Raw genomic sequence first — 63,119 nt, 5'->3', positions numbered from 1 at the left:
CCAGGCTGCTCCTCTTGGCTGAGGGGATCGGTGCAGGCCAGCGGCTGGTGAATATCAGGGATTCCTAAAGGGAGTAGTGGAGGATCTTGGTTCTCTGTTGGGATCTGGTAGGCATCCAGAGGCTTTGAAAGCTTGGTTTTGATATCATCCACGTGCTTACTCTCTATTTGTCCCTGGCTTGGAGCTGGAGGCAGGGCCAGGAGACGCCTGGCACTCTGGACTGGAGCTGTCACTGAAATGTCCCCAAGTTCAGATGGTGGGTTACTCTCAAGTATGTGGCTGTTTCTGCTACTGCAGGACTTGGGGAGTTCTTGACTTTGTGTCACACAAAACGTCTGGCTTGGAGGTTGCAATCCCAGGGAATTTTTCATCACCAGGGGGGAGGTCTCCATCCCTACAAAGGGATCAAGGGAGAAGTCAGTCCCTGGTAAGTGAGATGCTCCCCCTAAACACCAACACAGCAGTCGTGTACCTTTCAAGGGGTTCAGGGGCAAGATGGGCAAGGCATTTCTACTAACTCTTCTTAAGGATCATGGACAGTGCCCTATGCTACGAGGTAAGCGGTGACTGTTGTAATTCTTACTGGTGAGCCTTTCCTGTCGCTGATTCTCGGCTCGCTTTGTATTTCATAGGACTGTTATAAGTCCAATACAAAATGAGTCTTATTTTTAAAAACCTGAAATGTTTTACAAAGCCTAGCATTCTCATATAGGGTCCTTTCCATTCTCCCCACTTTCCCGAGAGGCCAAGAACACGTCACACCATGAACTAGGAGAGGGGGTAGAGCCCTTGCTGATGAAATACATCAACAAAGACAGAGTCTTAGCCTGCTTGCTCTCTGGACAGGATCTCGGACCACAAGGTCTTCAATCCTGGTATAAATGAAGGAAGTGAGGACAGTTCAACTGGCACTCACATAACAAGAGTTCTGAAACACCTTCCGAAGAGACTATAGCAGTAGATGAGGGAAGGGAGTGCTACAGTGTGGCAGTACAGGGGGAACGATCGGCTACAGCAGTGAAAAGTGTGGTACCGATTGGTGTGCTCTCGGCGTTCTTGTACATGTAGCATAGATGACCTCTACAGTGGCCCTCCCACCTTCCCACCTGCATTAGGTGTTCTTTTTTTTGTAATTTATGTTTATGTATTTATTTACTGTTTGAACTTATTTATTCTACGTATTTATTTTTTTGGCTGCACTGGGTCTCTCATTGCTGTGCACGGGCTTTCTCTAGTTGGCGGCTAGCGGGGGCTACTCTCGGTTGCGGTGTGCGGGCTTCTCATCGCGGTGGCTTCTCTTGTTGCGGAGCATGGGCTGTAGGCACGTGGGCTTCGGTAGTTGAGGCTCACGGGCTCTAGAATGCAGGCTCCGTCGTTGTGGCACATGCGCTTAGTTGCTGCACGGCATGTGGGATCTTCGCAGACCAGGGCTCGAACCCGTGTCCCCCGCATTGCATTGGCAGGCGGATTCTTAACCACGGCGCCACCAGGGAAGCCCTAGGTGTTCTCATATAGAGTCTAAAAACAGAGGGCACTGAGCGAAGGTAGTGGTTATTAAAGGCTCAGGATCTAAATTCTACCTGCCTCTACACCCCTTCCCAGCTGTCGATTTGACCCCATTTTTGAATGCCGACCTCATTCTTCAACTTTCTCTGGCGTTTGTTATACTCACCTTGAAAACTTGTTTCTGTGATGCGTTGAGCAGACACAGGGTGGCAGACTGCAGAGGTGGAAGCTGGTGGTCGGATATTTGTGGGCTGAATCTCCTTCAGTCCCATTCCCATTTCTGGTTGCCCAGAGGCCCGACTTCCTGTGTATGACGCCGAGCCGTAGGATTGCGGGCAGGAGCCAAGTTCTCCATACAGTAAAGACTCCAGTGTGCCTTGGTTATAGTAATATACCTGGCTTCCTTCCTGGCAGGGAAGTGGCAGGCGGCTCTGCCCCTGATTTGGAATCTGAGATGGTGTTCCCTGAGCAAGGCTGGCAGAAAGCGATGGATGTAGAGGGACCATGTTCTTGGCGTCTGAAGTTTTATCATACTGGGCTGCCAGAAACATGGAGGAGGCAGCTGTGTGGCGGTCAGTGAGTGCCAGAGTAAAGTCTCCGAGTGAAGAAGAATTCTTTTCAGTGCTTGCTGTGATGTCCCACTCAAGAACACCTGGATAGGAAGCAGCTGAAGTGGAGATCTGGCTGTGGTCAGTAACTCCAGATAACATAGTCGTGCTAGAATGTTGGTAAAGGTAGGCACTACCCATGAGTGTCTGGAAAGGGGTACCGGTAGCCGATGCCGAACTGACGGCAGGGGCAGAGACTCTGGAGAAGTTGCAGACACTTCGTGTTAGGGAAGTTGCATTGCTCACCACAGGAGGAGAATGCTGCAGAGAATTTAGAGTTCCAAGTAGAGATGGATGTTGGAAATTTTCTGTAAGAACAAGAGGGTCATGAAAAACTCAGGGAGGTTGAGAAATTCTCACTACGTTTGAGGAACGGCATCATCTGAAGGTTCTTGCTATCAGGACACCTCTACTATCACTACTTCCTGAGAAACCCAAAATCAGACAGTTAATGATGGCTGTAAGGACTGAGCAGTTTTCCACTCTTCTCTATTAACTGCCTGTGCTCCCATCTTGGGCACAGACGGGCAGAAGAGCCAAGTGGTGTGGTTCAGAGATTGTTCTCTAGGCTGGAAGCAACCTTCTCCCTGCCCTGTCTTTCCCTTCAGCCTGCACTCGTATTGACTTCTATGCTATTTCCTAGACTGGAAGCATTTTAGAACTAGGAGGCCCTTAGAGAACTTCGATGTTCTCAGTCTCATTTCGTGAGTAAGGAAACTGAGGCTCAGAGAGGTCGGGTTGACTTGTTCAAGTTCTCTCATTATGTTAGTATCATTACCAGGTTTCAGAACCTAAGTATCCTGACTTCCTTGCCAGGACTCCACTCTGAGCATGATACTGCCAGAAAGCAGGAGAAATAGAACTTATAATATAGGCATTTTTTTTGTCCATTAGAAAACAGTACGGCTATTACCATGGTCGTCTTCAGTGTCTCCCTTTGCTTGTGCAGTTCCCACGCTATTACCTAGAGGTGACGTACAGCTCAGTCCAACTGGTGAATTGAAAGAGTCATTTTTGCCCTCTTCAAGCCTGGTTTCTCATCCTACCTCAAAATGATTACCCGAAAGTGGATTTCTTAAGTGCTTTTGGAAAGGGAAAAGTTATCTGATTACTTCAGATTCCTCACCTATAAAGTGGTTATAACACCACCACCAATAATAATAGCAGTAATAATTAATAGATGAATAAGCTGATCTATTGCGTATGATTTATATGGAGGAAGATACAATAAGTTCTAGAAAGACAAAGAAAAATCATGACAAGCATATTACGTTAACGAAAAAGAAATCCATAGATATTAATGAAAACTGAGGTATGTGGCAAGTATCGAAGCCTAATGAATTTACTAACAAATGGCATTCTGTACTATCCATGCAATATTATGAAAGTGAATTTTGCCCACTCTATTTTAGTGAATACTATTAACCAGAAGACACGATGGAGGTGATAGAGGTGAATGAATTCCTAGCCAATGCATACAGACAGAGAAGGTATGTCAGTAAAAAATGCATAACAAGCAACAGAATGCAATAAATGTGCATGTATAGGTAGCCACAACACATATAGACAAGTATTTCAATGAAAACCGGTACGAAGCAGACAGCAAAATAATAAGTGTAAAAGAGTTTCATTATTGTGCTCCTTCATATTTTTACCCAGCAAGTAAGAGGTATTAAGCCTAGGAGAAATATATATTTCAATGAATATAGCTTATATAATAAGCAGAAAGGAAGCTTAAAATGTATCAGGAAGGTTTTTGGATTTATCCTAGAACTTAGATTAGAATCATCTTCAGCATCCAAGAAGATGGCATCCCAAAACCTCAAAAAACCATCATGCCTAGAATCCAATTAAAAAAGATTTTCAAATGTAAGAAAATCCACAGGACTCCACAATATGGTTTTCGATAAACGTGGATGTTTGTTTGTTTTGTTTCTTTGGCCGCGCCGCGTGGCCCTGGCCGTGAAAGCACCGAGTCCTAAGCACTGGACCGCCAGGGAATTCCCTAAGTGGGGGGGGGAATTAGAGATGTGGGGCTTGACTTTTTCTTCTTCTTCTTCGGTAGCTAAGCTCTACAAGCGAACGATGGCTGTTGATCAATGTGCTCTCTGTGTTAGGAAGGAAATAACTGTAAAAATGAAAAGCAGCCTTGCCTTAGAACCTACATATCACACCAAGGAAAATAGTCCTTCTGATTCAATTTAGAAGATATCACTTAAAATGTTGAATTGGTGAAATGTCTACCTAGTTTAAAAATTAGAAAGAATAAAACACTGAAAAGCAGCCCCCTAGATAACCACTGTGGTTGCTTGTTTATAGGAGGCATCATTTCTAAAACGTATTTCTAAAATGTTTATATTCAAAACTGTCAAGTGGCCAACTGTATTCAGAGAGGCAATAAAAGAAAGAAAACGGAGTATGACTTTTCTGATAAGCTGCCTTTCCTGGTGATCCCCTGTTCTGGCCTTACTTTCCTTCTTAGTCTGTTAATGTAAGGGTTTGCTACCATCAACTTGGTTTTGCCCTGCTCTGAGCAGGTTTCCCTCTGTGCTGTTTCTGCTTTAATTGAAAATCTTTGGTTCCCATCAGCATTCCATTGCAAACTCCGTTTTTCTTGAGAGCTCCTCTATGCTTTCCCTCTTCATTCTTACATTTTCTCCCATCTCTTGGTGCCTGTTGGCCTGTGCTAATGAAAACCATCCTAAACTTCCTTACGCTCGACTCTGTGCCTCCCTGTAGAGCCCAGTACTCTCCATCCTCTCTCCCTATTCTCTCTTTTCAACTAGTCGAAATCCTAGTGGAGGGAGACCATTAGAGATGAAACATCTTGGTATATATTGCTAGTTTTCTATGTCCCCTGGCTTTTCTATGTTTCTGTTGAAACACTCTTGAGAAGTGTCTGATTTCGTTTTCTACATGGGTACCCTTTAAGGCTCAATACTGGAAAAGAAGGGGATCAGAGTGATCAACCCAACGTGGTATCCTAACGTAACAGTTAAGGAAAGCAACAGGCTTTGTGAGACAGCCAGTGATTTGTCCAAAGTCACACAGATAGTAAACGTCAAAGTCAAAAGTGAAATTAGGTCTCCAGACGTGTAGTTCAATACTTTCCCTCATTTTTCCATGCTATTTTGAATCTCCTACTCAATTTAGGGGCAAAAGAATCGAACGCAAAACTTTCCAAAGTTTCTTTTCTTACCTGACATGGTCAGAGAAGAGGAAGCATCCACTGCAGGTACCAGGGATGAGGAGACAACACTAGAGGATGTCCGAGTGGCTGCAGCTGAACGGCGCACGTGTCCAGTACAGAGGTCACTGGTTACTGGTCCAAACAGCTCCACGGAAACCCCAAGACTCTACCAAGTGGTAGTAGGTTTGGTAGGAGAGTGATGTCACAAAGCAGGCAGTTGAAAGGTATGAGAGAGCCAATAGGGAGGTCCGATCCCCAACAGGAAGGCGGGCTTGGGTGAAGAGAGTGTAGGAGAGCTAAAACAACACCTGAGTTTCTGAGCTCTGGGGAGGAAATCCTAGAAGACAGATTTACCTCCCCCAGGCTCTTCCATTAGGGAAATCATTGCCACATTTCTTACAGACGTTCATTAATACACTGAACTAAGAGTTACTTATATTCTACAGAGTATTCTATTTTATGTATCATATACTTAGAGCTATATAGATCTTCTTTAATTAATAATCCTTAGGAAGGAAAGAGCCATCTAGTTTGAACTATTACAGTTGTTCTGAAATCATATGTGTCTAATGAGTGAACTGATAGCAGCTTTTAAGGAGCCAAAGTAGGGATTAAGAAGCTCTCTTTGTAACTTGGTTCAAGAGTAGGGTGAAGTTTGTTGAGTGTACCTTGTGGAGAATGTTGTGGTCCAAGGCTCTTCTCTTTTAGTTTCTTCTCCTTGACTCCTACCTTCCTTGGGCTGGGCTAGGCTGGGGGCCAGGTTGGACTTGCGACTTAACATTTCTCTTCCGCTTTCTCTTTTTTTTTTTTCTTCCATTATGGGCATTGCTTCGAGGACAAGCCTTGATCTTGCATTGGACGTTACTTCCTGTCAACTTCCAGCAGCAGGAGTCTTCTTTTCAGTGCTTGATGCTTCACGAAATAGACTCTGCCCGTTGGCAGCAAATACCAGAGAGCTAGGAGACAGAGCTGGTTGCAGACCTTTCCTCTTCCAGCCTTTGGTTGCAATTGTTTGGCCCATAATTTGCTAGCTCTAGTTCCTTGGGCCACACAGGTATCCTGCCATCTCCAGCTCTTGTTATATGTGAGAGACATTCTGAACACTGTCCCTTTTTCTTTGCACAGAAGTATATACAGTGTGGCAGTTACTGTAATCTCCTCCGCCTTGCAAACAGCCACTCTAGAATCTTGGACCTCTAGGACTCTCTGTCTTGCATGCTTGGGGGCAAGGCCAAGCAAAATGAAGAGGAGAATAATTAGAGAAAGAGGAGGACGTTGGTGGAGAATTGGGAGCAGGTAAGGTGAAAGGGCACAGGAGAAAAGAGATGCATGTAGACTTTTTGGTTTCTGTGGGAAACAGGTTGACACACTTGGGCCTCATTTGGTATTAACAGAACAGAGAGTTAAAGATCTAAGTAGCTAGATAGTGTGCAGCAACTGCCATGAAGTCTGTACACTGAAGAGAACAGTCTCACATCTAGTTTTCATTTTGTTTTATGTCATAGTACCTTATTTATAGCATTCACTGGTGTGTTTGTAGAATACAGATGTTTTCAAATGCTCTGGTTTTGTCTACATGGTTATCTCCTTGTCCTGTTTGTAAGGAATCCAACATTGTAAGACATATTGCATGTTTTTCTCTTGACGATTGTTGACCTTGAAGCGTCATGAACTAACTTGAGCTGTTGGATTCTGTGGAGAAACGTTCAAAAGGGTCTGTGAAAAAGGCACTGTGGTGAGTCGCATTATGCACCCGAGCGTAAGGAGCAAGATATCTGCCACCAGCCCAGCTTGGCCTGGATTGCCTCTGTTTTAGTTCCCCTGGTTAGTGCTTTTCTCCCTAACCACTCTTGTGACTGTGATAATGTGAGTAAGGGCGGAGTTGCTAATGATCTATGTGTGAGGTAAGCTGGTTTGAGGGAGGAAATCTATGGACCTAGTCATTTTCCTTGGTGGTAAGCTTTCAGGGGTGCAGAGATGGATCTTCCTGGGGCCTTTTCTGGTCCCAGGAAGATATCGCATAGATGGGACCTCCCAAGACACACATTGAATCTTTAGGCCTGTTTTTCCTATTATGAGGTACGAACGAGTTTCTTCACTGATGGGGATGATGCTTATCTGAGAAGAAATTGTGAAAGGTGGTGTAGTGTAGAGGTGTGGCTTAAGCTTTTAAGTTTTCCTCCAGGTTTTTCCCCTAAGCTTCCTACTTCGGACGGCCTACTTACATGATACTAGTAGGTGATGTCCGGCTAACAACTTCCTAAATATACCTGCAAGCCAGATCAGTGTCTCTTTTCTCTGTATTCCCATGGAAATCAAGAGTCCCGCCGAATTTTCCATCGAAACAGTTGATTTGTGTTGTCTCTAGGAATTCTAAAGGGCGTACCGTTGCTTCCTAACCGGTGTCATTTGGGAGATCCGCCTCTGTACGTTCAAATGATTAATTTTGAGACTTTGCTCATGTGTGCAGTAAACCCTTGAATTCCCTAAGACCTTCCTTTCCTCCATCTCCTACCCCATTAAGCCCGCTTCAGTTCATCTCCTGAATTTCTTTGGAATCTGTCAGCCAGCTCTTCCTCAACTTCCTAATACTGAACTTGCCTGTCTGTTGCGATTAGGTCCTAACTGGTGTCCATATATCTTGTTTCCTTCCAATCCACTCTTCACACAAGAAACCTTCAAAGCAAGTTGGAACGTTGCTCATAAACATCGCTCACAAGCATTGTTTTGAGAATAGAAAACACACTGTTGGCCTTTAAGACTCTGCGTGGTCTAGAATCCTCTCTGCTTCTCTAGCCCCATCTTGTGCCACTTTTGCCCTCACTTTCTATGCTTCAGATACACTGAATTAACCTTAGTTCTCACTCATCTGACAGAAGTCAGTTCAGATACTATTTTTCACTGTGATTCCTAGCATTAAGGAATTTGATTATCAGGTTTTGTATGAGGACTATTTCATCAGGGGTACAGAAGTTCTGGCCATCTCTGGTTTTGGATATCCCTTATTTGTTGAGACCTTTGCGTTGTTTGGTTGCCTTTTGTCTGTTTTCCAGATGGGAAAACAGGAACAAGGGAAGTATAGGTTATTACTAGGTGGGGTTGAACAAGTGGAGCAGCAAACTGCAAAGCAGAAAGAAGAGGGACGTACTATAGAGGGATATGACTTCCATTCTCAAGGCGCCTGCATCCTGTGCAGGGAGACAGCCTAACATAAAATGTGCCTAACAACAAATATATTGACTTCTTACTAAAAATCTCCAGTTCATAGAACCGAGGGGTTTGTACCTTCTCCTTTAAAAGTGATAGTCCTGGGACTTCCCCGGTGGTCCCGTGGTGAAGACTCTGCGCTTCCAACGCAGCAGGCGTGGGTTCAATCCCTGGTTGGGGAGCTAAGATCCCACATGCTGCGCAGCCAAAGAAATTTTTTTCGAACGTTATACTCCTGTATTGTTGGCTTTAGTGGTTTAGATTTTGTTGTACTGTTAAGAAGATTTCAGTTTATTTACCGGGAACAAACAACACATAATGTAAAAATAGTTTCCCAGAAACGATTTCCATCATTCTCTTCCTCCCTTTCTCCCGCAGACTGGTGTTTCACCTTGACAAGTTCTCTGTCATTCCATAGGAAAGCTGTCTGGCTTGGAGGTTGCAATCCCAGGGAATTTTTCATCAGCGGGGAAGTCTCCATCACTACAGAGGAATCAAGGGAGAAGTCAGTCCCTGGTAAGTGAGATGCTCCCCCTAAACACCAACACAGCAGTCGTGTACCTTTCAAGGGGTTCAGGGGCAAGATGGGCAAGGCATTTCTACTAACTCTTCTTAAGGATCACGGACAGTGCCCTATGCTACGAGGTAAGCGGTGACTGCTGTAGTTCTTACTGGTGATCCTTTCCTGTCACTGATTCTCGGCTTTCTTTGTATTTCATAGGACTGTTGTCAGTCCAATACAAAATGAGTCTTATTTTTAAAAACCTGAAATGTTTTACAGAGCCTAGCATTCTCATATAGGGTCCTTTCCATTCTCCCCACTTTCCCGAGAGGCCAAGAACACGTCACACCATGAACTAGGAGAGGGGGTAGAGCCCTTTGTGATGAAATACATCAACAAAGACAGAGCCTTAGCCTGCTTGCTCTCTGGACAGGATCTCGGACCACAAGGTCTTCAATCCTGGTATAAATGAAGGAAGTGAGGACAGTTCAACTGGCACTCTCATAACAAGAGTTCGGAAACACCTTCCGAAGAGACTATAGCAGTAGATGAGGGAAGGGAGTGCTACAGTGTGGCAGTACAGGGGGAACGATCGGCTACAGCAGTGAAAAGTGTGGTACCGATTGGTGTGCTCTCGGGGTTCTTGTACATGTAGCATAGATGACCTCTACGGTGGCCCTCCCACCTTCCCACCTGCATTAGGTGTTCTTTTTTTTTGTAATTTATGTTTATGTATTTATTTACTGTTTGAACTTATTTATTCTACGTATTTATGTTTTTGGCTGCACTGGGTCTCTCATTGCTGTGCACGGGCTTTCTCTAGTTGGCGGCTAGCGGGGGCTACTCTCGGTTGCGGTGTGCGGGCATCTCATCGCGGTGGCTTCTCTTGTTGCGGAGCATGGGCTGTAGGCACGTGGGCTTCGGTAGTTGAGGCTCACGGGCTCTAGAATGCAGGCTCCGTCGTCGTGGCACATGCGCTTAGTTGCTGCACGGCATGTGGGATCTTCGCAGACCAGGGCTCGAACCCGTGTCCCCTGCATTGGCAGGCGCCACCAGGGAAGCCCTAGGTGTTCTCATATAGAGTCTAAAAACAGAGAGCACTGAGAGAAGGTAGTGGTTATTAAAGGCTCAGGATCTAAATTCTACCTGTCTCTACACCCCTTCCCAGCTGTCGATTTGACCCCATTTTTGAATGCTGACCTCATTGTTCAACTTTTCTCTGCCGTCTGTATACTCACCTTGAAAACTTGTTTCTGTGATGCGTTGAGCAGACACAGGGTGGCAGACTGCAGAGGTGGAAGCTGGTGGTCGGATATTTGTGGGCTGAATCTCCTTCAGTCCCATTCCCATTTCTGGTTGCCCAGAGGCCCTACTTCCTGTGTGTGACGCCGAGCCGTAGGATTGCGGGCAGGAGCCAAGTTCTCCATACAGTAAAGACCCCAGTGTGCCTTGGTTACAGTAATATACCTGGCTTCCTTCCTGGCAGGGAAGTGACAGGCGGCTATGCCCCTGCTTTGTTCGTGGGCCTCCTGATCCAGCAGTTCCCTTGGCTCTGCCCCTGTCGTCAGCTGCCCCTAGGATAACTCTGAGCCCTAGCCACTTCTCTGGTAGATTTCCCTATTCCCCCACTACAGTCACACCTGAATAAGGCAACTCAGACCTTTCAGAGATGTGTCCTGAACCTCTTGTTTTCTGAAATACCTATCTGGTGGTTGTGAGACTTAAGGCCAGCGTCCCCGAGAGACTTTTTCTATTTCTCCTAGTAAACCTAGACTCATCTTCTGTCACCTTCAACTCTACTCCAATTGTGTTCTTTCAACCCAGACCTCTGACCCTGCTTTTTACTTCTGCCATTTCATCCTCGCTCCTGCTTCCTTTCCTAAATCCATACGTCTCTTTTGGCCTTCCTAGCCCTGGGCCAAGTTCCTTCCTCTTTGCTCAGTTTTTACCCCTTTCCTTCATTCTCCCATCCAACTTTCAGTCCTTCCTTTCTCACGCCCCAGTTAGCAGCATCTGAAAATTCGAAAGGTTTGTTACTCGTCTATTAATTGTATTCCATTTACTTATTCAGTTCTATACCTGTCTTACCTGTGTATGGAAGAACAGCTGGTAGCCAAGGTGGCACCAAGAATCCTAGCAGCTCTCACTTGACGTATCCGTAGTAGTCGGCAATTTCCATTTCGTTTTCCCTCTCGGTGAAAAATTGCAGCTTGCCCGAAGAGGTGTATCTGGCAGCATTCTCCCGTTGTTGTTGAGCCCGCCTCTTCATGGCCTCTCGCTCTGGCCTCTGCTCTTGTTCGATGGGCTTTGACATGACTGGCTCAGGCACGTTGGGTTCCCTCCATGGAACTCGTTGCTTGCTGAAGTCTTGGAGTAGAAAGTGGGTTTGGAGCTTGGGTGGGGACTGGCGCTTATTCACAGCAGGGGGAACAGGCTCCCGCTGGAGAGGAGCGCCAGATGAAGTTTTGGAGGGTGCAGGCCTAGGAGCAGCAGACTGAGGGACACGAGGCTGGGTATGGTTGGGCCAAGCCGGTTGGGTTGGGTTGGTCACAGTTGGCTGAGCTGGTTTGGCGGGGCCTGGCAAAGAGGCAGGAGCTGGCTGGGATGAATTGGCTGCAGCAGGTTGAGCTGAGTCAGTAGAACCAGGCTGGGCACGGTAAGCCCCAGCAGGCCGATGTGAGGCCAGAGACTGTGGCCTCCGAGGAGCGGGTCGAGCTTGAGGCTTGTCCCAGGCAGAAAAAGGCAGAGGTATCAACTTGACCTTCCCAGGAGGAGGCCGCTCATACTGGGCTGGAGACGGACACTCTGTTTCAGCACTGCTGTCTGGTTTCTGGGCTTGGACTTGCGTTTTCTCAGGACCCTTCCCCTCACGTGGGGTATGCCGCCATGGCTGGATAGCTGGGGGTGGCTGGGGGTCTTTGGGGTTGCTTGACTTTCCCAAGAGCCGACAGGAAGAGAGCCCAGTTTTCGTCTCATTCTTCTTCCCCAGCGCATGAAGAACCTTCACAGACTCCAGCATGCGCACGCCAAGGGAGGTTCGAGGCTTTTGAAAGCTCTGTTGGAGAAGCTCAGTTTGGTGTTCCTTTCGCTTCGTGTGGGGGATTGCTGGCTTCTCTTCTGCCTTGACTTTGTTCCCTGACTGCTTGTTCTCCTCAGCCTTGTTTCTCCCTCTGGTCCTTTTGGTCTTTTCCTGCCCGTGGCTCTTAGTTTTGCTGATCTTTCTGGATGCAGCTTTCTGAGGTTTGCCTTGAGAGTGCTTGGCCGTGTTCACAGGAGCCCTGTCACTGACTGCAGCGTGGCATGTAACCACTTCTCCCCCTAACAGGCACTCTGGATTCTTTGGCTGGATTTTGGCCTTGGGAGCGCCACTGATAGGCTCAGAGGCTTTCTGTTTGTTCTTCCTGGGTTGATCAGAGGGAACCTTTATGACACTTGGCTTTTCCTGCACCTGATTCACCTTAATGGCTCTGGTGTCTTTAGCTTTGATCACGTTGGGACCTTGGGATTGATCAAGATCTTTCAAAGGATTAAAGAGCTGGGGAAGGTGAATATCCTCCGCCAGTGTAGTAATGTCTGCAAGACCACTGCTAGGTTCAATCCCATTTTCAAGTGTCCCTAGGTCCTGACGACTCCGGCTGTTCTCTCCCAGATCAGCATTTTCAGAACCAGGCTGCTCCTCTTGGCTGAGGGGATCGGTGCAGGCCAGCGGCTGGTGAATATCAGGGATTCCTAAAGGGAGTAGTGGAGGATCTTGGTTCTCTGTTGGGATCTGGTAGGCATCCAGAGGCTTTGAAAGCTTGGTTTTGATATCATCCACGTGCTTACTCTCTATTTGTCCCTGGCTTGGAGCTGGAGGCAGGGCCAGGAGACGCCTGGCACTCTGGACTGGAGCTGTCACTGAAATGTCCCCAAGTTCAGATGGTGGGTTACTCTCAAGTATGTGGCTGTTTCTGCTACTGCAGGACTTGGGGAGTTCTTGACTTTGTGTCACACAAAACGTCTGGCTTGGAGGTTGCAATCCCAGGGAATTTTTCATCACCAGGGGGGAGGTCTCCATCCCTACAAAGGGATCAAGGGAGAAGTCAGTCCCTGGTAAGTGAGATGCTCCCCCTAAACACCAACACAGCAGTCGTGTACCTTTCAAGGGGTTCAGGGGCAAGATGGGCAAGGCATTTCTACTAACTCTTCTTAAGGATCACGGACAGTGCCCTATGCTACGAGGTAAGCGGTGACTGTTGTAATTCTTACTGGTGAGCCTTTCCTGTCGCTGATTCTCGGCTCGCTTTGTATTTCATAGGACTGTTTATAAGTCCAATACAAAATGAGTCTTATTTTTAAAAACCTGAAATGTTTTACAAAGCCTAGCATTCTCATATAGGGTCCTTTCCATTCTCCCCACTTTCCCGAGAGGCCAAGAACACGTCACACCATGAACTAGGAGAGGGGGTAGAGCCCTTGCTGATGAAATACATCAACAAAGACAGAGTCTTAGCCTGCTTGCTCTCTGGACAGGATCTCGGACCACAAGGTCTTCAATCCTGGTATAAATGAAGGAAGTGAGGACAGTTCAACTGGCACTCTCATAACAAGAGTTCTGAAACACCTTCCGAAGAGACTATAGCAGTAGATGAGGGAAGGGAGTGCTACAGTGTGGCAGTACAGGGGGAACGATCGGCTACAGCAGTGAAAAGTGTGGTACCGATTGGTGTGCTCTCGGGGTTCTTGTACATGTAGCATAGATGACCTCTACAGTGGCCCTCCCACCTTCCCACCTGCATTAGGTGTTCTTTTTTTTGTAATTTATGTTTATGTATTTATTTACTGTTTGAACTTATTTATTCTACGTATTTATTTTTTTGGCTGCACTGGGTCTCTCATTGCTGTGCACGGGCTTTCTCTAGTTGGCGGCTAGCAGGGGCTACTCTTGGTTGCGGTGTGCGGGCTTCTCATCGCGGTGGCTTCTCTTTGTTGCGGAGCATGGGCTGTAGGCACGTGGGCTTCGGTAGTTGAGGCTCACGGGCTCTAGAATGCAGGCTCCGTCGTTGTGGCACATGCGCTTAGTTGCTGCACGGCATGTGGGATCTTCGCAGACCAGGGCTCGAACCCGTGTCCCCCGCATTGCATTGGCAGGCGGATTCTTAACCACGGCGCCACCAGGGAAGCCCTAGGTGTTCTCATAGAGAGTCTAAAAACAGAGGGCACTGAGCGAAGGTAGTGGTTATTAAAGGCTCAGGATCTAAATTCTACCTGCCTCTACACCCCTTCCCAGCTGTCGATTTGACCCCATTTTTGAGTGCCGACCTCATTCTTCAACTTTCTCTGGCGTTTGTTATACTCACCTTGAAAACTTGTTTCTGTGATGCGTTGAGCAGACACAGGGTGGCAGACTGCAGAGGTGGAAGCTGGTGGTCGGATATTTGTGGGCTGAATCTCCTTCGGTCCCATTCCCATTTCTGGTTGCCCAGAGGCCCGACTTCCTGTGTATGACGCCGAGCCGTAGGATTGCGGGCAGGAGCCAAGTTCTCCATACAGTAAAGACCCCAGTGTGCCTTGGTTATAGTAATATACCTGGCTTCCTTCCTGGCAGGGAAGTGGCAGGCGGCTCTGCCCCTGATTTGGAATCTGAGATGGTGTTCCCTGAGCAAGGCTGGCAGAAAGCGATGGATGTAGAGGGACCATGTTCTTGGCGTCTGAAGTTTTATCATACTGGGCTGCCAGAAACATGGAGGAGGCAGCTGTGTGGCGGTCAGTGAGTGCCAGAGTAAAGTCTCCGAGTGAAGAAGAATTCTTTTCAGTGCTTGCTGTGATGTCCCACTCAAGAACACCTGGATAGGAAGCAGCTGAAGTGGAGATCTGGCTGTGGTCAGTAACTCCAGATAACATAGTCGTGCTAGAATGTTGGTAAAGGTAGGCACTACCCATGAGTGTCTGGAAAGGGGTACCGGTAGCCGATGCCGAACTGACGGCAGGGGCAGAGACTCTGGAGAAGTTGCAGACACTTCGTGTTAGGGAAGTTGCATTGCTCACCACAGGAGGAGAATGCTGCAGAGAATTTAGAGTTCCAAGTAGAGATGGATGTTGGAAATTTTCTGTAAGAACAAGAGGGTCATGAAAAACTCAGGGAGGTTGAGAAATTCTCACTACGTTTGAGGAACGGCATCATCTGAAGGTTCTTGCTATCAGGACACCTCTACTATCACTACTTCCTGAGAAACCCAAAATCAGACAGTTAATGATGGCTGTAAGGACTGAGCAGTTTTCCACTCTTCTCTATTCACTGCCTGTGCTCCCATCTTGGGCACAGACGGGCAGAAGAGCCAAGTGGTGTGGTTCAGAGATTGTTCTCTAGGCTGGAAGCAACCTTCTCCCTGCCCTGTCTTTCCCTTCAGCCTGCACTCGTATTGACTTCTATGCTATTTCCTAGACTGGAAGCATTTTAGAACTAGGAGGCCCTTAGAGAACTTCGATGTTCTCAGTCTCATTTCGTGAGTAAGGAAACTGAGGCTCAGAGAGGTCGGGTTGACTTGTTCAAGTTCTCTCATTATGTTAGTATCATTACCAGGTTTCAGAACCTAAGTATCCTGACTTCCTTGCCAGGACTCCACTCTGAGCATGATACTGCCAGAAAGCAGGAGAAATAGAACTTATAATATAGGCATTTTTTTTGTCCATTAGAAAACAGTACGGCTATTACCATGGTCGTCTTCAGTGTCTCCCTTTGCTTGTGCAGTTCCCACGCTATTACCTAGAGGTGACGTACAGCTCAGTCCAACTGGTGAATTGAAAGAGTCATTTTTGCCCTCTTCAAGCCTGGTTTCTCATCCTACCTCAAAATGATTACCCGAAAGTGGATTTCTTAAGTGCTTTTGGAAAGGGAAAAGTTATCTGATTACTTCAGATTCCTCACCTATAAAGTGGTTATAACACCACCACCAATAATAATAGCAGTAATAATTAATAGATGAATAAGCTGATCTATTGCGTATGATTTATATGGAGGAAGATACAATAAGTTCTAGAAAGACAAAGAAAAATCATGACAAGCATATTACGTTAACGAAAAAGAAATCCATAGATATTAATGAAAACTGGGGTATGTGGCAAGTATCGAAGCCTAATGAATTTACTAACAAATGGCATTCTGTACTATCCATGCAATATTATGAAAGTGAATTTTGCCCACTCTATTTTAGTGAATACTATTAACCAGAAGACACGATGGAGGTGATAGAGGTGAATGAATTCCTAGCCAATGCATACAGACAGAGAAGGTATGTCAGTAAAAAATGCATAACAAGCAACAGAATGCAATAAATGTGCATGTATAGGTAGCCACAACACATATAGACAAGTATTTCAATGAAAACCGGTACGAAGCAGACAGCAAAATAATAAGTGTAAAAGAGTTTCATTATTGTGCTCCTTCATATTTTTACCCAGCAAGTAAGAGGTATTAAGCCTAGGAGAAATATATATTTCAATGAATATAGCTTATATAATAAGCAGAAAGGAAGCTTAAAATGTATCAGGAAGGTTTTTGGATTTATCCTAGAACTTAGATTAGAATCATCTTCAGCATCCAAGAAGATGGCATCCCAAAACCTCAAAAAACCATCATGCCTAGAATCCAATTAAAAAAGATTTTCAAATGTAAGAAAATCCACAGGACTCCACAATATGGTTTTCGATAAACGTGGATGTTTGTTTGTTTTGTTTCTTTGGCCGCGCCGCGTGGCCCTGGCCGTGAAAGCACCGAGTCCTAAGCACTGGACCGCCAGGGAATTCCCTAAGTGGGGGGGGGAATTAGAGATGTGGGGCTTGACTTTTTCTTCTTCTTCTTCGGTAGCTAAGCTCTACAAGCGAACGATGGCTGTTGATCAATGTGCTCTCTGTGTTAGGAAGGAAATAACTGTAAAAATGAAAAGCAGCCTTGCCTTAGAACCTACATATCACACCAAGGAAAATAGTCCTTCTGATTCAATTTAGAAGATATCACTTAAAATGTTGAATTGGTGAAATGTCTACCTAGTTTAAAAATTAGAAAGAATAAAACACTGAAAAGCAGCCCCCTAGATAACCACTGTGGTTGCTTGTTTATAGGAGGCATCATTTCTAAAACGTATTTCTAAAATGTTTATATTCAAAACTGTCAAGTGGCCAACTGTATTCAGAGAGGCAATAAAAGAAAGAAAACGGAGTATGACTTTTCTGATAAGCTGCCTTTCCTGGTGATCCCCTGTTCTGGCCTTACTTTCCTTCTTAGTCTGTTAATGTAAGGGTTTGCTACCATCAACTTGGTTTTGCCCTGCTCTGAGCAGGTTTCCCTCTGTGCTGTTTCTGCTTTAATTGAAAATCTTTGGTTCCCATCAGCATTCCATTGCAAACTCCGTTTTTCTTGAGAGCTCCTCTATGCTTTCCCTCTTCATTCTTACATTTTCTCCCATCTCTTGGTGCCTGTTGGCCTGTGCTAATGAAAACCATCCTAAACTTCCTTACGCTCGACTCTGTGCCTCCCTGTAGAGCCCAGTACTCTCCATCCTCTCTCCCTATTCTCTCTTTTCAACTAGTCGAAATCCTAGTGGAGGGAGACCATTAGAGATGAAACATCTTGGTATATATTGCTAGTTTTCTATGTCCCCTGGCTTTTCTATGTTTCTGTTGAAACACTCTTGAGAAGTGTCTGATTTCGTTTTCTACATGGGTACCCTTTAAGGCTCAATACTGGAAAAGAAGGGGATCAGAGTGATCAACCCAACGTGGTATCCTAACGTAACAGTTAAGGAAAGCAACAGGCTTTGTGAGACAGCCAGTGATTTGTCCAAAGTCACACAGATAGTAAACGTCAAAGTCAAAAGTGAAATTAGGTCTCCAGACGTGTAGTTCAATACTTTCCCTCATTATTCCATGCTATTTTGAATCTCCTACTCAATTTAGGGGCAAAAGAAATCGAACGCAAAACTTTCCAAAGTTTCTTTTCTTACCTGACATGGTCAGAGAAGAGGAAGCATCCACTGCAGGTACAAGGGATGAGGAGACAACACTAGAGGATGTCTGAGTGGCTGCAGCTGAACGGCGCACGTGTCCAGTACAGAGGTCACTGGTTACTGGTCCAAACAGCTCCACGGAAACCCCAAGACTCTACCAAGTGGTAGTAGGTTTGGTAGGAGAGTGATGTCACAAAGCAGGCAGTTGAAAGGTATGAGAGAGCCAATAGGGAGGTCCGATCCCCAACAGGAAGGCGGGCTTGGGTGAAGAGAGTGTAGGAGAGCTAAAACAACACCTGAGTTTCTGAGCTCTGGGGAGGAAATCCTAGAAGACAGATTTACCTCCCCCAGGCTCTTCCATTAGGGAAATCATTGCAACATTTCTTACAGACGTTCATTAATACACTGAACTAAGAGTTACTTATATTCTACAGAGTATTCTATTTTATGTATCATATACTTAGAGCTATATAGATCTTCTTTAATTAATAATCCTTAGGAAGGAAAGAGCCATCTAGTTTGAACTATTACAGTTGTTCTGAAATCATATGTGTCTAATGAGTGAACTGATAGCAGCTTTTAAGGAGCCAAAGTAGGGATTAAGAAGCTCTCTTTGTAACTTGGTTCAAGAGTAGGGTGAAGTTTGTTGAGTGTACCTTGTGGAGAATGTTGTGGTCCAAGGCTCTTCTCTTTTAGTTTCTTCTCCTTGACTCCTACCTTCCTTGGGCTGGGCTAGGCTGGGGGCCAGGTTGGACTTGCGACTTAACATTTCTCTTCCGCTTTCTCTTTTTTTTTTCTCTTCCATTATGGGCATTGCTTCGAGGACAAGCCTTGATCTTGCATTGGACGTTACTTCCTGTCACCTTCCAGCAGCAGGAGTCTTCTTTTCAGTGCTTGATGCTTCACGAAATAGACTCTGCCCGTTGGCAGCAAATACCAGAGAGCTAGGAGACAGAGCTGGTTGCAGACCTTTCCTCTTCCAGCCTTTGGTTGCAATTGTTTGGCCCATAATTTGCTAGCTCTAGTTCCTTGGGCCACACAGGTATCCTGCCATCTCCAGCTCTTGTTATATGTGAGAGACATTCTGAACACTGTCCCTTTTTCTTTGCACAGAAGTATATACAGTGTGGCAGTTACTGTAATCTCCTCCGCCTTGCAAACAGCCACTCTAGAATCTTGGACCTCTAGGACTCTCTGTCTTGCATGCTTGGGGGCAAGGCCAAGCAAAATGAAGAGGAGAATAATTAGAGAAAGAGGAGGACGTTGGTGGAGAATTGGGAGCAGGTAAGGTGAAAGGGCACAGGAGAAAAGAGATGCATGTAGACTTTTTGGTTTCTGTGGGAAACAGGTTGACACACTTGGGCCTCATTTGGTATTAACAGAACAGAGAGTTAAAGATCTAAGTAGCTAGATAGTGTGCAGCAACTGCCATGAAGTCTGTACACTGAAGAGAACAGTCTCACATCTAGTTTTCATTTTGTTTTATGTCATAGTACCTTATTTATAGCATTCACTGGTGTGTTTGTAGAATACAGATGTTTTCAAATGCTCTGGTTTTGTCTACATGGTTATCTCCTTGTCCTGTTTGTAAGGAATCCAACATTGTAAGACATATTGCATGTTTTTCTCTTGACGATTGTTGACCTTGAAGCGTCATGAACTAACTTGAGCTGTTGGATTCTGTGGAGAAACGTTCAAAAGGGTCTGTGAAAAAGGCACTGTGGTGAGTCGCATTATGCACCCGAGCGTAAGGAGCAAGATATCTGCCACCAGCCCAGCTTGGCCTGGATTGCCTCTGTTTTAGTTCCCCTGGTTAGTGCTTTTCTCCCTAACCACTCTTGTGACTGTGATAATGTGAGTAAGGGCGGAGTTGCTAATGATCTATGTGTGAGGTAAGCTGGTTTGAGGGAGGAAATCTATGGACCTAGTCATTTTCCTTGGTGGTAAGCTTTCAGGGGTGCAGAGATGGATCTTCCTGGGGCCTTTTCTGGTCCCAGGAAGATATCGCATAGATGGGACCTCCCAAGACACACATTGAATCTTTAGGCCTGTTTTTCCTATTATGAGGTACGAACGAGTTTCTTCACTGATGGGGATGATGCTTATCTGAGAAGAAATTGTGAAAGGTGGTGTAGTGTAGAGGTGTGGCTTAAGCTTTTAAGTTTTCCTCCAGGTTTTTCCCCTAAGCTTCCTACTTCGGACGGCCTACTTACATGATACTAGTAGGTGATGTCCGGCTAACAACTTCCTAAATATACCTGCAAGCCAGATCAGTGTCTCTTTTCTCTGTATTCCCATGGAAATCAAGAGTCCCGCCGAATTTTCCATCGAAACAGTTGATTTGTGTTGTCTCTAGGAATTCTAAAGGGCGTACCGTTGCTTCCTAACCGGTGTCATTTGGGAGATCCGCCTCTGTACGTTCAAATGATTAATTTTGAGACTTTGCTCATGTGTGCAGTAAACCCTTGAATTCCCTAAGACCTTCCTTTCCTCCATCTCCTACCCCATTAAGCCCGCTTCAGTTCATCTCCTGAATTTCTTTGGAATCTGTCAGCCAGCTCTTCCTCAACTTCCTAATACTGAACTTGCCTGTCTGTTGCGATTAGGTCCTAACTGGTGTCCATATATCTTGTTTCCTTCCAATCCACTCTTCACACAAGAAACCTTCAAAGCAAGTTGGAACGTTGCTCATAAACATCGCTCACAAGCATTGTTTTGAGAATAGAAAACACACTGTTGGCCTTTAAGACTCTGCGTGGTCTAGAATCCTCTCTGCTTCTCTAGCCCCATCTTGTGCCACTTTTGCCCTCACTTTCTATGCTTCAGATACACTGAATTAACCTTAGTTCTCACTCATCTGACAGAAGTCAGTTCAGATACTATTTTTCACTGTGATTCCTAGCATTAAGGAATTTGATTATCAGGTTTTGTATGAGGACTATTTCATCAGGGGTACAGAAGTTCTGGCCATCTCTGGTTTTGGATATCCCTTATTTGTTGAGACCTTTGCGTTGTTTGGTTGCCTTTTGTCTGTTTTCCAGATGGGAAAACAGGAACAAGGGAAGTATAGGTTATTACTAGGTGGGGTTGAGCAAGTGGAGCAGCAAACTGCAAAGCAGAAAGAAGAGGGACGTACTATAGAGGGATATGACTTCCATCCTCAAGGCGCCTGCATCCTGTGCAGGGAGACAGCCTAACATAAAATGAGCCTAACAACAAATATATTGACTTCTTACTAAAAATCTCCAGTTCATAGAACCGAGGGGTTTGTACCTTCTCCTTTAAAAGTGATAGTCCTGGGACTTCCCCGGTGGTCCCGTGGTGAAGACTCTGCGCTTCCAATGCAGCAGGCGTGGGTTCAATCCCTGGTTGGGGAGCTAAGATCCCACATGCTGCGCAGCCAAAGAAATTTTTTTCAAAAGTTATACTCCTGTATTATTGGCTTTAGTGGTTTAGATTTTGTTTTACTGTTAAGAAGATTTCAGTTTATTTACCGGGAACAAACAACACATAATGTAAGAATAGTTTCCCAGAAACGATTTCCATCATTCTCTTCCTCCCTTTCTCCCGCAGACTGGTGTTTCACCTTGACAAGTTCTCTGTCATTCCATAGGAAAGCTGTCTGGCTTGGAGGTTGCAATCCCAGGGAATTTTTCATCAGCGGGGAAGTCTCCATCACTACAGAGGAATCAAGGGAGAAGTCAGTCCCTGGTAAGTGAGATGCTCCCCCTAAACACCAACACAGCAGTCGTGTACCTTTCAAGGGGTTCAGGGGCAAGATGGGCAAGGCATTTCTACTAACTCTTCTTAAGGATCATGGACAGTGCCCTATGCTACGAGGTAAGCGGTGACTGCTGTAATTCTTACTGGTGATCCTTTCCTGTCACTGATTCTCGGCTTTCTTTGTATTTCATAGGACTGTTGTAAGTCCAATACAAAATGAGTCTTATTTTTAAAAACCTGAAATGTTTTACAGAGCCTAGCATTCTCATATAGGGTCCTTTCCATTCTCCCCACTTTCCCGAGAGGCTAAGAACACTTCACACCATGAAGTAGGAGAGGGGGTAGAGCCCTTTTTGATGAAATACATCAACAAAGACAGAGTCTTAGCCTGCTTGCTCTCTGGACAGGATCTCGGACCACAAGGTCTTCAATCCTGGTATAAATGAAGGAAGTGAGGACAGTTCAACTGGCACTCTCATAACAAGAGTTCTGAAACACCTTCCAAAGAGACTATAGCAGTAGATGAGGGAAGGGAGTGCTACAGTGTGGTAGTACAGGGGGAATGATCGGCTACAGCAGTGAAAAGTGTGGTACCGATTGGTGTGCTCTCGGGGTTCTTGGACATGTAGCATAGATGACCTCTACAGTGGCCCTCCCACCTTCCCACCTGCATTAGGTGTTCTTTTTTTTGTAATTTATGTTTATGTATTTATTTATTGTTTGAACTTATTTATTCTACGTATTTATTTTTTTGGCTGCACTGCGTCTCTCATTGCTGTGCACGGGCTTTCTCTAGTTGGCGGCTAGCGGGGTCTACTCTTGGTTGTGGTGTGCGGGCTTCTCCTCGCGGTGGCGTCTCTTGTTGCGGAGCATGCGCTCTAGGCGCGTGGGCTTCGGTAGTTGCGGCTCACGGGCTCTAGGATGCAGGGTCAGTCGTTGTGGCACATGGGCTTAGTTGCTCCACGGCATGTGGGATCTTCCCAGACCAGGGCTCGAACCCGTGTCCCCCGCATTGCATTGGCAGGCGGATTCTTAACCACGGCGCCACCAGGGAAGCCCTAGGTGTTCTTACATAGAGTCTAAAAACAGAGAGCACTGAGAGAAGGTAGTGGTTATTAAAGGCTCAGGATCTAAATTCTACCTGTCTCTACACCCCTTCCCAGCTGTCGATTTGACCCCATTTTTGAATGCCGACCTCATTCTTCAACTTTCTCTGCCGTTTGTGTACTCACCTTGAAAACTTGTTTCTGTGATGCGTTGAGCAGACACAGGGTGGCAGATTGCAGAGGTGGAAGCTGGTGGTCGGATATTTGTGGGCTGAATCTCCTTCAGTCCCATTCCCATTTCTGGTTGCCCAGAGGCCCGACTTCCTGTGTATGACGCCGAGCCGTAGGATTGCGGGCAGGAGCCAAGTTCTCCATACAGTAAAGACCCCAGTGTGCCTTGGTTATAGTAATATACCTGGCTTCCTTCCTGGTAGGTAAGTGACAGGTGGCTCTGCCCCTGATTTGGAATCTGAGATGGTGTTCCCTGAGCAAGGCTGGCAGAAAGCGATGGATGTAGAGGGACCATGTTATTGGCGTCTGAAGTTTTATCATACTGGGCTGCCAGAAACATGGAGGAAGCAGCTGTATGCCGGTCAGTGAGTGCCAGAGTAAAGTCTCCGAGTGAAGAAGAATTCTTTTCAGTGCTTGCTGTGATGTCCCACTCAAGAACACCTGGATAGGAAGCAGCTGAAGTGGAGATCTGGCTGTGGTCCGTAACTCCAGGTAACATAGTCGTGCTAGAATGTTGGTAAAGGTAGGCACTACCCATGAGTGTCTGGAAAGGGGTACCAGTAGCCGATGCCGAACTGACGGCAGGGGCAGAGACTCTGGAGAAGTTGCAGACGCTTCGTGTTAGGGAAGTTGCATTGCTACAACAGATTTTTAAGCAACAGAGCAATCCAGCCAAGTTTATATTTTAGAGAGAGAACATCTTCCATGTGGAGGATCAGTTGAAATAGAAGAGATTGTTAGAATTGTAGGGCGGTAGTATTCCAGGCAGGAGATGACGAATGCCAGACACCACCTAGTCACAGACATAGCTTTTGCAGAGATCAGCTACATGTTGTTGTTTTTTATTTACTCTCTCATATAATTTTTTTTAAGTCCTGGACCACAAAATACTGTGGCATCGTTGGAAAAATCTGAGACTCGATTCTAGTCTTTTTTCTGTTTGCCTGCTCTGCAGCTTGGGCTTACGTTCTCAAGCCTTACTTTTTCATTGTGAAATAAGAACGGTGCTACTTAACCCGAGAACTCCCCAGGCACATAGACCCGTGGCGTGTGAGGAGCAGTGAAGGAGAGAAGGAATGGAAGTGCTTTGGGGACCCCAAGAGCCCTTCAGAAACCGTTTGTTCTTTTTAATATTGAGCATTAAAAGTGAAGGCATTCCATTTGTTTCACTCAAAAACAAATTCTGTTCTTCTGATAGCCTGTTTTTTTTTTCCACTCCCTTTTTCTATAGTCAGATCAGTTCCTGATGGGCATTCTCCAGTCCACACTATTGCATCTGATTGGAGGCTATGCAAAATTTCCCAGAGACAATGAATTTTGACTGTATAGTAGTTAATTCTTTATAGTACGTTCCTGCAAAAACACTCTTTTCTTCAGAGTTTTTCCTTTTCAGGATAGTGGTAGTGTTGTGGTAACTAATAAAGGCTACTCTTCAGAAAATTGTATAACTCGTTTTTAGTGTATCTACTTCGCTTACTTAATTCCATATTCCCTGTTTTCTAGACAGACTTCTTGGTGTCCACTGTACCCATGGTTTCAACAGGACTGGCTACCTCATGTGCAGGTGAGTTGCCAACCCCAAGAGGCAGAGCATGTTTAAATTGTTCTGTTTACAATAGTAATGTAAGCTAATGTAAGCTGAATGCAAAAAATGCAGTCAGAGAAGTGTATGAAGTGGAAGGCAATTTTGCCCCCTACTCAGATGTTACCACCAGTAATAATTTAGCACATATTTTTTCAGACGTAAAAAATGCAGATATAAGCATATACAATGGTCCCTTGGTATCTGCAGGGGGATTGGTTTTAGGACTCCCCATGGATCCGAAAATCCTCGGATGCTCAAGTCCCGTATGTAAAATGGTGTAGTACAGTCGGGCTTCCATATCTGCAGGTTATGGAACCGTTGGATATACAGAACTGACTGTACCTGTGATTTAATGGTATAGTGTTTTAGACATTCTGGTTTATAATTTAATATATGGAGGACATCTTCGTCTGACAATATTTGGAGACCTCATTCTTATTTATTTATTATTCTTTTTTTTCCTCCAAATTTGCTTTATGTAGTTGGATATAAATAAATGAGCACAAACTTAAGCAAGATACATGTAACAATTTAATAGAACCTGATACTCTTAATTCTTTCAGTGTTTCTCCAACTCATCATGGGGCTCGTAAGAAAAGTAACCAACATGGATACTACTACAGTTGAATGTCAAATCTTTAAGTGCTTAGGACATACTAAATCCTTGTATAATGCACTTATGAGGAACCCTTCAAGAGACTTGTGTTTTGTATGTAGCAAAAAGTGTTAAGAGTCAAATATTCAACTCAGTATAAAATAATAAGAAACACTTCTGATTTGTTAGGTTGAGATTGCTTCTCCTTTTACTAATGAATGATTGTTTTAGCTGTAATATCACTGAGCTGAACAAATATGTCACCTTGGAGTACATAAGGAAAAATAAACACATGCTAAATGGGTAAAACATTACAACTACATCTTTACTAGACCATCTCTACTAACGCTTCAGAAACTTAGAGATTTAGAGTGTTCTTACGTTAATTGCAAGAAAAATAGAAAGAGAGAAATTCCTTCTTTTTTGAGATCACAGCTGTGAAGTCGTGATTATACAAATTCTTCATTTGTGTGCAAAACATGAAACACATTTCTCTTAATTCTCCCTGCTTAGAATTGTCAGTCAACTAGCAGGACTTTCCTTCCAAGAAACAAGAGACTGAGATGTGTTTTATATAACTTCAATAACCTCAGCACTACAGTAAGAAGACATGCAGTATCCTTTTGCTGTGCTTCAAGACAACAGGGAAGGAGGTCACAGGAAAGAAGAAATCAAAATGGTTACAACTGAGAAACTTTTCTCAGTGTAACCATGGTGCCACTTTCATTTTTACATAAGCATGGTGGCATAATTCAAGCTCAATACATCAGAATTCTTAATATTTAAAATTTACCTTGACTTTTAATTATCACCATGTTAACAACCAAAATAATTTGACGAAACTCATAAGAAAGGGTAATGTTAATAAACCCCACTTTACTAGAGTTAGTTTCTGGACACATTAGCTCATTTTTTTTATAGAAGAGGGACAGTGAATCTCAGTTGGCTTACAAGCTAGGAGATCACTTTGAATTCTGCATTTCTTAACTGCAAACAGATATAGCACTTGTAACAGGTTATAACTGGTTTTCAGCTGGTTTTCAAGCACAGAGCCAGCCCCAACAGTAATAGTACACTATTGAAAAAGACCTAAGGCAATGAATTCCATTTCCAGTGGAAAGAAAGAATCGTATGGTCTTGGACAAACAATTCTGATGGTTTACTTAACAGTCACTTAGTAGTTCTTCCTTGCTCATAGAGCTTTATGACTTTTTTGAGGAGTGAAGCATTCAGCTTGAGTGGATAAATCCTTGTTAGGCTAAGACAATCATTATCATATCCCTCTTTGCCATGAATTGTCTTACGAATGGTCATATCAGTCTGTTTTGGCAAATGAGTAATTAAGGGAAGGCTGTTATTGTGCTTATGAGAATGATATTTTTCTCTGAGAAAAGATAAATAGGCATTAGGAAAATGACCATTTGGGCTCTTTTTCTGCTTCCTCCTTGTTTTGTGAGAATATGATATTTGGTTTTACAGCAGCCATCTTGTGACCCTGAGATGATCATATGCCAATAATGACAAATGGTAGATTAGAAAGAACCAGCAAAGACAGAAAACAGCAACATCAATAGTAACAACAATCACAGCAAAAGAACAATGGGACCTTAACTTGTGGAGTTCCTATAAAGTAAAAAATATAAGTGCTCTATGTTTATTCTAAAACAAAAAAAGAACTATGCAAACCAGCTTAAAACTCCTTTTTTTGTGCCAGTGTTCTAAAATGTGGCTTTTCATAAAACCTTGACCCAAATGCCAGCAACTTCAGAAAAGAATTTGGGTAGGGGGAAGAAGAAAGTTATCTCACTTAGGAAAAACAACCACTATCTTTATCCTAATCTTTGGCACACAGTTGAAACATATATAGCTGCTGTAACACTTTACACAATTCCTATGTACTGGAGGAATAACAAGATCTAAATAACAATTATATTTTTCAACACTGGGTGAAGGCTTTACATAAAAATACCATCCTCCTTTTTCCCCCTAAATTTCTAAAATATCACGTGCTTTTCCCCAACATCTGCAGCCGTTCAGGAATTTTTAGGAAACTTTCATGCATGATCTTAATTCCTAATCCCTGGCTCTTTGGGCTCAACCACAAAAGATCAAAACCACCAAAAATGATGGTTCACTTGAAGTCAGGTGAGAGACACTGGCTCAGTTAGTCTCGTAGGACAAAAGCAGTGCTGCATCAACTGTCTCCATGCAGGAGGGGCACGTGAAGGATCTCATCAGCCAGTCATCTGTACAGCCCAGGTGATCTGCATACACAGCAGAAATCAAATTGGGTTCTCATAAACAAAGTGCATCATACAGATCACACACTCCCCGATCTTTTTTTTAAATATTTGTTTTATTTTATTTATTCATTTATTTGGTTGCGCCGGGTCTTAATTGCAGTCGGTGGGCTCCTTAGTTGTGGCATGCAAACTCTTAGTTGCGGCATGCATGTGGGATCTAGTTCCCTGACCGGGGAACGAACCCGGGCCCCCTGCGTTGGGAGTGTGGAGTCTTTAGCCGCTGCACCACCAGGGAAGTCCCCCGGATCCTTTTTTCTGATCCATTTCTTCCAGGGTCATAAACTCCTTCAGGCTGATGCTGTATGAGGCCTATTCTTTGAGCTATCCTAATTTGCTCCTCTCAGCTGAGGTGCTAGGCGAGTCTGACTAGGTGTTGGATGAGAGACCAAAACTGGAACTTGATCCAGATATGGCAGCAGCAGCTCCTGATCCAGCTCCGTCCCCTTGCCAAAGCTAGCCCAGTCGGATTGAGACTTGTGAGGCAGGGAGATGTCATCCGAAGTGGGGGACTTAAGGCAGTTCCCCATCTTCCGGGGCTTGAGTGTGTGATCTGTGTGCTGTTTTGACAGTCTCCCAACCTCATTCTTTTTTTTTTTTTTAATTAGTTTATTTATTTATTTATTTTTGAATTTAAAAAATTTATTTATTTTTTATACAGCAGGTTCTTATTAGTTATCTATTTTATACATATTAGTGTATATATGTCAATCCCAATCTCCCAATTCATCTCACCACCACCGACCCCCGCCCTGCCCCGCTTTCCCCCCTTGATGTCCATACGTTTGTTCTCTACATCTGTGTCTCTATTTCTGCCTTGCAAACCGGTTCTTCTGTACCACTTTTCTAGATTCCACATATATGCATTAATATATAATATTTGTTTTTCTCTTTCTGACTGACTTCACTCTGTATGACAGTCTCGAGGTCCATCCACGTCTCTACAAATGACCCAAGTTCGTTCTTTTTTATCGCTGAGTAATATTCCATTGTATATGCGTACCACATCTTCTTTGTCCGTGCACCTGTCGATGGGCGTTTAGGTTGCTTCCGTGACCTAGCTATTGTGAATAGTGCTGCAGTGAACATTGGGGTGCATATGTCTTTTTGAATTATGGTTTTCTCTGGGTATATGCCCAGTAGTGGGATTACTGGGTCATATGGTAATTCTATTTTTAGTTTTTAAGGAACCTGCATACTGTTCTCCATAGTGGCTGTATCAGTTTACATTCCCACCAGCAGTGCAAGAGGGTTCCCTTTCCTCACATCCTCTCCAGCATTTGCTGTTTGTAGATTTTCTGATGATGCCCATTCTAAGCGGTGTGAGGTGATACCTCATTGTAGTTTTGATTTGCATTTCTTTAATAATTAGTGATGTTGAGCAGCTTTTCGTGTGCTTCTTGGCCATCTGTATGTCTTCTTTGGAGAAATGTCTATTTAGGTCTTCAGCCCATTTTTTGATTGGGTTGTTTGTGTTTTTAATAGTGAGCTGCATGACCTATTGATATATTTTGGAGATTAATCCTTTGTTGATCGGTTTATTTTTTTTTTTAAGGCTGCATTGTTCCTTTGCTTACTGATGAACATGTACAAGTCAGAAGTTTTTGATATTATAAAACATCAAAGTAATGAACATTCCTGTGTGAACATCTTTGAATATATATGCTTTGTCTCAGTTAACTTCACTCAGAATGGGACTTCTGCATCAAGGAGTTTATGCCCTTATGCTTTTTGTGGGTGTTGCTACACTGTACCAATGTATGGTTGTTCATGCAGGAAATACGTATTGAGCATCTGTTATGTTTAAGCACTGTGCTGGGTGCTAGCAAAAAGACTTGAGAAATTTTGTGAGTGAGGAGACTTGACCTGCCTGCCCTTTGTGAATTCTAGCAGTCCAGAGAGGGAATAGCTATTCAAGAATCACACTCTGCATGTAGAATTACAACTCTGACAGGTGCCAAGGAGAGGGACATGGTACCATGAGAGCATATTTTAGGGAGGATTTGATCTCATCATGGAGATTAGAGAAGGTTTAGGGATGTTTCAGCTGATATCTGAAGGATGAGTAGGTATTAACCAGATAGGGACGTTGGGGAGAGATTTCTGAGCATAAGGAATAGCAAAAGACCCTCTAAGAGGAAAGCATATGCTGTGTTGGAGGAACTGGCCAGGAAGGTGGGGCCGTTGGGGGAGCATGTCATTATAATGGAGCTGCAAGTGTGGGTAGGAGCTCGATCGTGCAGGCTTATGTTTAAGGTTTCAGACTTGAAGAGTAATAGAAAACCATTGAACTATTTTTGTTGAAGGTGAGTGTGTGGAACATACCCAATTGCATTTTCAACCTATCGTTTTGCTACCGAGTGGAGAATACACTGCAGGGAGAAAGAGTGGAAGCAAGGAAGCAAGTTAGGAGACTTGTGTAGAAATTGGGCATAATGGTGGCTTGGACCAGGGTATGGTGGTCATTTTGGTGGAAAGATGTGGACAGATTCTAGAGGTATGTAGGCAGTATCATTGTCAGCACTGGTGGTGGGTTGAGGATGAGGGTGAGGGAGAAATAGCTGTCAGTGATGGTGATTCCTAAGTTTCTGGCTCCTGTGGTTGATTAGATAGGGTTTTTTAGATATGATGTTAATATTTGTCCTAATTTGTCTTTTGTTATTTGTTGGTTCTTGATGAATACTCTTGTCATATTAAGTCTCCTGTTTTTAGTGTACAAAGCATTTTGACCGAAACTGACCGTTGTATGTTATCAGATAACTTTTTAACATCTGCCAGTTTGGTCCTGTATTTTATTCTCTTTCATTTATTGATTAAATTGTTGTATTAATGTAAATAACTATATTAATAGATTTTCTAAAGTTGCGTTATCCTTGCATCCTTGGTCCTTGGAATAAAGCCTGTTTTTTTTTTTTTTTTTTTTTTTTTTTTGGCTGTGTTGGGTCTTTGTTTCTATGCGAGCGCTTTCCCTAGTTGCGGCAAGCGGGGGCCACTGTTCATCGCGGTGGGCGGGCCTCTCACTATCGCGGCCTCTCTTGTTGCAGAGCACGGGCTCCAGACGCGCAGGCTCAGTAGTTGTGGCTCACGGACCCAGTCGCTCCGGGGCATGTGCGATCTTCCCAGACCAGAGCTCGAATCCGTGTCCCGTGCATTGGCAGGCAGATTCTCAACACTGCGCCACCAGGGAAACTCCGGAATAAAGCCTTTTTGTAGTCATGGTATATATCATGCTTTAATAATTATTGATTAGATATGCTGATATTTTCTTAGGATTTTTCTATCTGTATTTGTAAAGCACAATTGGACCTTTTTTTGCAAAAACTTGATTTTCTTTCCTTTTTATTTACAAATGACTCGAATTTTGTTGTTTTGTAGATATTTGATTGATGTAGAAGGCATGTGGCCAGATGATGCAATTGAATGTAAGTATAAGGGTTGTCACTACTTTTCCCTTGTTATAAAATTTGAAGGGAGAAATGTAAGGGAATTTCTCAAATTTTGGAAAAATAGAAAAGTCTGTAATTCATTTGTTCTGACATACGATAACCTTTTACCAAAAGTTTATAAAGGGATGTATCTGGAAATAGCAAGATATAATAGCCTGAATAATTAGTCAGTGGATTTCAGCATTTTTTTTTTCTTTTTAAAATTTATTTAATTAATTAATTTACTTTTGATATTATATCCACTGCCCCACCAAGGAAGTCCCTTTTTCTTCCTTCCTTCTTTCCTTCCTCCCTTCCTTCCTTCCTTCCTTTAAAGCTCCAAGTCATTTAAAATACATGACTTCTTACTAAAAATCTCCAGTTCATAGAACCAAGGGGTTTATAACTTCTCCTTTAAAAGTGATATTCCTGGGACTTCCCTGGTGGTCCCGTGGTGAAGACTCTGCGCTTCCAATGCAGCAGGCGTGGGTTCAACCCCTGGTTGGGGAGCTAAGATCCCACATGCTGCGCAGCCAAAGAACTTTTTTTCAAAAGTTATATTCCTGTATTATTGACTTTAGTGGTTTAGATTTTTTTTTTAATGTTTAGAAGATTTCAGTTTCTTTACCAGGAACAAACAAAACGTAATGTAAAACTAGTTTTGCAGAAACGATTTCCATCATTCTCTTCTTCCCTTTCTCCTGCAGACTGGTGTTTTATCTTTACAAGTTCTCCGTCATTCCATAAGAAAGCTGCTCGTCTTCTGGTTTCATAAGAGATGGTGAACAGTGGTAAAATATCCAGTTGACCGAAATTTCTAGAGTACACTTCAGGGAGCGAATGATGGGGTGGAATGTTGGGGCAGAGTGAGAGATACAGATTCTGGTGAGACTGAGAGTCATGCACAAAAATTACTGGGCTGTGGTGAAGGGAGAACAAAACTAAATCAGGTTCCTGCTGGTGGACAGGAAGCCAAGATGAAGAAGAATGGTGCGTAGCTAGGCAGTGTAATTAGGCCCCTAAGTGCTGTGTCTCCTGATAGTAATTATGAACAGAAACCAAATAATAGTTACTAATAACATGGAGGTGACCAATCCTTGAGAGCTGAGGCAGAGAGAAGGAAAGATGGCATTATGCCTTGTCTCTGGTGCCTTGAGTTTCCCAGGCTGGTTTGTGACCAATCTTGGGTGAAATCATAACTAAGTCATTTCTGCTAAGGTGATCAGCTTTCGTGGGGTCCTTTCTCTGCACTCTGTCCAATGGTAAAGCCCACTGGTTTATGCCTCCTGGAAAACAGTTATTCCAAAGCAGTATAAGTGAAGCATTGATGAAACAGCCATGAAGAACATGTTTCCACATGGCCTCGCACCACCTTTTCAAAGTGCTGTAAAACTTTTTTCATCCAAAAATCAGTAACAGAAAAGGATTGGGATCAAATCCCGTACAGAGGTAGTGTAAGAAAAAAGAGAATAAGGAGCAGAATAGCATGTCTTCAGACAATAAAATCAAGTTGGAAAAGACAGGTCCACAAAACAGATCAAAACTGTAACCTATTATTTCAAAGTGGGCTAAAAGATGTTAGGAAAAACAATGCGAAAGATGAAAGAACATGGATCGAGGAGGGAATGGGAAGTTATTGTTTAGTGGCTATAGAGTCTCTGTTTGGGATGGTGGAAAAGTTCTGGAAATGGTAAATGCTGATAAATGCCACCTATGGGTGTTTGGTTTTAGTTGATCTTCTTCCATGAAAGGGTTTGGAGAGATTCAGAAGCTATGCTGCTGCCTCCATCTTTCTGATGTCCTGCTCAATCTTTTGACATAATTATTTTGAATTTGCACAGTGGTGATGGTTGCACAGCATTGTGAATGTATTTAATGTCACTGAATTGTATACTTGAAAATGGTTGAAATAATAAATTTTGTTTTATGTATATTTTACCATAATAAAAAAAAGATGAAAGAACAGCATAAACCAGAATTAGGTAAGATGATAGAACTCAAGACAGAATTCAAAATAAAAGAAAAAAGTTTCAGAAATGAGGACTAAATTTAAAATAATACAAGAGTGGGGACTTCCCTGGTTGTCCAGTGGTTAAGAATCCACCTTGCAGTGCAGGGGATGCAGGTTCGGTCCCTGGTTGGGGAACTGAGATCCCACATGCTGCAGGGCAACTAAGCCCGCACGCCGCAACTACTGAGCCCACGTGCTCTGGAGCCCACGCGCCACAACTGGAGAGCCCACGAGCCGCAAGGAAGAGCCCACGCACTGCAACAAAGAGCCCACGTGCTGCAACTAATACCCGACACCTCCAAAAATAAATAAGTTAATTAATTAAATAAATTAAATAAAATAATACGAGTGAATGAACATAATGGATAATGCCTTAAGAGAAACAAACAAGAAGAGGAAAAAATTTTTTTAAATCAAAAAGAAGATAAAAAGAATTTTAGAGAAATGGCAAACATAACAGATAGGCAAGAAAGAGTCAGGACAGCTCTGAAAAGAGAAATATAAATACGTATAAGGGGCTTTCCTGGTGGTGCAGTGGTTAAAAATCCTCCTGCCAATGCAGGGGATATGGGTTCGATCCCTGGCCCAGGAAGATCCCACATGCCATGGAGAAGCTAAGCCCGTGAGACACAACTACTGAGCCTGTGTGCCACAACTACTGAAGCCCACGCGCCTAGAGCCCGTGCTCGGCAACACGAGGAGCCACCGCAATGAGAAGCCCGCTTGCCGCAACTAGAGAAAGCCTGCGCACAGCAACAAAGACCCAAAGCAGCCAAAAATAAATAAATAAATACATTAAAATATATATATACGTATAAGAATCTGTTATACCATAAAAGTGACATTTCAAATCAGTGGGACAGATTAGTCAATAAGTTGTGATACATAAATGTTGGGGTATAAATATTTCTCTGGAAGGATCCACAGCACGGCCAAAGCAGATGTCTCTGAGGAGGGAAATGTGTGGCTGGGGAACGTGGGGAAAAGGGTCACTTTTCATTGAATACCCTTGTGTACCTTTTCTAGTGTTCTGTCATGTGAATCTATTACCTCTGAAGTTTGCCTGAGTTCAAACCCCAGTTCCCCCAATTGCTAGCTCTTAATCTAGGGCAAACTCTTCACACTCTCCAAGCCTCTTAATCTGTGAAGTAAGGTCAGTAACTCAGCCTGGTGCTGCCTGGCACAGAATAAACTCTCAAAAAATGGACATTATTAGTGAAAAAAACCCAAATGCCCATCAGTGGATGAATGGATTTTTTTAAATGTGGTGGATATGTGAAATATTATACAGCCATAAAAAGGAATGAAGTACTAACACATGCTACAACATGGACGAACTTGAAAACATTATGCTAAGTGAAAGAAGCCAGAGACAGCGGTCACATTTGTATTATTTCATGAAATGTCCAGAAAAGGCAAAACCATAGCAACAGAAAGCAAATTAATGGTTGCCAGGGCTGAAGGAAGAGGGGATGAAGAGTGCCTGCTGATGCTTAAGGGGGCTTCTTTTTGGGGTGATGAAAACGTGATGGGTTAGATGCCGGTGATGGTTGCATAGGCTTGTGGATGTACTAAATGACACTGAATTTGCAGTTTCAGAAGGTGAATTTTATGGCATGTGAATGACATCTCAAAAAAATAATTTTGAAAATGAAAATTGCCCATTTTCCCATAGTCACTATCCACTGTCTCCATCTCTCCCTTCTCCCCACTGCATTCCTTTTCACGCCCAGCCCTGCCGCTCTCTCCCATCGTCACTCCCTCGAGCTGCCCCACGAGGCCTCCCAGGGAGCCTCTGAACCCCTGGGCGCCTGCGTCCTGTGGCTGTTGGAGCTGCTGCCCAGTGCGCGTGCCCCCACCACTCTCACCCGTGAGAGTGGACGCTTCCGTCGGATTTTTTCTCATGCGTTTCAGTAGATGGTGATGTTTACAAAAGGCGGCACGTGCCCTGCTCAATGGAGGAAGCCCCTCAAGTTAATATTTAGGCGCGTGCAGAAGTTTGATCTCGTCCACCAGTAACCTCAGGATGCTGTGCTCTGAAAGCCAGGTTGGCCGCCTACGGGCATCTGCAAATACAGAGGACTTCAGAGGCATTTGGGCCTCAAATTGAGTCCTTGTACCTCCACATGGGATGTGACCTCAGCCCTTTGCTGCACCTCTGTAAGTGAAGTGGCACAGGAATACCGGCCTTGCCTGTCTTTGCCAAGGTTAACTGAAGAGCGCATTCGCTCCCCTCGTGCTTAGGTGTTGAGTACATCGTGATTTACATACCAGGCCCTATTCGTGGGCCTCCTGATGCAGCAGTTCCCTTGGCTCTGCCCCTGTCGTCAGCTGCCCCTAGGATAACTCTGAGCCCTAGCCACTTCTCTGGTAGATTTCCCTATTCCCCCACTATAGTCACACCTGAATAAGGCAACTCAGACCTTTCAGAGATGTGTCCTGAACCTCTTGTTTTCTGAAATACCTATCTGGTGGTTGTGAGACTTAAGGCCAGCGTCCCCGAGAGACTTTTTCTATTTCTCCTAGTAAACCTAGACTCATCTTCTGTCACCTTCAACTCTACTCCAATTGTGTTCTTTCAACCCAGACCTCTGACCCTGCTTTTTACTTCTGCCATTTCATCCTCACTCCTGCTTCCTTTCCTAAATCCATACGTCTCTTTTGGCCTTCCTAGCCCTGGGCCAAGTTCCTTCCTCTTTGCTCAGTTTTTACCCCTTTCCTTCATTCTCCCATCCAACTTTCAGTCCTTCCTTTCTCACGCCCCAGTTAGCAGCATCTCAAAATTCTTAAGGTTTATTACTCATCTATTAATTGTATTCCATTTACTTATTCAGTTCTATACCTATCTTACCTATGTATGGAAGAACAGCTGGTAGCCAAGGTGGCACCAAGAATCCTAGCAGCTCTCACTTGACGTATCCGTAGTAGACAGCAATTTCCATTTCTTTTTCCCTCTCAGTGAAAAATTGCAGCTTCCCCGAAGAGGTGTATCTGGCAGCATTCTCACGTTGTTGAGCCCGCCTCTTCATGGCCTCTCGCTCTGGCCTCTGCTCTTGTTCGATGGGCTTTGACATGACTGGCTCAGGCACGTTGGGTTCCCTCCATGGAACTCGTTGCTTGCTGAAGTCTTGGCATAGAAGTTGGGTTTGGAGCTTGGATGGGGACTGGCGCTTAGTCACAGCAGGGGGAACAGGCTTCCCGCTGGAGAGAAGCGCCAGATGAAGTTTTGTAGGGTGCAGGCCTAAGAGCAGCAGACTGAGGGGACACGAGGCTGGGTATGGTTGGTCCAAGCCGGTTGGGTTGGGTTGGTCACAGTTGGCTGAGCTGGTTTGGCGGGACCTGGCAGAGAGGCAGGAACTGGCTGGGATGAATTGACTGCAGCAGGTTGAGCTGAGTCAGTAGAACCAGGCTGGGCACGGTAAGCCCCAGCAGGCCGATGTGAGGCCAGAGACTGTGGCCTCCGAGGAGCGGGTCGAGCTTGAGGCTTGTCCCAGGCAGAAAAAGGCAGAGGTATCAACTTGACCTTCCCAGGAGGAGGCCGCTCATACTGGGATGAGGATAGACACTCTGTTTCAGCACTGCTGACTGGTTTCTGGGCTTCGACTTGAGTTTTCTCAGCACTCTTACCCTCATGTGGGGTATGCCGCCATGGCTGGATGGCTGGGGGTCTTTGGGGTTGCTTGAATTTCCCAAGAGCCGACAGGAAGAGAGCCCAGTTTTCTTATCATCCTTCTTCCCCAGCGCATGAAGAACCTTCACAGACTCCAGCATGCGCATGCCTAGGGAGGTTCGAGGCTTTTTAAAGCTCAGTTTGGTGTTTTTTTCGCTTCGTCTCGGGAATTGTTGGCTTCTCTTCTGCCTTGACTTTGTTCCCTGACTGCTTGTTCTCTTCAGCCTTGTTTCTTCCTCTGGTCCTTTTGGTCTTTTCCTGCCCGTGGCTCTTAGTTTTGCTGATCTTTCTGGATGCAGCTTTCTGAGGTTTGCCTTGAGAGTGCTTGGCCGTGTTCACAGGAGCCCTGTCACTGACTGCAGCGTGGCATATAACCACTTCTCCCCCTAACAGGCACTCTGGATTCTTTGGCTGGATTTTGGCCTTGGGAGCGCCACTGATAGGCTCAGAGGCTTTCTGTTTGTTCTTCCTGGGTTGATCAGAGGGAACCTTTATGACACTTGGCTTTTCCTGCACCTGATTCACCTTAAAGGCTCTGGCATCTTTGGCTTTGATCCCGTTGGGACCTTGGGATTGATCAAGATCTTTCAAAGAACTAAAGAGCTGGGGAAGGTGAATATCCTCCGCCAGTGTAGTAATGTCTGCAAGACCACTGCTGGATTCGATCCCATTTTCGAGTGTCCCTAGGTCCTCACGACTCAGGCTGTTCTTTCCCAGATCAGCATTTTCAGAACCAGGCTGCTCCTCTTGGCTGAGGGGATCGGTGCAGGCCAGCGGCTGGTGAATATCAGGGATTCCTAAAGGGAGTAGTGGAGGATCTTGGTTTTCTTTTGGGATGTGTTAGGCATCCAGAATCTTTGAAAGCTTGGTTTTAATATCATCCACGTGCTTACTCTCTATTTGTCCCTGGCTTGGAGCTGGAGGCAGGGCCAGGAGACGCCTGGCACTCTGGACTGGAGCTGTCACTGAAATGTCCCCAAGTTCAGATGCTGGGTTACTCTCAAATATGTGACTGTTTCTGCTACTGCAGGACTTGGGGAGTTCTTGAGTTTGTGTCACACAAAATGTCTGGCTTGGAGGTTGCAATCCCAGGGAATTTTTCATCACCAGGGATGTCTCCGTCACTACAAAGGAATCAAGGTAAAAGTCCAGTCCCTGGTAAGTGAGATGCTCCCGCTAAACTCCAACACAGCAATCATGTACCGTTCAAGGTACATGATTGCTGTGTTGGTGTTTAGGGGCAGGATGGGCGAGGCATTTCTAGTAACTCTTCTTAAGGATCATGGACAATGCCCTGTGCTACGAGATAAGCGGTGACTGTTGTAGTTCTTACTGGTGATCATTTCATGTCACTGATTCTTGGCTTTCTTTGTATTTCATAGGATTGTTATAAGTCCAATACAAAATGAGTCTTATTTTTAAAAAACTAAAGTGTTTTACAAAGCCTAGCATTCTCATGTAGAGTCTTTCCAATTCTCCCCACTTTCCTGAGAGGCTAAGAACACTTCACACCATGAACTAGGAGAGGGGGTAGAGCCCTTTCTGATGAAATACATCAACAAAGACAGAGTCTTAGCCTGCTTGCTCTCTGGACAGGATCTCGGACCACAAGGTCTTCAATCCTGGTATAAATGAAGGAAGTGAGGACAGTTCAACTGGCACTCTCATAACAAGAGTTCTGAAACACCTTCCAAAGAGACTGTAGCAGTAGATCAGGGAAGGGAATGCTACAGTGTGGTAGTACAGGGGGAATGATCGGCTACAGCAGTGAAAAATGTGGTACCTATTGGTGTGCTCTCGGGGTTCTTGTACATGTAGCATAGATGACCTTTACAGTGTCCCTCCCACCTTCCCACCTGCATTAGGTGTTCTGTTTTTTTTTTTTAATTTGTTTATTTATTTTTTGAACTTATTTATTTTATGTATTAATTTTTTTGGCTGCACTGGGTCTTCATTGCTGTGCACGGGCTTTCTCTAGTTGCGGCTAGCGGGGGCTACTCTTGGTTGCGGTGTGCGGGTTTCTCATCGCAGTGGCTTCTCTTGTTGCGGAGTATGGGCTCTAGGCGCATGGGCTTCAGTAGTTGTGGCTCCCGGGCTCTAGAATGCAGGCTCAGTAGCTGTGGCACATGCGCTTAGTCGCTCCACTGCATCTGGGATCTTCCCTGACCAGGCCTCGAACCCGTGTCCCCTGCCTTGGCAGGCGGATTCTTAACCACGGCGCCACCAGGGAAGCCCTAGGTGTTCTCATATAGAGTCTAAAAACAGAGAGCACTGAGCGAAGGTAGTGCTTATTAAAGGCTCAGGATCTAAATTCTACCTGTCTGTACACCACTTCCCAGCTGTAGATTTGACCCCATTTTTGAATGCTGACCTCATTCTTCAACTTTCTTGCTGTTTGTGGGGCTTGCACTTTGGCATTTTCTTAAAAGCTAAACATAAACTTACCATATGACCCAGCAATTCCAGTCCTGCGTATATATGCAAAAGAAATGAAAACCTATGTCCACAGAAAAACTTTTACAAAAATGTTCATAGCAGCATGATTCACGTTATCCGGAAAAAAAAAAAAAAAATGAAACAATCCAAATGTCCAACAACTGGCAACTGGATAAACAAAATGTGGTAGAGCCATACAATGGAATACTAACCAGCAATAAAAAGGAGTACTGGTACACACTATAACAAGGATGAATCTTGAAAACATCATGCTAAGAAGCTAGATGCAAAGACTAGATATTATATAATTCTATTTACATGAAATGTGCAGAAAAGGAAAAAGGCAGATTGGAGGTTGTCTGGGGCTGGGAATGTGGATTGATTGCAAACAGGTATAAGGGACTTTTCTGGGTAACAGAAGTGTTCTAAAACTGGATTGTGGTGATGATTGCACAGCTCTGTAAATTTACTAAAAATAATTGAATTGTATACTTAAAATGGATGTATTTTATGGTATGTAAATTAAACTTCTATAAAGTGTTTTAAAAATCTCTGTAAAGATATGCCAGAACAAGTCACACTGAGTAGCTCTGGAAAGGAAAGATGGGTGCCTGGGAAACGGGAGAGGGAAGACACTGTATCAAATACTCCTTTCTATATTTTTAATTTTGTACCATGTATTGTCAGTTTAAGAAATGAGAATAAACAAAACAAAAACTTACAAGGAAGAGTGTGGCAATAAAGGTTTAATGGCTTTGGTGAGTTCAATAGGAGTAAAACATATGTTAGGCCATAGAAATGTTCTAGCTTACAGAAAGGAAGATGATAAATCCTCTGTCACCATCTGAAGCACAACATGCTTAGTTCAAAGGGACATGCTTAAAAACAGGATGTCAACAAATAGACCCAGAAGCTGTCAACTTAGGAAAGGGGAGTAGAAAGGATGACCTGTGAGAAACGGTTCAAAGAGTGAAGACCTGAGGGAAAATACTTCAGGGAAGGAAGTGGGGACCTGAGAGGTAGAAGATTAGGTCTCTTTTGTGCCTTCAGAGAGCAGAACTGGAAGCAGAGCCAGGAAATCTAGTACAGGCAGATTTTGGATCTTTTTAAGTTTTAAAACCTTTGCCAGCTGGAGCCTTAGACAAATGGAACAAGTTGCCAATGAGCGGCAAGTGAGTGGTGGAGCTGTTGAAGCAGAGGCTGGAGCACCCTGTGGAGCAGAGGCAGCGGAAGTGTTGACGGTCCCTTCCGAGAACGAGTCTGAGAACCTCTGGCACTTCCAGAGGACATGGTATGCACCGCTGGGTGTAAAGCACACACGTTTACATCTGATTAAATGAGGGAGGAGCCTTGGTGTGTGTGTTTCTGCTTCTAGTTTCAATCTTTCTGATTAAGTTCATTCCTGCCTATAAAACGGTAAACATTTAAAAATAGAAAATAGTCTAAAAATAAATTCTTTCTCAACAAAATGTATCTAGTTAGCCCTCTAGGATGGTGAAAATCAAAAGGACAGACGCCAACAAGTGTTTTCAAGGATGTGGAGAAATGGGAACCTTCATACATTGCTGCTAGGAATGCAAAATGGTAACAATACTTTGCATAACAGTCTGGTAGTTCCCCAAATGGTTAAATATAGAGTTAACTGTATTATCCAGAGTATATCCATTCATCGGCATATGCCCAAAAGAAATGTAAAATACGTCCACACAAAAACTTGTACATGGATGTTCACAGCAGCTTTGTTAATAGTAGCCAAGCAGTGGAAGAAATGCAAATGTCCAGTAACTGATGAATAGATAAGTGAAATATGTGCATTCATACAGTGGAATATGATTTGGCCATAAAAAGGAATGAATACATGCTACAGTGTAGATGAACTCTGAAAATATTAAGTGAAAGAAGCCAGTCACAAAAGATCACATGTTGTATGATTCCATTTACATGAAATGTCCAGAATAATGAAATCTATAGAGACAGAAAGCAGATTAGTAACCACAGCCGGGGCAGGGGCTGGGGCAGGGGTGGGAGATTGGGAGAAATGAGTGACTGCTAATGTACATAGGGTGTTTATGGTAGGTGTTGAAAATGTCTTAAAATTAAACTGGGGTGACGGTTGCACAGCTCGGTGAATACACTGAAACACACTTAACTGTACGCTTTAAATAGGTGACTTTTATGGTATGTTAAGGATCTCAAGAAAGCTATAACAATGTGTTTATTCATGTACGCAAACTAAAATACATGTCGATTATGAAGCCTTATTTGGAGAAAAAAGCTTCTCGGGCTCTCTGTTCTTACATCTTCTGTTACTGAATCAGGGGTACAAGAACAATGGAAGGTGACCAACAGCGTCATTTCCATTTAACAGTGGACAGTCCCAACAAAAATGTGGGCGCTGGGTATTGTACGTTTGGTGCAGTGCTACACACACTACGGCTAGCACTAAGTGCAAACCGTCAGAACCGTGCCGTCACGCTAATTTGACTTCCACAGATTCAATCAATAACCACAATTCACAGGTCTGCACTGTGTGTGACAATTTGTGCTGAGGACCCACCATGGGATAGAACATAGAACTGTTGCTGAATTCATTTACAGATGCCGTCGGTAAACCACAACAATCCACTTTCCTTAGTCCGTGGGAGAGTCTCAGGCATTTCCTCTAATGATCTCATCATCCCTTAGCGCCTGGATGTGAATCAACCCACTCTGTTCTCTGCAACTGGGCTTACGCATAAAGATTGAAGTGACTACAAGTCAACTCACATTATCAGCTACCATGATTTAAGCTTTCTGTTGCAGAGAGTCTTGAAAGGAGATACACACTGGCTGGCTTCTTCTGTTATAATTTCTATTATTGTGAGAGTAAACTCACCTGTTAATGCCTTATTACAACTGGGGAAAAAGTAACTGCCACCATCTCAGAGATGTTTCAGGCTTTTTGTAGTACTTTTTAGTTTAATTAAAATCTAGGTGAAATTCATTCCCGTGTTCATTGATCAGACAAACCATCATAGAGACCCAGGGGGGGAAAAAGAAAAGCTTTTCAATTAAATAATGACTTTTTAGGTGGAAACTGAACTTAGGAAAACATCTCTAATATAGGAAAAAGGCTGTATTTTCTTACATCACCTTATACAGCTATTCTTCATGTATGAAGATTGTTATTGCTGACCTTCTGCCGGCAAGGTGCCTGCTGAAAGATGCTTTTCTTTCAGAAAAATGGGTTTATGCTCATTTATTTATAACCACTAAAGTTTAGGACCAGAGATACACATTGATAAGACAGAGTCAAAATTAGAAATACAGTCGATGGCACCAAAAGACAGTCTTTTCTTGTGAAAAGTTTTTAGATATGCACCGTTCAAACTGGCAACTGGCGTTTCAGTACGAAAACGTACTAGCTCGTCTGCCCCCAAAATAACATTTTGACGTAGATTTAATTCTGAAAGGCAAGATTAGAACTTCTAAAAGCAGGAACTAAGGTGATAACTGTCTAGTAGTCACCATCAGAAAATCAGAACTGGTCAATTACTTCTGCAAGTATGGTAGATGATAACTCTAATATATCCTCCCCCTCAAATCAAAAATGCATTGCGCCTGCAGAATGGTCCTCAGAAAATTTCTTTTCATACATGAATGAGTAAAGATTGCAGAGACATAACGAATCTGAATAATGCCAAAATTCCAGGCCATGAGACTGTAGAGTTAAAATGTAATGGAAGTACTTGTCATTAGAACCGAGGTCAAGAAACTAACAGGATGGTAAGGTTCCCAGATAGTGGCTGGGTTTGGGGTAGAAAAGAAAGAAAATCAAGAGCTAAAGCCCTCAATATACAGGAAAAACTGGAAGGTTAGCAAATGATCATTAAAATCTTGTAGAGGGTGGTAGAGCTAGATGACTTAAGTCCCAAAGGATTTTCTATCAGGTTTGAAAAATTATGGTCTGGAAGTGACCCTCTCACTCTCTGCTTCTCTGCATTCTCTGAAATCTTTCCTCTTAGCTTTAGTATTTGTGAGGATTATGATCACCTTTTTTACATGGATGGCTCTAAAATCTTTATTCCACTCATGACATACTCATGAGGTCATACGTAGCTATGTTTTTAGATAGTTTCACTTGGATGTTTTGATCTAACTTCAACTTTAATCAATAAAACTCCTTCATATTTCAGTCAGAATTAGTTTCCTCTTCCAATCTCTCCATTTTGATAAGGTGTTTGCATAGTATTTTAGTTGCTTTGGGTAGAAATTTCAAAAGAACCACGGCTATTAATTACCAAGTCCAAGTGATGAGAGTCCAGCTTAGTTTCTTCTCATAAATTAATTGATGAATATCACTTTCTTATTTAAAAATCTCTGCTGACAATTAGCTAAACATTTGGCAATAAAATTATATCTAGACACACAAAATAAATTCCATGTGGATTAAGTGTTTAAATGCATTGCCCTCCACCCTAAATAAGTATTAAAAAAAAAAAAAAAAAAGGAGAATACTTTTTTATAATCTTGTGGTTGGGGACATCTTTCTTAGCATGGAAAAAAGAAATAAAGAAGTTGAGTACACAACAATGCTATTACACTATTAATACAATATCAATAATGCTCAAGAATTAATAAGAAAAATTCTTCAGAGAAAAATGGGCAAAGGATATAAGCAGCTAATTCTCAAAACAAGAAATGTAAAGAGCAATCTCTGAAACCTAATATTTAAAAAATGCAATTTAAAGCAATGAGTTTTTTCACACATTAGATTAGCAAATATTAAAAAGACTGATACTACCCATAGTTGGCAAAGGAATGAAGAAACACATCCTCTCATACTTTTGGTGGGCACATATATTTGTACAAAATTCCCAGAGGGCACATAGTTAGAGGTGGGGAGGTCTACAGATTACTGACAGTCTTTTAAATTTCTATTATTAATGATCTACTTAGGATTTAAAACTTCTTGGTCAACTCTGTTAATTTATATTTTCTTAGAAAATCACCCATCTAATTTCGGTTTTAAAATATATCAGCCTAGGGCTTCCCTGGTGGCGCAGTGGTTGAGAATCTGCCTGCCAATGCAGGGGACACGGGTTTGAGCCCTGGTCTGGGAGGATCCCACATGCCGCGGAGCAACTAGGCCCGTGAGACACAACTACTGAGCCTGCGCGTCTGGAGCCTGTGCCCCGCAACAAGAGAGGCCACGACAGTGAAAACCCCGCGCACCGCGATGAAGAGTGGCCCCCGCTTGCCACAACTAGAGAAAGCCCTCGCGTAGAAACGAAGACCCAACACAGCCAAAAAAATAAAATAAATAAATAAATAAAATCCAGCCATTCATATTAAAAAAAAAAAAAAAAAGGAAAAAAAAATATATATATCAGCTTAAAGTTGCATACAGTAATCTTTTTAAAAAAAACACTTCTTTGACTGTGGTTATACCCTTCCATACTATTAGTGTTGATCCTTTTCTCATGGTCAGAATAACCAGAGATTTGGTCTATTTTTTTTTTGAAAGAACCAGATCTTGGTTATATCGATCAATTCTGGGGACTGATTTATAGAATGCTTATTTCAATTGTTTCCTAGTTGAGTTTGTTGAACTAAAATATCATTGAAGGCTATACATTTTCCTCTCAATATAGATTTAGTCACATCCCGTAAGTTTTGGATATGTGCTTTTACTGTCATTAATGAAAAAAATTCTATAATCTCAATTTTTAGTTCTCCTGTAGCCCAAAAGCTTAGACTGTTTTAAAATGTTTATTTAAGGAAAAAGTTATAGTTGTTAAATTCCAACCTTATTGTACTGTGGTTAGAGAATATAAGCTTAGTTAGAAATGTTCTACTTTGCGGATTTATCAACATTTTGCCTAAATGTACAGTTAATTTTTGTAAATATTCCGTGGGCATTTGGAACAACTGTGGCTGCTGTGTTTTGGGAATAAAGTTTTCTATAGATACTTTAAATCAAACTTCTTAATATTGCTATTAAAATCTTCCATATCTTTTATCTGTTATATGTCAAAATCTGATAAAAACAATGAAAATATCCCATTCTTGTACTTTTGTCACGTTGTATATTGTAATTATGTCTGGATGAACATATGAATGCACTCTGGTTGAAAGCACAGCAGTAATTTTGGAAGTCTCTGAAAGACTCTTTCTTCCCTTGGAAATTACAGAGTGGAGATAGGGTAGATTCTCAAGACAAGTAACATTTAATTAGAAATGACCCCAAAACGCTACCTTTCCATGGTATAGAAACTTGTATTTCTAATCCGGAAAAACTATAAATTATTGGCAGAAAGGTGGAAGTATAGGAATTTTCATGCATTGCAGGTAGGAATATAGACTGGAAATTAATTTGGTACTAATGTAGAAAATTAAGTATACATATAGCTTATGATCCAAGATTTCCACTTCTGGGTCTGTGCAACAAAGGTAGTCTCACAAGGTCCATAAGGCAATATGGACAAGGATGTGCACTGCTGGTGTTTTGCCTTGTTGGGAATTGACGGCGACCTGGGTGTCCATTACAGGGCAAGTGCATAGGTAGATTGGTAGATGCACTCCATGGAGTACTATGCAGTGATCAGAAACCTGAATTAGACGTGTGTATAGCAATGTGATGAATCTTAAAAATACAAGCTTAGTGAAAATAACAAAAGTAATGACATACCTTTTATATACATTGAAAATACATGACAACACAGAATACATATTTTGTAAGAACTCTTGTAAGCCAAAAGATATTTACATAACAAGGCCAGTTCCGACGGGAGGACAGGAATGAGGATGGGATATGGGAATGAAATTTTAAAAAGAGAGGCCATGAACCTAGGAGTATACTTAACTCAACTCTTGGCAGCTGAAGTTAAAAAAATTTTTTTAACTTTATCTTGGCATAGAAACTGCGTACTAATTCTATGCTTTCGCTCTGCTTCTAGAAGGATTTGTTATGACTAGATTGGAGGTTCAAACAGGTACTTTAGGCAGAAACTAGAACACAATGAAAAGCTTGAGAATTCTCTCTTCCAGCTCATAACTAACGTTTTATGTTTGATCAGTCTGGCTGAGGTCACTTTTTAATTAATGTCACAAAGAAATTTTTATGGTTTCATAGTAGAAAAGATGTGCTTCTTGTTTAAAAAAAAACATGAAAAATTTTTTTTAAAAAAAGTATAATCCCATAATCTTAAAATAATCTGCTAATATTTAATTTTGATCCAGTCGTATAAATACATGTAAATATTATATCTTGCTTTTTACCTCTTAGCATATAATGAAATGTATCCTTGGGTTCCAAGATACTGCTTTGGACTGTTGTTTCTCTCCATATATGTGTGATTGTGAAGAGTGATACGAAATTAGCCTGTTTTATAAAAATGTAAGAAACACTGGTAAACATTTAATTAAATATTACTAAAGCTCTCATTTTATTCTCTCATGGAGGTCTCTTTGTTTGGTAGTTAGTTTGTGTTGTTCATTTGCCCCACTGCTGAAAACGTGGGCAACTGGAAATAATGAGAGGTCAAAAATACAGAGAAATTATTCATCTTCAGCTTTTTCTCTGTAAACAAAAACTGTTAAATATGGCTTCTTTTGTACTGACAGTAGTAAACTATCCCTTTTCTTTGATCCCAGTATACACCCAGACATTGAGAGAAAAAGATGGGAAAGGGAGGGGGAAAGAAAGAAAAAACAAGAAGGAGAGAGAGAAAGAGCACAGAGACAAACACAGCAAGAACATGAGAGAAGGAGAGGAGAAAAGGAGTAAGCAGAAGAACAAGAGAGCTACACAGCAGAGACAGTGAGACAAGAGACAGCATGGGGTGGGGTGGAGGAGAGCACAAGTGCACAGAATGCGGGTGCACAGAGGCAGAGAGAAAGAACACAGAAGCAGACAGGGTGCAAAGACACTGTAATAAGAGAAAAGCATGAACTATAGAGCCTGGGGACAGCCTGCATAGACACAGCAGAGAGAGGCACAGAAAGAATGAGTCAAAGAAAGAGTAGGTGTAATCAAAGGAAGAAGGGAAGAACAAGCAGGCAGTTGCACTTATTCCCTTATATTCACTCTTAACCCCTCAAATGTACATGTCCTGGGTACACATGTTCAGGGGGAAAAAAGCATTAGCATATCTAAGGAAACCTGGGTTAAAGATAAGATAGGCAGTTCCAAAAAGAAGAAATACGGTCGATCAACACACAAAAGAAACTAAAAACTCCATGTGATTAAAGAAACGTGGATCAGGATAGATACCATATTTCTGGCCAATGTGGCAAGTATTAACAAGGATGCTGTTGGCAGGTATTGACCAAAATATTATTGCACATTACTGGTGAACAAATAATTGAATCAACATTTCAGAAGGACAATTTAGTAGTGTGGCTTAAACATTTTTAATGTGCCTACTTGGTAACCCAGAAATTCCATGTTTAGAAATGTTTCTCAAGGAAATTGAAAAATTCAGAAAGATGTAACAAGACTACCCATCGAAGTGCAGATTATGATAAAGAAAAATTCCAAAAAAACTTAAATATCTGTCATTAGGAACTAACTAAATATTATATTTATACAATGGAACCCATAAAGCTATTAACAATGACTACATAAATCTTTATTTACTGCATAGAAAGATGTCTATGATATACTAAGTGCAGAGCTTCAAAACAATACATATATTGTATTCATACATATACATAGTATGTATTCATACATACGTATTCATACATATACATAGTATGATTTCATTTTTTTGGACTGTTGTTTCTCTCCATATATGAACATGATTTTGAAGACTGGTATGAAATCGGCCTGTTTTATAAAAGTGTAAGAAACACTGGTAAACATTTAATTAAACATTAATAAAGCTCTCATTTTATGCTCTCATGGAGTTCTTCATTTGATATTTAGCTTCATTAGATTGCAGACCTAATAAAATAGATCCAAGATAGGCAGTAGGTATGTGAATCATAAAATATAAACCTGGAAGCTTATCTGTAATGTTAATCACGACTATTTCAGGATGGTGAGAATTATGGGTGATTTCCAAGGTCTTTATATTTTATATATTATCTAAACTCTTTATATTTAGTTACCTTTTTACTTTTATACTCAAAAGTAATAAAATATCTTTTTTGACCAAAGTATTTAGTAATAAAGAGAAGAGAGAGATGTAAAGTGGTAGAAGCATCAACCACAGGCAAGCCCTCCACTCCCCAGTCTATGATAAGGAGAGACATAAGCATGGTTCTAGCTGAGAGGAAGGAGCCTACAGAAAAGGAAGAAATGGAATATAAAAGAGAGAGCGAAAACAAAACTGAGAAAACAGATAATGGATTTTAGAAAATATGACAGCACAGAGACCTTAATGAACCTTTTCTTTCATAACTGAAAGACACAAACAAAAAACATCAAAAAGTAAAAAAATAGGGCTTCTCTGGTGGCACAGCGGTTGAGAATCCGCCTGCCAAGGCAGGGGACATGGGTTCGAGCCCTGGTCAGGGAAGATCCCACATGCCGTGGAGCAACTAAGCCCGTGTGCCACAGCTACTGAGCCCATGTGCCACAACTACTGAAGCCCACATGCCTAGAGTCCGTGCTCCACAACAAGAGAAGCCACCACAATGAGAAGCCTGCGCACCACAACGAAGAGTAACCCCCACTCGCCACAACCAGAGAAAGCCCGTGCACAAAGCCCCAAACGCAGCCAAAATAACTAACTACATAAATAAACAAATTTATTAAAAAAGTAAAAAAATATTCAGAATCTAGGGAACAGACTCAACTCACACCACAAAATCCCAGAAATAATGTCTAAAGAAACAACTGGGAATAAATATAAGGAGCCACCACAAAGCTCTTCCTACACAAAGGACCATACAGCAGAAGGGTAAAAGGTGAGTCAACAATTCAAAATATCCCACTGGTATCTCAGAAAGGGGACTGAGGTAATAAGTGGCCCAGGAGAAAGATAAATGTCCCAATTGGAGACACGTTCCCTGTGAAAAAATAGCTCCTTATGTCCTTGCCAGAATGGTTCACTGTATGCCTACTCTGGCCAGGAAGAAGTCAGAAAAAGGGATGGGAAATAACCTTTTAAGTCTAAATGTCTTAGTTTTATTACTAAGATTTGCTAGAAAAAAATAAGGCCTCAGCCATATCACTGCCCACACGACAATGCTATGAAAGCAGCTGCCAGGTGACTTTACAGTAGTGTAATAGCAAAACCCCAAGGGCATGTCCTATAGAACAAGATACTTTCCTCACCTCCACACTTGATAAGGTGGCCATCAATTTATGAGTTTCAAAACAATGGCAGAGAAAAATGTCACCTACTGTAGCTGTCCAGAGTCCTAGAATCAATTACTATCTTTCTGCCTTTCCCAAACTCTGAGGGGCAAAAGAAATACAAGCCATACACAATGAGCCTTCAAGTTCATGTCCTAGGAAGGGGACTCAAGCAGTATCTTGTAAATAGGTAATAAGGTCATCAAATGTGATCAAATAAATGGTTGTGATCAAATAAATGGCTTCCACAGAACTGTTTTGAGACAAAGGTCATCTGAAAACAAAAGAGAAGGATTTATGAAAATATTCTATAGCATTAAAGTGGAAGAAAGGGGGCTTCTCTGGTGGCGCAGTGGTTAAGAATCCGCCTACCAATGCAGGGGACACGGGTTCGAGCCCTGGTCTGGGAAGGTCCCATATGCCGCGGAGCAAGAAAGCCAGGGTGCCAGAATTACTGAGCCTGTGCTCTAGAGCCTGCGAGCCACAACTACTGAGCTCACGCGCCACAACTACTGAAGCCTGTGTGCCTAGAGCCCGTGCGCCACAACAAGAGGAGCCACGGCAATGAGAAGCTCCCGCACCACAATGAAGAGTAGCCCTCGCTCACCACAACTAGAGAAAGCCTGGGCGCAGCAATGAAGGCCCAATGCAGCCAAAAATAAATAAATAAAATAAATAAATGTATAAAGAAACAAGTGGAAGAAAGGAAGGAAAAAAAGAAGGGAAAGAGAAAGAATTTATTTTGCCAGAAGGTTTACCCATTTTAGTCAATAAAGAATTTGTACTCTCACTCTAGAGAAAATTTAAAAAGAACATGGACTTAATGAAATGGATCCAAGATAAGCTAGGACAATACAGGGAGACTAAAAGGTAGTTGACAAATTAACACACTTCATCCAAAAATTAATGAATGTCTGCCATGTGTTGGAAAACCAAGGACAGGTACCAAAGGAAAAAAACTGACAGAAATGAAGGGAGACATAGACAATTCAATAGTAATAGCTGGAGACTGCAATAGTACACTTTCAAAATGGATAGAAAAACTCGACAGACCAATAAGGAAATAGAAGGCTTGAACAACACTATAATCCAACTAGACCTAAAGACATATACATAATACTCCAACCAACAGAAGCAGAATACACATTCTTCTGAGGGAACATAATAATGTTCTCCAGGAGAGACCATGTGCTAGGCCATAAAACAAGTCACAATATATTTACAAACTATACAAAGTATGTTTTCTGACCACAATGGAATGAAACTAGAAATCAATAAGGAAATTTGGGAAATTCAAAAATATAGAGAAATTAAATGACACACTCTTAACTACCAATGTTCAAAGAAGAAATCACAAGGGCAATTAGAAAATACTTTGAGATGAATGAAAACGAAAGCAAAACATCCCAAAACCTTTGGGATGCAGTGAAGGCAGAGCTTACAGATATTTGTATCTGTAAATGTCCATATTAAAAGAAGAAAGATTTCGAAACTATAACCTCACCTTCAACCTTAAGAAACCAGAAAAAGAAGACCAAATAAAACCCAAAGCAGGCAAAATGAAGGAAATTATATAGATTAGAATGAAAATAAATGAATCAGAGAATCAAAAAAAGAGAAAAATCAAAGAAATCAAAAGTTGGTTCTTGGAAAAGGTCAACAAAAATGGACAAATCTTTAGCTAGAATTCACCAAAAGCAAAAAGGGGAAAACTCAAATCATTTACATTAAGAATGAACCAGGGGATGTTACTACCAATCACACAGAAATTAAAAAGGATCATAAGGGAATATTATGAACAATCACATGTCAACAAATTAGGTAACCCAGATGAAATAGACAAATTCCTAGAAAAACAACCTAGCAAAACTGACTCAAGCAAAAATAGAAAATCTGAACAAACCTATAATAAGGACAGAGGCTGAGTCAGTAATCAGAAAACACCCCCCAAAGAAAAGCCCAGGCCCAAACTGGTGAATTCTAAAAAACATTTAAAGTAGAATTAACAACAACCATTCACAAACTCAAAAAACAACATCATCATCAAAACAAAATGAGAAGAAGGATTACTTCCCAATTCTTTCTATAAGGAGATTATTACCCTGATAAAAAAGGCAAAGATACAGTAAAACTACAGACCAATACCCCTTATGAATATAGAAGGAAAATCCTCAACAAAATACTAGCAAACTGAATCCAGCAACACAGAAGAGGGATTATACATTAAAACCAAGAGGAATTTATCCCAGGAAGGCAAAGTTGGTTCAATATATGATTATCAATCAACGTAACACACCATCTTCATAAAGAAAACATAGGATCATTTCATTATACGTAGAAAAAGCATATGGCAAAACCCAAAACCCTTCCATAATAAAAACACTCAACAAAACAGGAATAGAAGTTCCTCAACCTGATAAACGGCATTTATAAAAAAAACTCACAGCTAACATCATGCTTAATGACCAGAAAGATTTCTCCTTAAAATCAGGAACAAGACAAGGATACTCATTCTTAACACTTCTATTCAACACAGTACTGGAGGTTCTAGCAAGGGCAACTAGGCAAGAAAAAGAGATAAATGACATGATATCGGAAAGAAGAAGGAAAACTATCTCTCTTTGCAAATGACACAATATTTTATATAGAAAACACTAAGGAACACACAAACACAAATTACTCAAACTTATAAGCAAGTTCAGCAAAGTTGCAGGAACCAAAATACATACAAAAACCAGTAATATTCCTGTACCACAAGGAAAATTCCCAAAATGAACTTAAGAAACCAATACTAGTTACACTGGTATCAAAAAGAATGAAATACTCAGGGATACTTTTTTTTTTTTAAACATCTTTATTGAAGTATAATTGCCTTACAATGGTGTGTTAGCTTCTGCTTTATAACAAAGTGAATCAGTTATACATATACAATATGTTCCCATTTCTCTTCCCTCTTGCATCTCCCTCCCTCCCACCCTCCCCATCCCACCCCTCTAGGTGGTCACAAAGCACCGAGCTGATCTCCCTGTGCTATGCGGCTGCTTCCCACTAGTTATCTATTTTACATTTGGTAGTGTATATATGTCCATGACACTCTCTTACCCTGTCACATCTCACCCCACCCCCTCCCCATATCCTCAAGTCCATTCTCTAGTAGGTCTGTGTCTTTATTCCCGTCTTGCCACTAGGTTCTTCGTGGCCTTTTTTTTTTTTTTTCCTTAGATTCCGTATATATGTGTTAGCATACTGTATTTGTTTTTCTCTTTCTGACTTACTTCACTCTGTATGACAGACTCTAACTCCATCCACCTCATTACAAATATCTCCATTTCATTTCTTTTTATGGCTGAGTAATATTCCATTGTATATATGTGCCACATCTTCTTTATCCATTCATCTGTCGATGGACATTTAGGTTGCTTCCATGTCCTGGCTATTGTAAATAGAGCTGCAATGAACATTTTGGTACATGACTCTTTTTGACCTATGGTTTTCTCAGGGTATATGCCCAGGAGTGGGATTGCTGGGTCGTATGGTAGTTCTATTTGTAGTTTTTTAAGGAACCTCCATACTGTTCTCCGTAGTGGCTGTATCAATTTACATTCCCACCAACAGTGCAAGAGTGTTCCCTTTCCTCCACACCCTCTCCAGCATTTATTGTTTCTAGATTTTTTGATGATGGCCATTCTGACCGGTGTGAGATGATATCTCATTGTAGTTTTGATTTGCATTTCTCTAATGATTAATGATGTTGAGCATTCTTTCATGTGTCTGTAGGCCATCTGTATATCTTCTTTGGAGAAATGTCTATTTAGGTCTTCTGCCCATTTTTGGATTGGGTTGTTTGTTTTTTTGTTATTGAGCTGCATGAGCTGCTTGTAAATCTTGGAGATTAATCCTTTGTCAGTTGCTTCATTTGCAAATATTTTCTCCCATTCTGAGGGTTGTCTTTTGGTCTTGTTTATGGTTTCCTTTGCTGTGCAAAAGCTTTTAAGTTTCATTAGGTCCCATTTGTTTATTTGTGTTCTTATTTCCATTTCTCTGGGAGCTGGGTCAAAAAGAATCTTGCTGTGATGTATGTCATAGAGTGTTCTGCCTATGTTTTCCTCTAAGAGTTTGATAGTGTCTGGCCTTACACTTAGGTCTTTAATCCATTTTGAGTTTATTTTTGTGCATGGTGTCAGGGAGTGTTCTAATTTCATACTTTTACATGTACCTGTCCAATTTTCCCAGCACCACTTATTGAAGAGGCTGTCTTTTCTCCACTGTATATGCTTGCCTCCTTTATCAAAGATAAGGTGACCATATGTGTGTGGGTTTATCTCTGGGCTTTCTATCCTGTTCCATTGATCTATATTTCTGTTTTTGTGCCAGTACCAAACTGTCTTGATTCCTGTAGCTTTGTAATATAGTCTGAAGTCAGGGAGCCCGATTCCTCCAGCTCCATTTTTCGTTCTCAAGATTGCTTTGGCTATTCGGGGTCTTTTGTGTCTCCATAGAAATTGTGAAATTTTTGGTTCTAGTTCTGTGAAAAATGCCAGTGGTAGTTTGATAGGGATTGCATTGAATCTGTAGATTTCTTTGGGTAGTAGAGTCATTTTCACAATGTTGATTCTTCCAATCCAGGAACATGGTATATCTCTCCATCTATTTGTATCATATTTAATTTCTTTCATCAGTGTCTTATAATTTTCTGCATACAGGTCTTTTGTCTCCTTAGGTAGGTTTATTCCTAGATATTTTATTCTTTTTGCTGCAATGGTAAACGGGAGTGTTTTCTTAATTTCACTTTCAGATTTTTCGTCATTAGTGTATAGAAATGCAAGAGATTTCTGTGCATTAATTTTGTATCCTGCTACTTTACCAAATTCATTGATTAGCTCTAGGAGTTTTCTGGTAGCATCTTTAGGATTCTCTATGTATAGTATCATGTCATCTGCAAATAGTGACAGCTTTACTTCTTCTTTTCTGATTTGGATTCCTTTTATTTCTTTGTCTTCTCTGATTGCTGTGGCTAACACTTCCAAAACTATGTTGAATAATAGTGGTGAGAGTGGGCAACCTTGTCTTGTTCCTGATCTTAGTGGAAATGGTTTCAGTTTTTCACCATTGAGGACAATGTTGGCTGTGGGTTTGTCATATATGGCCTTTATTATGTTGAGGAAGGTTCCCTCTATGCCTACTTTCTGCAGGGCTTTTATCATAAATGGGTGTTGAATTTTGTCGAAAGCTTTCTCTGCATCTATTGAGATGATCATATGGTTTTTCTCCTTCAGTTTGTTAATATGGTGTATCACATTGATTGATTTGCGTATGTTGAAGAATCCTTGCATTCCTGGGATAAACCCCACTTGATCATGGTGTATGATCCTTTTAATGTGCTGTTGGATTCTGTTTGCTAGTATTTTGTTGAGGATTTTTGCATCTATGTTCATCAGTGATATTGGCCTGTAGTTTTCTTTCTTTGTGACATCTTTGTCTGGTTTTGGTATCAGGGTGATGGTGGCCTCGTAGAATGAGTTGGGGAGTGTTCCTCCCTCTGCAATATTTTGGAAGAGTTTGAGAAGGATAGGTGTTAGCTCTTCTCTAAATGTTTGATAGAATTCGCCTGTGAAGCCATCTGGTCCTGGGCTTTTGTTTGTTGGAAGGTTTTTAATCACAGTTTCAATTTCAGTGCTTGTGATTGGTCTGTTCATATTTTCTATTTCTTCCTGGTTCAGTCTCGGCAGTTTGTGCATTTCTAAGAATCTGTCCATTTCTTCCAGGTTGTCCATTTTATTGGCATAGAGTTGCTTGTAGTAATCTCTCATGATCGTTTGTATCTCTGCAGTGTCAGTGGTTACTTCTCCTTTTTCATTTCTAATTCTATTGATTTGAGTCTTCTCCCTTTTTCTCTTGATGAGTCTGGCTAATGGTTTATCAATTTTGTTTATCTTCTCGAAGAACCAGCTTTTAGTTTCATTGATTTTTGCTATTGTTTCCTTCATTTCTTTTTCATTTATTTCTGACCTAATCTTTATGATTTCTTTCCTTCTGCTGGCTTTGGGGTTTTTTTGTTCTTCTTTCTCTAATTGCTTTAGGTGCAAGGTTAGGTTGTTTATTCGAGATGTTTCCTGTTTCTTGAGGTAGGCTTGTATTGCTATAAACTTCCCTCTTAGCACTGCTTTTGCTGCGTCCCATAGGTTTTGGGTCGTCGTGTCTCCATTGTCATTTGTTTCTAGGTATTTTTTGATTTCCCCTTTGATTTCTTCAGTGATCACTTCGTTATTAAGTAGTGTATTGTGTAGCCTCCATGTGTTTGTATTATTTACAGATCTTTTCCTGTAATTGATATCTAGTCTCATAGCGTTGTGGTCGGAAAAGATACTTGATACGATTTCAATTTTCTTAAATTTACCAAGGCTTGATTTGTGACCCAAGATATGATCTATCCTGGAGAATGTTCCATGAGCACTTGAGAAAAATGTGTATTCTGTTGTTTTTGGGTGGAATGTCCTATAAATATCAATTAAGTCCATCTTGTTTAATGTATCATTTAAAGCTTGTGTTTCCTTATTTATTTTCATTTTGGATGATCTGTCCATTGGTGAAAGTGGGGTGTTAAAGTCCCCTACTATGATTGTGTTGCTGTCGATTTCCCCTTTTATGGCTGTTAGTATTTGCCTTCTGTATTGAGGTGCTCCTATGTTGGGTGCATAAATATTTACAATTGTTATACCTTCCTCTTGGATCGATCCCTTGATCATTATATAGTGTCCTTCTTTGTCTCTTGTAATAGTCTTTATTTTAAAGTCTATTTTGTCTGATATGAGAATTGCTACTCCAGCTTTCTTTTGATTTCCATTTGCATGGAATATCTTTTTCCATCCCCTCACTTTCAGTCTGTATGTGTCTCTAGGTCTGAAGTGGGTCTCTTGTAGACAGCATATATATGGGTCTTGTTTTTGTATCCATTCAGCCAGCCTGTGTCTTTTGGTGGGAGCATTTAATCCATTTACATTCAAGGTAATTATCGATATGTATGTTCCTAGTCCCATTTTCGTAACTGTTTTGGGTTTGTTATTGTAGGTGTTATCCTTCTCTTGTGTTTCTTGCCTAGAGAAGTTCCTTTAGCATTTGTTGTAAAGCTGGTTTGGTGGTGCTGAACTCTCTCAGCTTTTGCTTGTCTGTAAAGGTTTTCATTTCTCCATCACATCTGAATGAGATCCCTGCTGGGTAGAGTAATCTTGGTTGTAGGTTTTTCTCCTTCATCACTTTAAGTATATCCTGCCACTCCCTTCTGGCTTGCAGAGTTTCTGCTGAAAGATCAGATGTTAACCTTATGGGGATTCCCTTGTGTGTTATTTGTTGTTTTTCCCTTGCTGCTTTTAATATGTTTTCCTTATATTTAATTTTTGACAGTTTGATTAATATGTGTCTTGGCGTGTTTCTCCTTGGGTTTATCCTGTATGGGACTCTCTGTGCTTCCAGGACTTGATTAACTATTTCCTTTCCCATATTAGGGAAGTTTTCAACTATAATCTCTTCAAATATTTTCTCAGTCCCTTTCTTTTTCTCTTCTTCTTCTGGGACCCCTATAATTCGAATGTTGGTGCGTTTAATGTTGTCCCAGAGGTCTCTGAGACTTTCCTCAGTTCTTTTCATTCTTTTTTCTTTATCCTGCTCTGCAGTAGTTATTTCCACCATTTTATCTTCCAGGTCACTTATCCGTTCTTCTGCCTCAGTTATTCTGCTATTGATCCCATCTAGAGTATTTTTAATTTCATTTATTGTGTTTTTCATCGTTGCTTGGTTCCTCTTTAGTTCTTCTACGTCCTTGTTAAATGTTTCTTGCATTTTGTCTATACTATTTCCCAGATTTTGGATCATCCTTACTATCATTATTCTGAATTCTTTTTCAGGTAGACTACCTATTTCCTCTTCATTTGTTAAGTCTGGTGTGTTTTGACCCTGCTCCTTCATCTGCTGTGTGTTTTTCTGTCGTCTCATTTTGCTTATCTTACTGTGTTTGGGGTCTCCTTTTCACAGGCTGCAGGTTCGTAGTTCCCGTTGTTTTTGGTATCTGTCCCCAGTGGCTAAGGTTGGTTCAGTGGGTTGTGTAGGCTTCCTGGTGGGGGGGACTAGTGCCTGAGTTCTGGTGGATGAGGCTGGATCTTGTCTTTCTGGTGGGCACGTCCACGTCTGGTGGTGTATTTTGGGGTGTCTGAGGCCTTATTATGATTTTAGGCAGCCTCTCTGCTAATGGATGGGGCTGTGTTCCTGTCTTGCTAGTTGTTTGGCATAGGGTGTTCAGCACTGTAGCTTGCTGGTCATTGAGTGATGCTGGGTCTTGATGTTGAGATGGAGATCTCTGAGAGATTTTTGCCGTTTGGTATTACGTGGAGCTGGGAGGTCTCTTGTGGACCAGTGTCCTGAAGTTGGCTCTCCCACCTCAGAGGTACAGCCCTGATGCCTGGCTGGAGCACCAAGAGCCTTTCGTCCACACGGCTCAGAGTAAAAGGGAGAAAAAATAGAAAGAAAGAAAGAAAGAAAGAAAGAAAGAGGCTATAATATAGTGAAGTAAAAGAAAGCTATTATAAAGCAAAGCTATACAGACAAAATCTCACCCAGAAGCATATACATATACACTCACAAAAAAAGGAAAAGGGGAAAAATTAATATATCCTGCTCCCAAAGTCCACCTCCTGAATTTGGGATGATTCGTTGTCTATTCAGGTATTCAACAGATGCAGGCACATCAAGTTGTTTGTGGAGTTTTAATCCGCTGCTTCTGAGGCTGCTGGGAGAGATTTCCCCTTCTCTTCTCTGTTCGCACAGCTCCTGGGGATCAGCTTTGGATTTGGACCCGCCTCTGCGTGTAGGTCGCCTGAGGGCGTCTGTTCCCCGCCCAGACAGGACGGGGTTAAAGGAGCAGCTGCTTCGGGGGCTCTGGCTCACCCAGGCCGCGGGGAGGGAGGGGTACAGAGGAGGCGGGGCGAGCCTGCGGCGGCAGAGGCCGGCGTGACGTGGCACCAGCCTGAGGCGCGCCGTGCGTTCCCCCCGGCGAAGTTGTCCCTGGATCACGGGACCCTGGCAGTGGTGGGCTGCACAGGCTCCTGGGAGGGGCGGTGTGGAGAGTGACCTGTGCTCGCACACAGGATTTTTGGAGGCGGCAGCAGCAGCCCCAGCGTCTCACGCCCGTCTCTGGGGTCCGCGCTGATAGCCGCGGCTCGCGCCAATCTCTGGAGTTCGTTTAGGCGGCGCTCTGAATTCCCTCTCCTTGCGCGCCGCGAAACAAAGAGGCAAGAAAAAGTCTCTTGCCTCTTCGGCAGCTGCAGACTTTTTCCCGGTCTCCCTCCCAGCCAGCTGTGGTGCGCTAACCCCTTCAGGCTGTGTTCACGCCGCCAACCCCAGTCCTCTCCCTGCGATCCGACCGAAGCCCGAGCCTCAACTCCCAGCCCCGCCCGCCCCGGCGGGTGAGCCGACAAGCCTCTCGGGCTGCTGAGTGCTGGTCGGCACTGATCCTCCGTGCGGGAATCTCTCCGCTTTGCCCTCTGCACCCCTGTGGCTGCGCTCTCCTCCGTGGCTCCGAAGCTTCCCCCCTCTGCCACCCGCAGTCTCTGCCCGCGAAGGGGCTTCCTAGTGCGTGGAAATCTTTCCTCCTTCACAGCTCCCTCCCACTGGTGCAGGTGCCGTCCCTATTCTTTTGTCTCTGTTATTTCTTTTTTCTTTTGCCCTACCCAAGTACGGGGGGAGTTTCTTGCCTTTTGGGAGGTCTGACGTTTTCTGCCAGCATTCAGTGGGTGTTCTGTAGGAGCAGTTCCACGTGTAGATGTATTTCTACTGTATCTGTGGGAAGGAAGGTGATCTCCGCGTCTTACTCTTCCGCCATCTTCTCTTCTCCCCCCTCAGGGATACTTTTAACAACAGAAGTGCCAAACTACAAAGAAGTGGAACCCACAAACATCGTTGAAGAAATTAAAGATGACCTAAATAAATGGAAAAACACCCCAGTTCATGGATTAGAAGATTTTATATCGTTATGACAGCAGTACTCCCTAAATTTTTCTACAGTTTCAATGCAATCCCTACCCAAGATTCAAGTTGTCTTTTTTTTTTTCTTTTTGGCAGAAATTATTGACAAGCTGATCTGAATATTCCTATGACCTAAGAATAGATAAAACAATCTTGAAAAAGAAAAAACAAAGTTGGAGGAGTCACACTAATTAGACAGTGTGGTAGTGGCATAAAGAGTGACATATAGATCAATAAAATAGGGTTTATAGTCTAGAATAAACCCTTACATTTATAATCAATCGCTTTTTTTTTTCATTTTTTAAGTTTATTTTTATTTTTCTGATTTTTTTTTTTCTTATGATCAATTGATTTTTGCCAAGGGTGCCCAGACAATTCAATGGAAGAAAGAATAGTCTTTGCAACAAATGGTACTACGACACTGGCTATCCACAGGCAAAAGAATAAAACTGTACTACCTCAATGCCACATAACAAAAGTTAACTAAAAAATGATCATAGAACTAAAAGTAAGAACTACAATTATAAAACTTTTAGAAGAAAATAAAGAGTAAATATTTTGTAACCTTGGGTTAGACAATAGTTTTAGATATGACATGAAAAGCACAAGTGACAAAAGAAGAAACAGACAAATTGTACTTTGTCAAAATTAAAACTTTTGTACCACAAGTAAAGTCATCAAGAAAGTGAAAAGGATGGCACAGAATGAAAGAACATGTTTGCAAAACATATCCTAATAAGGGACTTGTATTCAGAATAGACAAAGAAACAGAACTCAGTAATAAAATGACAAATAAGCCAATTTTAAAATGGGCAAAGGATTGGAATAGACATTTCTCTAAAGGTAAACAAATGGCCAATAAGCATATGAAAAGATGCTCAACATCTTAGTCATTAGCGAAATGCAAATTAAAATCATTAAAAAGTGAGATACCTCTTCACACCCATTAAGATAGTTATTATCAAAAGACAGACAACAAGTGTTGATGAGGATGTAGACAAACTGAAATATGATCCAGGTGGGAATATAAAATGGTGCAGCCACTTTGGAAAACACTTTGGCAGTTACTCAGAAGCTTAAACAGAGTTACCATATGATCCAGCAATTCTACGCCTAGGTATATACGTAAGAAAATTGAAGGAACATGTCCACACAAAAACCTGTGCATTAATGTTTACAGCAGCATTTTTCATAATGGCCAAAAAAGCAGAAACAATCCACATGTCCAACAACTCATGAATAAACATGTTGTATATGTATTTGAAATACTGTTTGTTACTGTTCATAACAAACAACAAGTACTGATTCCTGCTACAAAATGGATGAACCTTGAAAATATTAAGTAAAAGAAGCCAGACACAAAAGGCCACATATTGCATGATTTGCTTATAGAAAATGTGCCCAATGGGCAAATCCATAGATACAGAAAGTAGATTAATGGTTGAAGGCTAGGAAATGACTGTGAAGGGGCACAGGGTTTCTTTTTGGTATGACAAAAAGTTCTGGAATTAGTGGTGACAGTTGTATAACCTCCTCTGAATATATTAAAAACCACTGAATTGTATACTTTACAAGAATGAATTGTAAGGTATGTAAATTTTATTTTTAAAAAATCAATAGAGATTGACCAACGCTGAGACATACCCTGGGAAAGTAAGAAAACTTAAATTTTAAAAACCCAACAACAATCCAGGATCCAATAGGGAAAAAATATTAGGGTTGCCTCTGGCACAGAAATATTAATTGTATGTGCCCAGAAAGGGGGAGCAAATCTGACTGAGTTTTGAATTAAAGATTATTATTCAAAAGTTTTATACCCAAACAAGTTGTTATTCCTATACAAAGGTTACAGAATGATAATCTCAAATTTATAAGAACTGAAGAGATGCTCACTCCTGAACAACTGTTGAAAAATCTAGCTAAATAATAAAATTATTTAAATTAATAAACTCACAAACAGTTACACTGAAAAGACTGATGATATTGACCCCCTTTAAAAAACACATAAAATGGTGATTTTGCTTATAACATGGAAGAAAAATGCTATACTTCTTAAAAATAAAGCTAATCAATACAGTAGTAATACTACCATAATGAACTGAGACAACATTCACAAAATTAACGAATATTGTTATGTTGGGGGAAGTGTGTGTAGGTGGAGAGTGGGGAGAAGTAGGGCAAGTGCAACCAGTTTCTTAATTTTTTATATAATGGAGTCAATAGATACTATTTCATATCTGAGTGGTACATTGAGACAGTGGCTTAAGCATATTTGTTAATTACATGGCTGCTAAGTTAGCAAAAAAAAACAACTCAAAGAAAATCATATAGCAATAAAAAAAATGGAAAACAATAAGAAATCATTAAAAATGATAAGAAACCCTGAAGAACCAAAACAACTTTGAAAGAGAACAACAAAGTTGGAGGATTCACACTTCCTGATTTCAAAACAGTAATACAATAACACTGTGGTACTGGCATAAAGATAAATAGATCAATGGACTAGAATAGAGAGCCCAGAAATAAACCTTTGTGCCACATGGTCAAATGATCTCTGACCCTTGACAAGGGGCCAAGACCATTCAACAGGAAAAGAGCAGTCTCCTTAACAAATGGTGCTGGGAAAACTGGATATGCACATGCTCTTAAAAAGAATGAAATGGGGAAAAAAAAAAAAGAATGAAGTTGGAGCCTTATCTTACATCGTATACAAAAATTACCTCAAAATGGATTAAAGACCTAAAACCATAACATTCTTGGAAGAACACACAGGGGAAAAGCTTCATGGCATTGGACTTGGTAATGACTTCTTAGATATGACACCAAAAGCACAGGCAGCAAAAGTAAAACTCGACAATTGGGACTACATCAATATTAAAAATTTCTGGGCATCAAAGGACACAATCAACAAAGGTGAGAAGGCAACCCACTGATTGGGAGAAAAATTTATAAATCATATATCTGATAAGAGGTTAATACTCAGAATATGTAAAGAACTACTACAACTCAATGACCAAAAAATAACGCGATTCAAGAATGGGCAAAGTACTTGAATAGACATTTCTCCAAAGATGATATACAAATGGCCAAGAAGTATATAAAAAGATGCTCAATATAATCATGAAAGAAATGCAAGTCAAAAACATATCACTTCATACACACTAGGATGCCACTATAAAAAAAAAAACAGAAAATAACAAGTGTTGACAAAGATGTGGAAAAAGTGGAACCATTGTGTGCTGTTGGTGGGACTGTAAAATGGGCAGCTGCTGTGGAAAACAGTAGGGTGGTTCCTCAAATAATTAAAAATAGAACTACCATATAATCCAGCCATTCCACTTCTGGATATGTAACCCCCAAAATTGAAAGTAGGATCTTGAATGGATATTTGTACACTCATGTTCATAGCAGCATTATTCACAATGGTCTAAAGGTGGAAGCAACACAAGTATCTATTAACGGATGGATGAATGAATGAACAAACAAAATGTGGTATATACATACAACGCAGTATCATTCAGTCTTAAAAAAAAGACAATCCTGTCAGATAGTACAACACTGATGATCCTTGAGGACATTATGCTAAGTGAAGTAAACTTGTTACTTAAGGACAAATACTGTATTCCAATTACGTGAGGTACCTAGAGTAGTCAAATTCTTAGAATGGTGGTTGCCAGGGGCTTGAGCATAAGGTGGAATGGGGAGTTGCTATTTGAGTCAATGTAGAAATTCAGTTTTGCAAGATGAAAAGAGTTCTAGAGATGGGTGACGGTGATGTCTGCACAACAATATGAATGTATT

At 42.0% G+C, this 63,119-nt stretch overlaps 1 long non-coding RNA gene and 2 pseudogenes across 11 annotated transcripts; 1 reads left to right on the top strand and 2 right to left on the bottom strand.

Moving 5' to 3' along the window:
• Nucleotides 1-11,156: 11,156 nt before the first annotated feature.
• LOC309622296 (uncharacterized protein C2orf78 pseudogene) lies at nt 11,157-18,079 on the bottom strand (annotated as a pseudogene). The gene is made up of 3 exons: nt 17,995-18,079; nt 14,353-15,102; nt 11,157-13,072 (listed from the first exon to the last, which is right to left on the bottom strand). The product of its transcript is annotated as an uncharacterized protein C2orf78 pseudogene (transcript).
• A 3,490-nt stretch (nt 18,080-21,569) lies between these two features.
• Nucleotides 21,570-39,164, top strand: LOC309622295. 9 transcript variants are annotated; one of them, XR_014240686.1, is made up of 6 exons: nt 23,588-24,320; nt 24,501-24,561; nt 25,691-26,032; nt 30,522-30,695; nt 30,853-30,899; nt 31,610-39,164. It is a non-coding gene; the product is annotated as an uncharacterized lncRNA (long non-coding RNA). The 9 variants fall into 9 exon arrangements; XR_014240681.1 differs by lacking the exons at nt 23,588-24,320; nt 25,691-26,032 and adding an exon at nt 21,570-21,708; XR_014240682.1 differs by lacking the exons at nt 23,588-24,320; nt 25,691-26,032 and adding an exon at nt 21,690-21,708 and having other exon boundaries at nt 24,505-24,561.
• On the bottom strand, nt 26,050-28,933 carry LOC309622294 (RING finger protein 11-like; annotated as a pseudogene). The gene is made up of 2 exons: nt 27,719-28,933; nt 26,050-27,504 (listed from the first exon to the last, which is right to left on the bottom strand). The product of its transcript is annotated as an RING finger protein 11-like (transcript).
• Nucleotides 39,165-63,119: the final 23,955 nt, after the last annotated feature.

This window comes from Balaenoptera borealis (genome assembly GCF_965194805.1).
Source record: "Balaenoptera borealis genome assembly, contig: HAP1_SCAFFOLD_2030, whole genome shotgun sequence".
NCBI lineage: Eukaryota > Metazoa > Chordata > Mammalia > Artiodactyla > Balaenopteridae > Balaenoptera > Balaenoptera borealis.
This window is presented reverse-complemented; position numbering and strand designations above follow the sequence as displayed.